This window comes from Podarcis liolepis (genome assembly GCF_965112155.1).
Source record: "Podarcis liolepis genome assembly, chromosome: 8".
Classification (NCBI taxonomy): Eukaryota; Metazoa; Chordata; class Lepidosauria; order Squamata; family Lacertidae; genus Podarcis; species Podarcis liolepis.
The window spans coordinates 80,363,484-80,435,572 of record NC_139560.1 but is presented as its reverse complement, the minus strand read 5'-3'; the positions used below and the strand labels follow the sequence as shown (position 1 = coordinate 80,435,572).

Below are 72,089 nucleotides of genomic sequence, written 5' to 3'. Positions count from 1 at the left end.
GTAGTTTGGCTCCATTGCTCCGTGTCCGCATCTCTGAAGCAGCAGAAAACAACCTTTCTCCCTCCTCTATGTGACATCCTTTTATATATTTGAACATGGCTATCATATCACCCCTTAACCTCCTCTTCTCCAGGCTAAACATGCCCAGCTCCCTTAGCCGTTCCTCATAAGGCATCGTTTCCAGGCCTTTGACCATTTTGGTTGCCCTCCTCTGGACACGTTCCAGTTTGTCAGTGTCCTTCTTGAATTGTGGTGCCCAGAACTGGACACAGTACTCCAGGTGTGGTCTGACCAGAGCAGAATACAGTGGCACTATTACTTCCCTTGATCTAGATGCTATACTCCTATTGATGAGGCCCAGAATTGCATTGGCTTTTTTAGCTGCCGCGTCACACTGTTGGCTCATGTCAAGTTTGTGGTCAACCAAGACTCCTAGATCCTTTTCACATGTACTGCTCTCAAACCAGGTGTCACCCATCTTGTATTTGTGCCTCTCATTTTTTTTGCCCAAGTGCAATATTTTACATTTCTCCCTGTTAAAATTCATCTTGTTTGATCTGTATCCTTGGCAATATTTTACAAAGGCAGGCACTGTGACCTCAAGGTGGGTTTCCATGGTGAAATAACTCAGCAACCATATTGTCTGCCCTGGCCTGCACTGCTAGAGAAGAGCTTGTCATGGGGGAGGCAGAAGAAAACAGGTATGTTGGCCATTATGTCTAAAGCTACCAATCTTGCTAGCCTCTGGTGTTTCAAAATCTATAAGGATGACACATGGAATGTGGAAGAAGTAGAAAATTGGGTTTGGGTCATGGGGTTGAGAAAAGGATTGATGCTTGTAGGCTGGAAAGCTGCAGAATGGATGGACATGGGGACAAGTTATCTGAAGGCCTTGGAGAGGAGGGTCGGTTTTGTGTGGTGCAGCAGTATTCAAAGGTAGACCTGGTTCAGTTGGAAGCATAAACATAGTTTTGGATTCTGCTGTCATCTGATAAATATTGGCTACTTAGACTAATGTAAGCTTTTATAAGGACACATGAAGAGCTCTGTGGATGGTTGATTTAGTCCTGAATTCTCCTTCCCAAAGTGGTCAGCCTCTGAGAAATCCACAAAGTTGGACATAAAGGTCATAGCCTCTTGCCCACGGTTGCCTCCCATCCAATGGAATTCATTGACATAGTAAACATTTGGCACTCTCAGGTGTTGTGCAGCTATCCACTTTTATCCAGGTCAAGAATTCCCACATGAACAGTAGAGTCAGGAAAGAGGCGGAAGAAGAGAGGCAGAGCTGCCAATGGGCGCATGTGAGAGCAGGAGGCACCTGCTGAGGCCACACAGAGAAAGGACAACACACACTTTTTCTCCATCTGGCTGTCTTGACTGGCTTCCTTGATGGTATTCCACTGCAGGACCCACCTGTCTTCACTTTCCTCATTGGCTGATAGGCCTTCAGCCTAGCTCTGCAGCCTGGACAGCAAACCAGACTGCAAATTGTTGTGTGCTCTCAACCAATAAGAATCCTTCTTGCTTTTCTAGAGCTGAGGGATGTGTCACTAATGCTCTGAAGCTGAAGAGGGGGCAGGGGTGTGGGGTAGCTTCAGAATTTGCTCCAAGTTCTGTTTTCACATCACGTTTGTCTCGGTTTCCTTCTAGAAGGGAGCCTAAGCCTATAAAGAATGGCGATTTTTTTCCTTGTTAACTGACTTGTGCTCTGCGTTCCTCTTTTCTTTAAAATGACTGTGTTTTTGCAGCAGGGTTCCGCTACTGGCCCTCCTGAGTTCTAAAAGCAGCTGGCAGGATAAGTCAGAGGGGGTGGGAAATGCTTTTTAAAAGAAAGAGAAAAGGCCCCATTGCACACACGGCTCTCTCCGTATGCTTCTTGGATCACAGCCAAGGTATTGGGGAAATAAATTCTGCAATTAAAAGGTTTAACAATAAGAGAGAGTTGATTCTTGCATTTCATTTTTTTGTTTAATGAAGGTAACAATGGGTTTTCCAATATCCTTGTGAATTTGACAGCCAATTCAACTGTATATTGGGGTTTTTTTTGTATAAACAAATTTGCAGTATGATATATTGGAAATCTGAAAGAGAGAGCCAATTTATTTCTCTGTAGATCAATCTGAAATAAAATGTTTTCCAGCTTTTCGTTCCTCACAAAATGGTTTGGCAAGTTTCCCCTTTGGAAAATGATACTGCCATCTGCAGCTGCTATGCTATAGATTGCCTGTTGGTAAACAATTGCACAAATCATTTAAATAAATGCAGATGAAAACTGAATCCGGTATTGATTTTCCTTGAATACCTTTTGCCAGAAGGAATGGTTGTAAATTGACAAGAAACTGAAAGTGTCCTTGACCGTATTGCACAGCACAATGCATATCACTGTATTCAGAATCCTTTGATGAAATTTCAGTGTGCTCATTTTACCAAAAATCCAGACTTTAATAATTCCAGTTAGTAGCAATAGCCTTGATATACATTTATTAAGAGAATTCCATAGCATGTACCACACAAAAAATGGCCACAGGGCAGTATACAAAAATAGGGTAACTGTAACTCATAATAATAAGAAACATCAAAATAATTATCATAAGGAACATAAATAACAAGATCATAAAAATGACAACCCAATTAAAAAGGTGGGCTTTTACCTGTCTTTGTGAGACACATCAATGGGAAGGTCATTTCAAAGACAAAGAGCCAGCATTATCCCAAAAGCTCCTTATGCAGTTTATTTAATGCAAGGACCAACACCTTCCTCTGATCTTAATGCATGGATAGGTTGAAAGAGGAGGAGTTCTATCAGATATTTGGGAAGGGACCCGAATGTCATAGTGTAAGCTTAACTGGCGGTCCCCTCACTGTGAGAAGCAAAGTTACAGAGAACCAGGCAGAGGGCCTTCTCTGTAGTGGTGCTTGCCCTGTGGAACACCCTCCCATCAAATGTCAAAGAAATAAACAACTATATGACATTTAGAAGACATCTGAAGGCAGCCCTGTTTAGGGACGTTTTTGATGAGTGATGTTTTATGTATTTTTAATCTTCTGTTGGAAGCCGACCAGAGTGGCTGGAGAAACCTAGCAAGATGGGCGGGGTAGAAAATAATAATAATAATAATAACTGAGCTAAGCAATAGTATGCAGATTTGTTTTAAACGGATTAATTTCCTTTCTACTTAAATCCTTAAGAACGACTGAGCAGAGGGGCAAAGGCCCTTTGAACCCCGAGACATGTGAGAAGCTAACAAGGCTGCCCTGTGAACATATCCAAGAGCAGACTAAATAAGGAGTAGCATTTGCAGAAATGCTTTTGGAATGGCAAAATCAATGGGGTTATTTGCTGACATATTCCAGTCCTCCCCCTAAGCTGTGTAAAGTACAAGAGATAGTCATCAAAGTATTGATCAACCAATTAGTCATCACAAGTAATTACAGCCTTGGACTCTTGAAGAAAATTTAGTTCACTTAATTACTCTTCAGACCCAAGCCCCGCTGTTTATTTTGGGCCCAGGAATGCTTCGCTTGTGTAATTAATCCGGAGGGGGAGCAAAAACTCCAGCAGGCAGAAGCAACCGTAGCTGTACATTTCATATTTGTTACAAATGAGCTCAGGTCGCATCATGCCAGTCAGCAGGCAGGCAAATAGATGACACTTTGCTCCTGTTGCTCTCAAGGAGGATGTCAGATGTCATGTCCAAGCTATTTGTTTCTCTACTGCTTTTGCAGGTTTCCAGGCAGAAGGCTTCCCCCACCCTCTTCCTCCGACTGTGTTAAGAAATATGTTTGCTGCTTTGTTTTGCATTGCTGTGACATTGGGATGCTTAAGATCAAAACCTTCCTATCTGAGGAGGCAGCTCTGGCCAATTGCTGTCCATCAGATAATACTTATTAACCTCAAGCCTCTCTCCTTGTCAACTGTTTTTACAGACTAGCTCTGCTTGCTGCCCTGGGGTTCTGCAGAAACTCTGCCAGGCTCCACAAAGGTGAGCGATGCTTTGGTGTGTGCATGCAACAATTTGCCTTCTAAAAACAGTTTCATTCTCCCAGAGAACTTCTTCTTTCCTTTGACGTTTTCATTTAAAAAAAAGAGAGGAGAAAAGGTAGAAGTTGGAGATAATTTGGCTTTAGAATCTCCATACCTAAAAGAAACAATCTGCTTATTTATGCTGCTACCAAATAGCTGTAGATGATCGAGTGAACAGTCCCAGTCTCAGCTTCTCTTCTGGGATGGCTTTTCCCCAGTAGTGATATATGGAAGTGAGAGCTGGACCATAAAGAAGGCTGATCGCCGAAGAATTGATGCTTTTGAATTATAGTGCTGGAGGAGACTCTTGAGCATCCCATGGACTGCAAGAAGATTAAACCTCTCCATTCTTAAGGAAATCAGCCCTGAGTGCTCACTGGAAGGACAGATCGTGAAGCTGAGGCTCCAATACTTTGGCCACCTCATGAGAAGAGAAGACTCCCTGGAAAAGACACTGATGTTGGGAAAGATTGAGGGCACAAGGAGAAGGGGACGACAGAGGACGAGATGGCTGGACAGTGTTCTCGAAGCTACCAGCATGAGTTTGACCAAACTGCGGGAGGCAGTGGAAGACAGGAGTGCCTGGCGTGCTATGGTCCATGGGGTCGCAAGGAGGTGGACACGACTAAATGACTAAACAACAACAATTTCCCATGGCCTCTGTTTCTGCCAGCTGAATAGGTAGGGATAGCTGGACCACTAGTTTTGGTCTGTATCAGGCCAGCTCCATAGATCTTAGATTTTTATGTCAATTAGGAGGGAATATTCTGGAGCAGGCACTGGGAAATGATGGGAAATGGAGCAGAGAAAAGGATTGCTGTAATATTCTCACACAGTGCAAAAAAACGAATATAACTGGGGTGCCAGGGTTAAGAAATATTGTGTGTGAAATTCACACTGACATTTCTCTGAAAATGAAATGTAAAGGAAATTCAGATTTTGGGCCTCAGGAGAAACATCTTAAAGATGTCAAAGGAAGCTAAGAGTGTTTTCATAGAATCATACAATCATAGAATTGGAAGGGACCCAGGAGTAATCCAGTCCAAAATGGCAAAAATGTATAAATCTAAATCAAATAAGTGTTGGAAATGTAAAGAGAAAGAAGGTTCTTTTTATCATATGTGGTGGTCTTGGAGTAAGGTTAAAGCTTACTGGGAAATGATATATAATGAATTGAAAAGGATGTTTGAAATAACGTTTGTACAACAAAAACAAGAAGGTTTTCTTTTGGGAATTATCGGGACAGAACTACCCAAACTGTATAGAAACTTATTCATGTATGCTACTACAGCCGCAAGAATGCCAATTGCCCCAAAATGGAAAGACGCAGAAGTCCCAGCAAAGGAAGATACAAAAACTTAAAGAATATGCAGAAATGGCGAAACTTACTGGAAGAATAAGAAATTAAGATAACAAATTTTTTTTGTATAAAAAATGGAAATGGTTTATTGAATATGTACAGACAAATTGTGAACAGATAAGAACATTGGCAAGATTATTGTAATAAGCTGCAGTTTGATAAGAGTATATATTTAAAGTAGATGAATACATGAGCAAATTAGCTATTTTGGATATGCTTGTTGTTTAGTCGTGTCCAACTCTTCATGACCCCAGGGACCAGAGCACGCCAGGCACTCCTGTCTTCCACTGCCTCCCACAGTTTGGTCAAACTCATGCTGGTAGCTTCGAGAACACTGTCCAACCATCTCATCCTTCTCCTTGTGCCCTCAATCTTTCCCAACATCAGGGTCTTTTCCAGGGAGTCTTCTCTTCTCATGAGGTGGCCAAAGTATTGGATATGCAGAAGATATTAAAAATAAAATTAAGGAACTGCAGAAGGGGGGGAGGAAGTCAAGTTTTGAAAGGTTAAAATGATTGTAAAATTAGTGAAGTTTAAAATTGTAAAAATAGTAAAAATACTGAATACATCTAAAATTAGTGAGATGTGTATATATGGTAGAGGGACGCAGGTGGCGCTGTGGGTTAAACCACAGAGCCTAGGACTTGCTGATCAGAAGGTTGGCGGTTCAAATCCCTGCAACGGGGTGAGCTCCTGTTGCTTGGTCCCTGCTCCTGCCGACCTAGCAGTTCGAAAGCACCTCCATGTGCAAGTAGATAAATAGGTACCGCTTCGGCGGGAAGGTAAACGGAGTTTCCATGTGCTGCTCTGGTTCGCCAGAAGCGGCTTAGTCATGCTGGCCACATGACCTGGAAGCTGTACGCCGGCTCCCTCGGCCTATAAAGCGAGATGAGCGCCACAACCCCAGAGTCGGTCACGACTGGACCTAATGGTCAGGGGTCCCTTTACCTTTATATATACAGTGGTGCCTCGCAAGACGAAAAGAATCCATTATGTGATTCTCTTCGTCTAGTGTTTTTTTTTGTCTTGCGAAGCAAGCCCATTGACGGATTAGAGGATTAGCGCTATTAGCGCTATTAGCGGCTTTTAGCGGGCTTTAAGCGGCTTATCAGCTTACCGGGTCAGCTGATAAGCAGCGTAGCGGCTTAGAAAAGAGGGGGGAGGGAAAAAAAAACTGCAGGAACTCGCAATACATTTTCGCCTTGCGAAGCAAGCCCATAGGAGATTCGTTTTGCGAAGCACCTCCAAAACGGAAAACTCTTTTGTCTAGCGAGTTTTCCGTCTTGTGAGGCATTCGTCTTGCGGGGCACCACTGTATATACGGTAATCCAGTCCAACCCCCTGCAATATGTCACTTCAGGGCCTTCTGATGTCTACTGCCAGTACGCAGTCTGCCACCCACCCATTTTGCAGGTGGAAGGGAATGGACTTTGCTGGCCACAGGAGATCAGCTCATCCAGGATAGCTGAGAAAAAGAAGATTTCTATCAAATCCAACCCTTACTGCCTGGCAGAATGGGGTGGCTTTGATTTCAAATCAGGGACTAATTATTTTTCCAAGAAACGAGGGGGCTAATGATATGCATTTTGTTCTATGGGTAGAAGCTATTTGGGAAGATAGTTACAATCAAGAATGTTGGAAACTATAACGTTTTCTGCCAGGTGATTGCTAACTGAATCGAACGTTCCCCATGCACACAAAAAAAGCAACTGTTTACAGCTAAAAGCCCATTTCAGATTGAAGAGAATAAACAGGGCTAAGTGAGTTTAGAAAGATGGACAAAATCTCTCTTACAAAATAAACACAGATATTGCTACATCATAACAGGCACTTAATGACCAGGTCTTTTTGGAGGATCAATGGAGTAGATCAATACCATAACCCTGATCCTCATGGAAACAAATGGAGCTTCTGATAGTTCAACGCTTTGTGGAAAGTGCACGCTCATCTTTCTCTGCCTTGATATATCATCTGTAAAACAAGATCAATACTTTCCCCTTTACTTGTAAGACTACCGTGCTATGGGGTACAATGAAGTTATATCCCCTGCAGTGAGACAGGTGTCAGCTGGCTACTGTGCGAAGGCCTCTAAACATTGCTATGAATTACATATCAGTATAAGCAAAGCCCCCATGTGGAAGACAGTAATGCGCCACAGTGGTGTTCAGCTCTTTTTAAGGCACATTTGTCTAAATGTAAAAAATGAGGCATTGGCAGACGCAAATGCCTCCTTTTTTAAACAACACTTTCAAAGTGTTCTCTTACTCCATCCTGTGCTCTTTTGAGACTGGTTGTTGTCATTTCTATTTTCTACCTGGGATTCTGAGGATGAGGGATTTTGAGTTGCACCCTCTCTCTTCACTGAATTAAATGATTCCCTGCCTGAGGTGCTGTTCTAATTTGCAGTGATAAAACGAGTTTGGGCTGTGCTGCTACAGATTATGGGTAGGACTCCCTTAATTTAATGCTTCTCTCTCTCTCTCTCTCTCTCTCTCTCTCTCTCTCTGGCAATATCCCTCCCCCTTGTGAAATGAAGACACCAGACATATTGTTTAAGGTTAATGGGCGAAAAAAGGCCACAACTTTATTGATTACAGGAATTGCAAGGTATTGGCCTTAGGCATTGGCTCCTATTGACTACCCAGTATGGAGACTGGGAAGGGTTAACCACCAGCCGGGGGCTGGGACGGGGAAGAGAGGGCAGTCCCCAGGCACGCCAGCCTTAAATGCACCAGGCCACACCTCCCCAGTCCGCCAATTGGCTGGCCGGGTCGGTGACGTGCCCGAGGATTCCCCTGCTCTCGCGGGGGCTGAGAGCCAGCCCCTCGTGCGTGGCGAGGGGGTGGGCCCGCAACCCCACCTCCTCTACAGCTTGGAAGTGGCTTTCTCTCTCCTTCTTCTTCTTCTTCTTCTTCTTCTTCTTCTTCTTCTTCTTCTTCTTCTTCTTCTTCTTCTTCTTTTGCTATCACTCATAGCCAAGTAAGATTGTCTTCCATGAACACAGTCTTAACAGTGAGTCCATAAGTGACTGTGGAGGCCAATTCTGGATCCACATGTCCTTTCACAGGTTTCCGGGTGGGAGTTGATCATGGTGAGAGTTTGCCAAGCGTGTCTCCCTCTTAGCATGATTCTCCCTTTCGTCCTGATTTTGAGCGTGAACCGAACGGAAGCACTGTTTACCTTCCTGCCACAGCAGTACCTATTTATCTACTTGCACAGGCATGCTTTTGAACTGCTAGGTTGGCAGGAACTGGGACAGAGCAACGGGAGCTCACCCTGTCACAGGGATTCTCTTCCCTTGCTGAGTTCAATGAGTCCCTAAATTGCTTGGATGGCATCTTGTACGCCTTCTTCCAGCGACTCCTGCAGCCAAGCTGGTGCCAGACGTATTGCTCTGCTTTCCTTTGGACCACATCGGTGAGGCTGAGTGAGTGGTGGGTCTTTTCAATTGGGCAACCCAGGATGTCCATAAACACTGCCCAGGCTTGTGTCATGGGGAGATCGCTTTGGTGCTGCTTAAGAAGCAGTTTGACTTTTGCCTCAGAGGGCTGTTGTTGTTGGGATGCGTCCAAGGAAACAGGGGCAATTGGCAAGCCCCCAGCTGGTTCCCCCTCACCGGACGACAGCCGGGCGATCTCCAGTCCTTGGATCAGCATGTAACTGCAGCTGTAGCTTCAGAAACCTTCAGAAGCTGAGCACGCAAACCAGCAGAGAAAACTCTTTGCAACAGAAGGGCAGATAGAGGCTGTGTAAAGCGTATCTACAGGCATTTTATTCAGCATCAGGACAAAGGGGAAAACATGTCTTCTCCCTTTCGTGTGCAAGCAAACAGCATAAGCAAAAGCTATATACACAACGGAAGTTCCCAGCAAGCTGTGCTGGAATGTAAACAGACATGTGACATACAACAACTCCACACATCTGTTAAGGTGGAACGGAATATTGTAACAGCTATATGTGAGGATTATTTTTTTTTGTTCTAGTGGAAACAGAAGGTGATGCTCACAAAGTTGGCATTGTTGCCTTCGTTATTCTTAGTTAAACCTACTGGAAAACGAACTTTCTTCCTATCTATTTTTATTCTAAGGTTTTCTAATCTTTAAAACATCATGTACAGGGCTTTTTTTCAGCCGGACCAGAGTTGTAACTAGGAGATCTTGGGCCCTTGGCAGAACTGTCCAGATTGCCTCCCCTAGCCATGGACAAATTAGCTTTTCTTTCTGCCTCTTCTCCACCCCCCTTCAAGTCACCCTCTATTTAAAACATTTTCTTATGAGGCAATAATCAATATTTTTATTTATAAATGTATTTATGGACATATTTTAAGATGATTTTGTACACACACACCCTTGCCTGCACCCCTGACAGCCCCCCAACCCCCTAGCTATGGCCCTGGCCAGAACTTACTAGAATTCAGTTCTTGCACCTCCTAGGTCGGTGCTATTGTCATTCTAAGAGAACAAGGAGGGTGTTCGTGGTGAGTTCCGGCACATCTTTTTCTAGAAAAATATTACTGATTATATAACAGTAATTATTAAAACCTCTATTTGCTGAAGAAAGAAAGTATGTAGTGCTTCATTTTTTTTCTGATAAAGTTGGGGATTAGCAGCAGAATTTGATAATGTTCTAGATAATAATTCCCATCTCAAGTTTTTCGTTCATTGAACAGATTAACTGACATTTGAAATACTTTTTTTTTTCTGCTTTGGGGAAATTGAGAACCTTAGATTCCTCTTGCAAATAGAATGGTTTCATTTAACTCCATGAGAAACTTTCTCACCCCAGAGCTAACTGTATTTTCACTTTATTAACATATAATTTATGTTCTGCCTTCAAGTGGCTAGAAAATACTCAAATACATTTTGCATAATCCTGATTATTACAGGCTTTGACTATCTCCACTGCAAACTAGTATGGTAAAAGGTATTTTTTTTATTACTTAGTGTCTGATTATTGACAGTAGAATTAACTTGTGCACAATAGGTAATAGGCAATCAAGAATCCGGCTATTAAATTTCCTTAAATGTTGGAATTCATGTACAAAATAATCCCCCTCCCTTTTTAATCAAAGGGAAATATGTGAATTAATTACTGTTGGCACAGCTAATTATCTTGGTCTGATTCAATTTATCTATCAAAACTTTCCTCTTGAAACTGAATTGATATCATAGTCAATTTGGAGGAACTTTCATTGGATGTCCTTTGCTATTTGTTCCTGTTCATCACAAAAGATCGGGTTTCCCATGAGAGGAAACAGTGGAGCAAATGGAGGTGTGAAAGGAACAGGCAGGGTTTGTCTGTGAGTTAGGGACCTGAGTTTTAGAATTAGGGATCTGAGTGGGCAGCAGGGGGTCACTGGCTATTTGAGCAGACTCAGATAGGGCTTCTCTGTTGGAGGGAACAGATTGCAAAGCGGATCTCAGTTAGAGTTAGGAATAGTTTTTGGCTTGGCAACATCTACGTGTCTGATGGAAAGTCTAGACCTGCAAGAGGGGTGGAAGTATTTTATGGGTAGGTTAAAACAACAGCCATCCTATAAATAGTTTCTCTGTCCAGTGGCAGATTTAAAGTGTTGAGTTAAAATGGTTACTTGTAAATCATCACTGTTAGGAATGTCTATTTGAAACAAAGTGTCATGCCTTGGAAAAGTAACCACTAAGCTACAGCCGCTTTTGTTGTTGTTGTTGTTTTTATTAAAGATTTTCTTGTTTTACAGAAGTATGTGTAATGTCTCTCGTATTTTTTCCATGTAACATTTTTACAAATCAGTTTCATTTGTTGAGACATTAGGGGGAAATAAGGGGTGGAGGGGGGGAAGATGGGTGGGGTTGGGGTTGGGTGGCGATGTTTCTATTTTGCTTAATGTATGTAGGGCTTGGTGTCAGCGTTGCTCGTGCAGGTTCTCTGTTGTTCATTTGTGTTTCTTTGGTGGTGAGAGAGGTTGGAGTTGGCATAGGGTATGGTTGCTTGTTTGTGATTGGCTGACGTGATCTTTGTTTTCGTGTGTGAGTGGGGTGGGTGGGTGTTTTGGATCAGGTTAGCCATATTGATTTGTATGCTGTTGGTGGATTATTGTCATTGTCTTGTTGGGCTGTGTATGTGATAAAGGGGAGCCATACTGGGGTAAAAGTGTCGTCTTCTGTTTGTCCCCATGTCAGTTTCAGCTTATTGGTTAATTTTTCTAGTAGCGCTGTTTCCTATACTATTTGGTACCACTGGTCCATGCTTACTCCTGACAGGTCTCTCCAGTGTCTGGTTATGGTGTTTCTGGCTGCTGAAAGTAGGTGAGTTATGAGTTCTTTGTGGTGTAAATGGGCATTGTTGTCTTGGAAGATGTTTAGTAGGGCCAATTCCGGGGTGATGTCTAATAATTGCTTAGTTATTTTACATATTTCTCGTATGGCTGCTGTCCAGAATAGTTGGATTTTGGGGCACTCCCACCACATGTGGAGGTATGTGCCTATGGAGGTGCACCCTCTCCAGCATTTTGGTGAGGTTCCTGGGCGTATTAGCGCTAGTTTTCTTGGTGTTAGGTACCACCTGTAGGTGAGTTTCAGAGTGAGTTCTTTTCTTTTTGTTGATATGGATTTAAAGGGGGGTTTAAATGGGTTTAGACCACATTGATTGTAGGCTAATTAAGTTGTTATTTTGCTTTTAAAGTGAATCATCAGTTCGAAAGCATGCCAGTGCAAGTAGATAAATAGGTACTGCTGTGGCGGGAAGGTAAACAGTGCTTCCATGTGCTCTGGTTTCCGTCACGGTATCCCGTTGCACCAGAAGTGGTTTAGTCATGCTGGCCACATGACCCAGAAAGCTGTCTGTTGACAAATGCCGGCTCCCTCGGCCTGAAAGCAAGATGAGCGCCGCAACCCCATAGCCACCTTTGACAGGGCTTGACCGTCCAGGGGTCCTTAACCTTTACCTTTTTACCTCTGTACTTGGAGTTACTATTGGTAATAAACAACAAATATTTGGCATGCATGCCGAAGTGACACATTAAGGCTGTATACAGTGGGGCAGGGGGAATCACACTTGAAAAAGCCTCCTTGGCTCTGATGGAGGGGAGGGGGTCTTCTGCTTGGTGTCTCAGAATAACACCAGGCTTCACTTCCGATCCAAGGCAGAGGGTCACCTTCACTTAATTTGCAAAGCCTTCTATGTCTTCTCTGTTGATTCCAAAGTTGTCTTAGTATCTCTGAGGCAGGAACCCTAATCTTGAATGAAGTATGAGTCCACGACAAATGTGCAGCTTTAGCACGTATCACTTTTTGCTTTAAAACAATTATCTGGACCATATTGATAACTTTGTAATAGTTATTGTGTTAAGAATATATATATATATATCCTTAACAGATGCTCTTAAAATATACCGCTCTTTGTTAAAGAGGAGCACAATGCAGAAGAAGCCAACTAAAAGTGTTTTCATAATGCCAAAATGAACTAACGCCTGCTTGATACAATACTGAACAAGATCAGTTCGATATACCATTATCTACTTTGTGCTAGCGAGGTGCAAGAGATAGACTTTCATGTGTAAAAACCCAAATTGCAAGTCCTAGTTCTATTGAACATTTGGCATACACAATATCTCCTGATCTTCCTCCTTTGATCTTTGGATTATATTACCCACAATATGATTGAATAAGAAAAGACGCAGAGTTTTCATTCTGGAGGGGAAAGGGCTTTTCTAAATAATACGGCTTAGCTCATTTTATTAAAATCTTTTGCATGAATCAAGGGTCACGGGAATTTTCTCCTTTTGAACGAATTCTAAAATGAACACTAAAGCTTATAGAATTAATATCTAAAACATATGGGATTTTGATTAATTAGGAGAAGGTAAAGCAAAAATATTCTAGGAAAGATTAAACAATTTTGTATGGTTTGGGGGCTCAATCCCACTCCATTTTACCTACCTACTTACTTACTTATCAGTCCCATTGGACAAATTTACTACATCCAGTGGGGTTTACTTCCTAGTAAATATGCTTAGGATTGCAGATAGATCGATGCTGCTTTTTCCTGAAGCAATTAGTGCTATGTTTTACTATTAGAAGCTGTTATGGCAGCCAGTATAATAGTTTTAAGAAAATGAACCCCTTAACCTGCTCCTACCTCAGTTAGAATAACTCACTAAAGTCAAGGGATTGGATTAGATTAAGCTGTGCGAATAGAAGTTTCATGCTGTCTGGATACAGAGGAATGGTGGGAAGAACCAGCTGGGGAACACCCAGAGCCTGGGGCTTGGTGGACGGACAACAATGAATGCTCACAGGGAGAAGACTAGTGGGAGGTGTTAGAAGCTAAAGAGGTAACAGGGCTTAGTGAGCAGGAAGAGGCTGTGGTAGAGAGCAGTCCAGAATCAGAGCTAGAAGCTTCAGCAGGAGAGTATGACAAGGGAGGCCAAGGGGCAGAGATGAGTCAGGCTGGTGAAGAGTCACAGGTGTCTCCTCCTCCTGCTGTGTCAGGTTCCCCTGTCTCCCGCTATCTCAGAACCAGTAGAGGCATGAAGCAGGAGGAGCAATGACAAGCACACAGGCGCAGTCTCAGATTGCTTGGGGGAAACTCTGAAGAGGAGGGGACGTAGCTGTGGGGAGGTGGGGAACTGCTACCTAAGGGGCAAGACCTACTGAAGAGTTGCTGTGCTCATGTTCAGATCCTGTTTTTCTAATAAAGGGTTCACTCCTGTGTGATTTACTTCTGACTGGCTCGCTACTGACACCACCATATTTCCTGCCCAACACAGCCCCTTGCTCCACCCCAGAATGACATGGGACAGGGTGCAATTAGCTGTGGTTGGTGAAATGGGTGTAAGTCAGATGCAGGATACCACGAGCAGAACTCTCACCCACCTGGGTGGAAGATGGAGGTCACTGCACTGGTGGAAGACAACTCAGCTGGCAGAGCTGAGCAGATGGATGCCTCTACCTATGAAATCTCCCACAGCCAGTCAGCCAGTGACACATCCATAAATGTTCAGCTGTATCATCCATTTTGTTCTGTTTCCATATTAATACACTTTTAAAAATTCACTTGCATTTAACGAAGTACTTACCCTCCCCCTCAAAAATGTGCAGCTTAAAAACATGTCTTGAAAGGGTTTTTTTCACCAGCTTCATCAGAACATTTTGGAAACAAGAGAGCTGATGATGATTTGAATTTATATACCGCCCTATACCCGGGGGTCTCAGGGCAGTTCACAGAATAAAATCAAGATATAAAACCACTAAATACCTAATAAACATAAAAACAACAACCCAATAGCCCCAATAGTTCTGTTCAACTTCTGATGCACATAGCTTGGGAAGTGTAGATCATGTCAGTTTGTATGGGAATTCTCAAAGACTGAATTTCAAATAACAAACCAACCCTCTAAATATATTTCTTTCCTTATGTAACTCCGTTATATGAAACACTCTAAAAATGCATGGCATTTCCCCTCTCTAATTTTGAATTAAAGACGACATGTTTACTATCCTGACCAACCTTCAGGGAAATCTCAGCCTGGTCTTCTGAAAGTACCGCAACTGTTTCGATGGCCTTTGTTAGCAAGAGTCTAGCACAGGGTTAGGCAACCTAAGGCCCGGGGGCCAATATCCTTCTCAATCCGGCCCACCGACGGTCCGGGAATCAGCGTGTTTTTACATGAGTAGAATGTGTTATTTAAAATGCATTTTTGGGTTATTTGTGGGGCATAGGAATTTGTTCATTCCTTCCCCCCCCAAAAAAATATAGTCCAGCCCACCACATGGTCTGAGGGATGGTGGACTGGCCCACGGCTGAAAAAGGTTGCTGACCCCTGGTCTAGCAATTGTTTGAATGCATCTGAATTTTCATCCCAGCTTCATAATCTAGGGATGAGCAATCTGTGGCCCTACCGATGTAGTTTGACTACAACTCCCATTTTCTCTGTCCATTGGCCATGCTAGCTGGGGCTCGTGGGAGTTACACTCCAACAATATATTGGGAGGGCACACATTCCTCATCCCCTCATGTGAGGGGAGAGACTCCATCAGGCAAGGCCTCCTTCCACCCGCCTTGCTCTACCCTCTGCTTCTCAATGGGTATTGTATTGTTTTATGTACTGTGGCTTGCCGTTGTTTTATTGATTATAGTTCAGATATTATTGTAACTGTTGAGTGGATTTCTGTTGAACTTTCATATGTTGATATAATTATTTTTTACTATTCTAATGATTGTTGAATGTTACCTTTTCGATGGAGGTTGCCCATTTTAACGTTATGTTTTATTATCACATTTTTGTATTGCATTAGATTGTTATAAGATGTACATTTTTTGTTTCTTCAGCTTGTAAACCACCTTGAGTATTGTAAGATAGAAAAGCGGTATACAAATGAAAAATGGTGATGATGATCTATACTGTCAGGGGTTCAGGAGCAGAGGCACAGGAAAGGGAGGAAACAGAGAGCGAGGGGGAGGAATCCGAAGGAAATATGAGCGATGACAGCGGCCCGAGATCTCTGAGTCTTTCCAGTGAGTCGGAAGATTCACAGAAAGGGGCGCCAGTGGTCAGAGCAAGGGGGGCGCCTAGGGGGACACCCCAGGAAGAAGGGACCAGAGGGGACTCAGAGAGCAGCAGTTGGAAATCGGGACCAGCTTCCCCGCCAGAGCGCAGTAAGGGGGAGGGGTCCCAGGTATCGGGATCAGGCGGCTCGCCGCAAGCGGGAGGGCATGAGTCAGGATTGGCCACACCTCCATCGGGGAGCGAGGAAACGGTCAAGAGGAAGGTTGAAGGCTGGGCGCGCGCGCCAAGTTCAAATGCACAGGAAGGCGGCACAGTAAGCAGCCCGGATAGGGAGCCAGGTCCTAAAGCCCGCCGCAAGGAGGGAGAAGAGTCCGGGGGGTCAGCGTCAGAAGAGTCCAGAAAGGAAGAGACCACGGGGGGCAGAGGGACCCAGAGGAGGAAGGAAAGACGGAAGAGGTGGAGTAAGGCTAGAGTATTAAGTTGGTGTACAGGAGGCGGAGACTCAGACGGAGCTTCGCCGGTCTAGCTTCTAAGACGTAGAGCTGCGCGCTGCGGCTTGGAAATGGAAACTGTAACTCAATAAAGACTTTTGTACATTACTGCCGGCTAGCGTGGTCCTCTGTGAGCTGGGACCTGGAAGCAGCTCTGACATATACATTAATTAGATTTGCTTCTAGGAGTAAAGGAAGTGTTCTTATACTGAGTCAAACCATTGGTTGATCTACCTTAGTTTTGCATTTTCCTGTCATATCTGGAGATGCCAAGGGCTTAAAGAATCATACAATCATAGAGTTGGAAGGGACCATGTATTGCAACCCTGTGCAATACAGGAATCTATTGCCCAGTGCTATTTTTCTAGAAAAAGGTGCCATAACTCACTATGAATATCTCCCTTGTTATCTGGCAATGGCATCCACTTGGGAGGTGCCAGAATGGAGTTCCTGTGAGTTACCCCTGAAAAAAGCTCTGCTTTTGCCCAATGTGGGACTTAACTTAGGACTTTTTGTATGAGAAAAATGTGCTTGAGTTACATTTTTTTAAAAAAATATATATTTTTATTAAACAATTTCAACCAAACAAATTATTCAAATAATCAATTACATTTCCCCCCTTTTTATTCCCCCCATCCCTCCCTCTCCCCCCCCCCAAGACTTCCCTCAGCTCCCCTCTCTGATTTATTTGCACATATTGCTCTCTGCATGTAAAAGAACTGTACATATCATTCGGTCAATGTCCTATATTCTATTAATAATTTTGTGGATGTTTATTCAAAACCTGCCACAGAGTCCAAATCATTTTGTTGTTTTTTTAAAATAGTCTGTAAAAACTTCCCAATTTTCTCTGAAGTCCCGATTGTCCTTAACCCGTAGGTTATTTGTCAGCTTTGCCAACTCTGCTTGAGTTATTTTTTTAAGTGGGGTGGTCATATTGGGTCTTCTGAAGGACTGTGTGGTTTTGCAATGACACCCCCGCCACCGCCAATCCTTAAAGGCATCTTTTATATCAACCAGTTTTTAGCTTGGATAATTTTCTTATATTTTCCAGTTTATATATGTTGCTACAGCAGGCTGGGCTGACTTATTTAATTTTATGTATGAATTCATTGTTTCTTTTCGTCTTAAAACATGAATAAACTACTGATGTTGAATTGACCCTCGTAGAATAATTTCCCCCCAATGTACTCAACCAGAAGTCGAAATATGTGCATATCCCTTTTCGTTTTGAGACGCTGAAATGTATCTCCCTTCTCAGCTGTGGAGAACAAAAAGCCTCCCTCAATTCCATTGGGTAGAATGTCCTGCCAATACAAATAAATAATGATGAAAAAGTCAATAGAACAGCATATTATTGCTACTATATAATATAGTGGAGAACATAAATGTTAAATTAAGATGCCCTTGGCTCCTTGGTTTTCTACATGAGTTGTGGGTTATTACTCTGAAGAAATGAACCATCTAGCAGCATCTGTCACAGGAGGAAAAATTAGTCAAAGGAATAAGAGAACAGGAATGTGGGAGCCGATATGATGTAGGGCACTCTGTTGGTCTTCAGCTGGTGATTTGTGGTCCAACCTAAATTGGACCATGCTAACACTACTAGCACAATTTTTAAAAAAAGGTTTCTAAGTTTTCTACTTTTTAAAGAGTGTGAATGTCTGCACTTGCAGAGAGCTGGTGAAGAGTGAGAATGGGAGGTATAGGGATAGACGGGGAAAATGTAAAGGTGGGTGTGATATTGCAAGTTAGGGTTAAAGGTGTACCCCAGCTTTGAAAAAATTAAGCAAATCAGTCTCTTAAACTTAAGCCAAGAAATAGTATTCTCTATGAAATTGAATATCAATATACGTATCAAGGCTTTGAGATTAGACCACTGAAGAAGCTCGGAAAACTTCCTTGGGAGTGTGCTATCTGCAAGCCCCAGTAAAAGGGCCCCATCGGGGGTGAACAGCGGCCTTTCGATTACTTGGATTCCCAGGGCGAAACAGGTGCACAACGCCGGCACCCTGTCATCTACAACTTCATTAACATCCATCTACAACTTCACTAGCATCTCTCGGTATTGTGAACACCAAACTTACCTTTGGTTGGCATCTTCATGAACTTACCTAAAAAGATAAAGAAAACAAAAGACTGAGTTAAGCACTTGAAAAAATCCATTGAAATCAGACATTATAAGTTCACCTTAGGTTGTGTAGTTTGCAAGTCTCTGCGGCTTTGCCTAAGGTTTTGTATATTTCCCAGAAGACTGATAAAGAAAGCATTGGTAATTATTGTATGTATATTAGTCGCCAACAGGTTGCATGAGTCGTACTACTTCTATCAACAGCACAGATTGCATTTTTCTAGCATTGAAAAAATTAATGGCACTGAAGGTATTGCTGAATGAATGTTTGGTTCAGTTCTTAGCACTGAGGACTAACAGAAGTGCAGAGGAACCAATTCCCATGGCAGGTTGCCAGGAATGGACAAGACAAAGGAAAGTCCTTACTACCTGCTTTTATTCAATATTCACAGAGAGAAGCTTGGGGATGTGGCCTCTCAGAATAATGGTGTTGCTCCGAGTAAATCTCCACCCCTCCCACTTCCTCATGAGTCATCACTACAGGTGCTGGGATGTGCCGTCTGCCTTTGAGCTCTTTGCTCTCCTACCTTCAAGGCCCGCCATGTTCTGGGAGTGAAGGGAGGTCTGGAATGCTCTCTAAAGACACTGAGTCCATCAGCTGTCACTCCCCTGGTGCTTCTTCTTCCTCATCCTCCTCTCCCATTATTCCCCAGCTTTCCCCATCATCTGACTCTGAGCTGTGATCTCCCTCAAACCCCTGCTGTAATTCTGAACTGTCTCCTTCTTCTCTGGAAGGGACAGGCTGGGGAAGCGGTCTCCACCATTCCTCCTCTGCCTAGTCCCTGACAGTGGGGTAGGGGAGACACAAAGCTAACTTTCCATTAGTGAGGTCATCACCACTTACTGATAGGGAGAGGGGAGAAATAATGGGGAGGGAAGCGCCTGCCCCCTTACTTCCTCACCCCTCACCCTCCCATTAATTGACGGCAACTGTCCTGCTGTGAAGCTTGCGCCGTGACTCTGCCGCACTGGAGGATCCACTTATGCTGGCTAATAGTATCAGAAATTTAAAGAAGAAGAAGAAGAGGAGGAGGAGGAGGAGGAGGAGGAGTTTGGATTTGATATCCCGCTTTATCACTACCTGAAGGAGTCTCAAAGCGGCTAACATTCTCCTTTCCCATCCTCCCCCACAACAAACACTCTGTGAGGTGAGTGGGGCTGAGAGACTTCAAAGAAGTGTGACTAGCCCAAGGTCACCCAGTAGCTGCAAGTGGAGGAGCGGAGACGCGAACCCGGTTCACCAGATTACGAGTCTACTGCTCTTAACCACTACACCATACTGGCTCTCAAAAGAAGTTTGAATCAACTACCTAAAAAGAAAAAAGAAAAAACCAGAGTGAGAAAATTGCTTTAGAAATTCCAGAACACACCCCATTTTTTTTTACAAGGAAGGCAAGTAAACATACTGAGGTCTGAATAGCATCTTTCTCTCCACCCCCAGCCTCTGTTCCTTGTACTTGGTCCATTTCTGCCACAGATCTCCTAAAAAACTAAGGCTGGCTAATGAAGGGAAAGAAAGAAAGAAATGTTGGAATGGGTAAGCCTCAGCTGAAGTGCCTGAAGGCAAAGGAACAGAAGCAGGTAATTAATGTGTTGACATAGGAGCAGATGTCAAAACTGATTTTGTAGCTGCCCTGATGCCAATTCCATTGTGTATGTCAAAAAGAGGGAGGCTCATTTGTGCATATCCATTCTCCTCATTGTACTCACTCTTTTGTTCCCAGAATGTTTAGCTTGGACAGTGAGTGGGAAGACAGAAGAAATGGACATACCCTCCCACTTTGGGGGGCGGGTAGCAGGCACGCTGCCATAAATTCTGAAATTGAGAGCTTCTCTTCTTAAAATCAACACTCTGGTCAGAAAGGTCACATATTCTTTGAACCTCTGGTCACTGGTGTATGGAGGGGGGCGGGGGCGGACACCCAGGCACCATTTGGGGGAAAGGTTGCCATCCTGGCTGCCCCCTCCCGGGACGCACAACCCCAGATGTGTGCCACACTCCCGCAGGCAATGTGCCATGCCTCCACGGCTGACACACAATGCCCCCAGGACATGCACCAGCCATGCTCCCACCTGTTCTCTGCTCTGGGGGCTGCAGCATGTTGCTCCACCACTGCCTCTGGTTACTATTAAAAAGGTAAAGGTAAAGGGACCCCTGACTATTAGGTCCAGTCGTGGCTGACTCTGGGGTTGCAGCACTCATCTCGCTTTATTGGCCGAGGGAGCTGGTGTACAGCTTCCGGGTCATGTGGCCAGCATATCTAAGCCGCTTCTGGCGAACCAGAGCAGCGCACGCAAACGCCGTTTACCTTCCCGCTGGAGCGGTATCTATTTATCTACTTGCACTTTGATGTGCTTTCCAACTGCCAGGTTGCCAGGAGCAGAGACCGAGCAACGGGAGCTCACCCCGTCACGGGGATTCAAACCACCGACCTTCCGATTGGCAAGTCCTAGGCTCTGTGGTTTAACCCACAGTGCCACCCGCGTCCCTCTGGTTACTATTACCCCCTAGTAATTATTTACCAAAGTACTTCAGCATGCAAAACTAATGCATAATACAGGTAATACTCTTCAGTGAGCCAATTCGTTCTCCTCCTGAACAGTTTCATCATATTCCCTGTACAGTGGTAACTAGGGTTAAGAACTTAATTCGTTCCGGAGGTCCATTCTTAACCTGAAACTGTTCTTAACCTGAGGTACCACTTTAGCTAATGGGGCCTCCCGCTGTCGCTGGACCATAATTTTTTGGCTTCAGGTTAAGAACTTTGCTTCAGGATGAGAACAGAAATTGTGCTCCGGCGGCGCGGCAGCAGTGGGAGGCCCCATTAGCTAAAGTGGTGCTTCAGGTTAAGAACAGTTTCAGGTTAAGTATGGACCTCCGGAACGAATTAAGTGCTTAACCCGAGGTACCACTGTATTTCAAAATTCAGGAAATTGCCTGGGGTTTTTTCTGAACTAATTCAAGGTCGGCCTATTGTTTCCCACCGTGAGGCTCCAAGCCCCTTTCACCCCCGCCTGCCTTCTTCCAACCCACTAATGTCTGATCTCCAAACCTCATAAACTTGGTTGCTGTGGCTAACGATAAGCAAACACAGGTAAGGGAAAGAGACCAAGAGGATGCACATCAAAGGACCTTATCACCCCTATGGAGGGACACATCTACTATGCACAGACACATCATTGAGTTTTGGAGGTTGCGCAGAGACAAAAAAGTCTCCTCCAAACCACAGGTGTGTATTGTGGAAGAGGAAGTCCCAGCTCCCTCCAGGGATGCCCTTGTTCTAATGGGTATTTACTGATGGAGGATATTCCCTGCCTCCTTTCCAGTTGTTTTCAAAACCGTAGCCTCTTAGTTCAGCTGCCTGCGATGGCTGGCCCAGTTGAATTTAAGGGAAGTGGGCAGGGTTGGTGGCTGGGGTCTGTTTTGGTGCTGACTGGTTGTGAGGGGCCCCCGGCCATCTAGGAATTTGTCTCCAGCTCAGATTTTAATCTGAGCCAGAGCACAATTCAAGTTGTTTACACTTCTCTCTTCTTTGAGCCCCTGGACTCCATATCTTGGTCTGACGCCACGAGCTTCAGTGGCAATTCCTAGTCTTTACGGCTGTAAAAATCTGCCATGAACCATATTGGCCAGTGTTTGCTGACATAGATAAAAAATAGTCCTTTATTGTGAAACAACCAGTTAAAAAGCCGTTAAAGAAAAAAATCCAATACATTTCAAGCCCCTTAGAATTTCCTTCAGGGACTCCTAAAACTGTTTACAGTGAGGACAAATACCTTCTTCCAGCCTCCTGAATGCTCTGGCGTCTGGAGAAGGGAGAAAATGCTTATTTCCGTCTCTGTAAAGTGATCAGTGCCTTGTGTTTTCAATGACCAGCCCACTTTGAAAGAGCAATAGCCTCTCTTGTGGGCTTTGTGCTATGTGGGTGCTGGCGCCTGCCTCACAAAACTGCATAAAATATAGTCCAGAAGCGACACAATAATGTGATTACTTCATACGCAGCGGTGTCGAGTGTGAAATTCACCAAATGATTAACGGTATGAGCCTGCTGTAAAATATCATCCTGATGCTTTGCTGTTGCCCCGCTTGTCCAGTTTTTAGCGCTGCCTTTCAAACAGTCAGGAAACTAAACATGATTATAGCAAAACATGGCTTCATTAGTCCCCTCGGGGAATTAATTACCTGCTTTATCTGAGAAACTGTAATAATCCTCTCAGGTCGTGAGTTGTTAATCTATGTTAACATTGCAGTGTAGGTCAGAAGTGTGGAACAAGACAATCTATATCCTGAACAATCCTATTGGTGACATTTCTTTTCCATACAACGACCGAGACAAAGAGATATCAGAAAAGCAAGCTTTTAATAATTTTCTCCTTAGCTTTTGGGTACTGCTGACCAAAGGCAAGGACATACAGGGGTGTGCACTTCATATTAGCCTTTTCATTGCAACTGTCATAGCAGCATCTGCTATGGATTGAAGAGATCCATTCTCAATTTTTCTTAAAACTTGGTTGTGTCCTATTCAAACCTAGTGCAGGAGCAGAATCACTTTTCCTTTTCTTTTTTTGCAAAAAATGCCAGAAATGATAAAAAGCCTTTTTGTAGTGTTTGCGCTTACAGTTTCTGCTTGCGAAAAGGGGGAAGCAGCTTACCAGATGGGGTGGAGCAGCTATGCAAGGAGAGAGAGGGGTGAGATGGTGAAGTCAGTGCAAATACAATAGTGGAATCAATGTGGTGATCCTGCCAGTGGGTTTGCACCATGCTGACCAATTTGGTGATCCTGCTAGTGGGTTTGCACCATGCTGACCTCCCTGCCTCTATCTCCTGTTAAGCAACAGTTACCCAAAGCTAGGATAGCATTTCCACACTGTCCTGCCTCTGCAAAAAAAAAAGTTTATTCATTAAATTGCCTTCGGTGAAATTGTCATCAAATGAAGCTGGCTGGTAGCATCTGTCCCCCTGATTTTATTTAGAGTTGCAAAATATTTGTACCGAGGTATATTTTCAGTGCAAACATAGTCCTCAGAGCTGGGACCTGACTACTTGTACTGTGTGAAGGACACTGGTGGTGCTACAGAAAAAGAAAGAATGAATGCAGTGCTTTCAGAACCTCCAAAACATACCAGGGAAAAACACTTTCCTCGCCTTGTTTGTAAGCCAACTGGCTGCTCCTTGACTGGCTGCTTTTTCAGGAATATGAATTGGATGATGAAATGGACTGTGCTCCACGAAAGTGTTTGCCATCCAAAATTTGGTCATCTAAAGTATCTCAAGGCTGTTTGTTGTTTCACATATTATCCTTTGTGCTTGCACTGCAGCAGCTGAAGCCTATGACCAGGACTGGGCTGTAAGGAATGTCCTTAGAAGCTGCAGAAACAAAGAAAATTGTTCTTGTCAGTGGTGAACCACATTTGCAAAAGAAACTGTACTTGAAAGTGCCAGAGAATAACATTGTTTGACAATCTGTTCCTATTACTTCTTACTTGCACTAGGCATTGTGACTTTTGGATCTTTCAGTCTTTGCAAACTTGACTGCTAGACTATTTCGTGATTTTAAATTTAACACAGACCAATAATCACCCAATGAATTTTGGACTTCTCATACGGAGCTCAACTTCTCTTTAGCACAATATAAATGAAATACAATCCCCGTGCATCCAACTGATGGAGATCCTTGACTTTTTTCTTAAGGCATTGTAATTACTCCTTGATTCATTTTCCTTTGAATGGAACAGTTAATAGAAGTTATTTTTAGCGCTGCTCCTATGCAACTCAGGTTGAAATAAAATGTTTTATTCCCCCCAAGGAGCAATCTGTTTAAAATCATTTCTCAAGCCCGGCTACTATCAGTAGCACTGTCAAAACCTCATTATTACTGACTTCATGTTTTGAATTTTATTCAGCACCTTTTCAGCCACCGGTCACAGGAAGCTTCTGCAGGCCCAAATAACTGTTTGCAGTATTCATATGGGAGCGTGAATAGAAATTAGGCAGAGCTAAGGCAGGCTAAGAACGCAGTCAGTCAGACAAGGCTAGCAGTGGCTGTGTGTCAACCGAAAGAGAATATCTCCATCTACCCGTGAGTGAGCTAAAAGGGCAAACAGGAAACACCCTGTCAGGAATTGAGACTGGAATTGGGAGATGAGTTTATTTTGTTGGATAATGTCTGAATGTGATGTAAGTAAGGTCCATGTAAGTAAGGGAATGAGAAAAGGAAAGAAAGAGGGTTGGGGATGAAAGAAGGAAAGAAAGAAGGAAAGAAGGAAAGAAGGAAAGAAGGAAAGAAATAAAGAAAGAAAGAAAGAAAGAAAGAGGCACAATGGGTAAACAATGTCTGTCCAGTTGATCATAGAATCATAGAATCATAGAATCATAGAGTTGGAAGAGACCACAAGGGCCATCGAGTCCAACCCCCTGCCAAGCAGGAAACACCATCAGAGCACTCCTGACATATGGTTGTCAAGCCTCTGCTTAAAGACCTCCAAAGTAGGAGACTCCACCACATTCCTTGGCAGCAAATTCCACTGTCGAACAGCTCTTACTGTCAGGAAGTTCTTCCTAATGTTTAGGTGGAATCTTCTTTCTTGTAGTTTGGATCCATTGCTCCGTGTCCGCTTCTCTGGAGCAGCAGAAAACAACCTTTCTCCCTCCTCTATGTGACATCCTTTTATATATTTGAACATGGCTATCATATCACCCCTTAACCTCCTCTTCTCCAGGCTAAACATGCCCAGCTCCCTTAGCCGTTCCTCATAAGGCATCGTTTCCAGGCCTTTGACCATTTTGGTTGCCCTCCTCTGGACACGTTCCAGTTTGTCAGTGTCCTTCTTGAATTGTGGTGCCCAGAACTGGACACAGTACTCCAGGTGTGGTCTGACCAGAGCAGAATACAGTGGCACTATTACTTCCCTTGATCTAGATGCTATACTCCTATTGATGCAGCCCAGAATTGCATTGGCTTTTTTAGCTGCCACGTCACACTGTTGGCTCATGTCAAGTTTGTGGTCAACCAAGACTCCTAGATCCTTTTCACATGTACTGCTCTCAAGCCAGGTGTCACCCATCTTGTATTTGTGCCTCTCATTTTTTTTGCCCAAGTGCAATACTTTACATTTCTCCCTGTTAAAATTCATCTTGTTTGTTTTTGCCCAGTTCTCTAATCTGTCAAGGTCGTTTTGAAGTGTGATCCTGTCCTCTGGGGTGTTAGCCACCCCTCCCAGTTTGGTGTCATCTGCAAATTTGATCAGGATGCCCTTGAGTCCATCATCCAAGTCGTTGATAAAGATGTTGAATAAGACCGGGCCCAAGACAGAACCCTGTGGCACCCCACTAGTCACTCTTCTCCAGGATGAAGAGGAACCATTGATGAGCACCCTTTGGGTTCGGTCAGTCAGCCAGTTACAAATCCACTGAGTGGTAGCATAGTCAAGACCGCATTTTACCAGCTTCTTTACAAGAATATCATGGGGCACCTTGTCAAATGCCTTGCTGAAATCAAGGTAGGCTACATCCACTGCGTTCCCTTCATCTACCAGGCTTGTAATTCTGTCAAAAAACGAGATCAGGTTAGTCTGACATGACTTATTTTTCAGAAATCCATGCTGACTATTGGTGATCACAGCATTCCTTTCTAGGTGCTCACAGACTGCTTGCTTAATGATCTGTTCCAGAATCTTCCCTGCTATTGATGTCAGACTGACTGGGCGGTAATTATTTGGGTCCTCTCTTTTCCCCTTTTTGAAAATAGGGACAACATTTGCCCTCCTCCAGTCTGCCGGGACTTCGCCTGTTCTCCAGGAATTCTCAAAGATGACTGCCAGTGGTTCTGAGATCACATCTGCCAGTTCTTTTAATACTCTTGGATGCAGTTCATCTGGCCCTGGAGACTTGAATACATCTAATCTAGCCAAATATTCTTGTACTATCTCCTTAGTTATTCTGGGCTGTGTTTCCTTTGCTGAATCATTTGCTCCAAATTCTTCAGGTCGGGCATTGTTTTCTTTATCGGAGAAGACTGAGGCAAAGAAGGCATTGAGGAGTTCAGCCCTTTCTGTGTCCCCTGTTTGCATTTCACCATCTTCTCCTCTGAGTGACCCCACTGTTTCTTTGTTCTTCCTTTTGCTACGAACATACCCATAAAAACCTTTTTTGTTGCTTTTAACCTCTCTAGCAAGCCTGAGTTCATTCTGTGCTTTAGCTTTTCTGACTTTGTGTCTACACGTGCTGGCTATTTGTTTGAATTCCTCTTTGGTGGTTTCCCCCCTTTTCCATTTTTTGTACACATCCTTTTTTAATCTTAATTCAGTTAAAAGTGCTTTAGATAGCCACCCTGGTTTCTTTAGGCATCTTCCATGTTTTCGTCTCATTGGTATTGCCTGACGTTGTGCTTTTACTATCTCCCTCTTAACAAACTCCCAGCCATCATGAACTCCCTTTCCTTTTAGTATTGCTGTCCATGGGATCTCACCCAGCACTTCCCTAAGTTTTATGAAGTCGGCTTTCTTAAAGTCAAGAAATTGAGTCCTAGTATGCTTGGCTGCTACTTTCCGCTGTATAGTAAACTTCAGAAGAGCATGATCACTCGCGCCTAATGATCCTTCCACATCTACCCCACTAACCAGGTCATCAACATTGGTTAGGACCAGATCTAAAATGGCTGTTCCTCTTGTTGCTTCTCCCACTTTCTGGACAATGAAGTTGTCTGCAAGGCCAGTGAGGAATCTGTTTGACCTTATGCTCTTGGCTGAGTTTGACGTCCAACAAATATCCGGGTAATTGAAGTCCCCCATTACTACTATCTCCCTTCCTTTTGCATACTTGGCGATCTGTTCCAGGAAGGCAGCATCTATGTCCTCCGTTTGGCTTGGGGATCTATAGTAAACTCCCACAATGAGGTCTCTGTTATTCTTCTCTCCCTTAATTTTGACCCAAATGCTCTCACTTTGGCTTTGAGGTTCTAAATCTTGGATCTCTTCACAGGTATACACATCCCTGACATATAACGCCACTCCTCCTCCTTTCTTGTCTGGTCTGTTTCTCTGAAATAGATTGTATCCCCCCATTATTACATTCCAATCGTGGGACTTATCCCACCAGGTTTCAGTGATGCCTATTATGTCATATTTAGTTTGCTGTACCAAGAGCTCAAGCTCATCTTGTTTATTTCCCATGCTTTGCGCATTAGTGTACAGACATTGAAGTCCATTAATCATTCCCCCGTGTCTCTTATTTAAGGATTTTTTCCTCCCTCCACTAGGTCCGCGTGCTGTTTGCTCCATTTGGTCTATGACATTTGGATGATCATCTTCATTAATTGATAGACTCCTACCTTCAGGAGCACTGTCTCCCTCCCTCACATTAGTCAGTTTAAAGCCCTCCTGATGAGGTTTCTGAGATTTTTGGCAAAAACATTTCTCCCAACCGTTGTGAGGTGCAGCCCATCACTTGCCAGAAGTCCATCTTCAAGAAACTGCAGTCCGTGATCTAAGAATCCAAACCGTTCCTGTTTACACCATTTGCGAAGCCAGCTGTTCACTTCCACTATTTTCCCCTCTCTCCCTGGGCCACGTCGTTCAACTGGGAGGACAGACGAGATGACAATTTGTGCATTTAGTTGCTTCAATTTCCTGCCGAGAGCCTCGTAGTCTCTTTTGATCTTCTGGAGGCTATTGTTTGCAGTGTCATTGGTTCCCACATGAACCAAGAGGAAGGGGTATTCGTCAGTGGGTTTTATGATTTTTTGCAGTCGTTCAGTTACATCTTGGATCTTAGCCCCGGGGAGACAGCACACTTCCCGAGACATCTTGTCAGGCCCACAGATCACTGCTTCTGTTCCCCTCAGTAGGGAATCCCCTATCACCACTACACGCCTCCTCTTGGGTTTGGTCGGGGTTCTTCTGTGAGCTGTCTGTTCCAAGGTCGCCTGCACATTCCCTGAGGACTGACTTTGCTGCTCGTCTTCATATACCTGATCGACTGTAATGAGGGAGAGATCCTCAAATGGAGTCTGCTCTTCGTCTTCCATGCTAGGGGAGAGGACCTCAAAGCGATTGTGTATTTCTAAACAATCAGAGTGAACCCTGGGCCTCCTACTTCTTTGAGTCACGTTTCTCCATATATCTGGCTCCTGTGTTGCTGAACTATCCTCCTTCTCAGGGGAGTCCCCTGTCTCCTCTCTGGTGGAGACGGTGTGCTCTGTTGCTTCCAAGAAGAGCTCCAGCTCTCTAATTCTTTGAAGCGTAGCTACACGTTCCTCCAGTTGCTGGACTTTGTCTTTTAAAAGGGCAATCAACATGCAATTGCTGCAGGTAAAGCTGCCTGCAACCTTTGGCAAGATGGCAAACATTGCGCAGGAATCGCAGGCGACTGCAGCTGTTCCCTCCCCTTCCATCTTGAGATCGTGTCGTTGGGGGTGGCTACAGAGGTCCTCCATCATAAAAAGCTTGAGGACAGGACAAATAACTTCCCCTCCACACACACACACACACACAAAAACACCTAGGTCTCCCCCAACAAACGTTTGAGACTAGCTCCCCTAAATCTAAAAGATGGGTATAACTGCGCGCGCCGCTAGAAAACCCTTTTTGCTCCTTCTTCAACTCTGCCCTGCAGCCTCTGATAAGCTCCTCCCACAGCTAATCCCCTGCCTCAACAGAAACCCTGCCCCCTCTGACCTTTACACAGGGAAAACAGCTAATCAGCCACAAAGAAACACACACACACACACACAAGAAAACCCTTTTTGCTCCTTCTTCAACTCTGCCCTGCAGACTCTGATAAGCTCCTCCCACAGCTAATCCCCTGCCTCAACAGAAACCCTGCCCCCTCTGACCTTTACACAGGGAAAACAGCTAATCAGCCACAAAGAAACACACACACACACAAGAAAACCCTTTTTGCTCCTTCTTCAACTCTGCCCTTCTTCAACTCTGCCCTGCAGAATGTAAAGCATTACAGTGGTACCTCAGGTTACATACACTTCAGGTTACATACGCTTCAGGTTACAGACTCCGCTAACCCAGAAATAGTGCTTCAGGTTAAGAACTTTCCTTCAGGATGAGAACAGAAATCGTGTTCTGGCGGTGTGGCAGCAGCAGGAGGCTCCATTAGCTAAAGTGGTGCTTCAGGTTAAGAACAGTTTCAGGTTAAGTACGGACCTCCGGAACGAATTAAGTACTTAACCTGAGGTACCACTGTATAGCAGAGAGACAGAGATAGAGATAAACGATTAACTATCAAACTACATATTCTGCATGGTAGGTTCCTAGAGAAGCTGGGACAGGCAGCAGTTTTAATTTTATTTATTTATTTAGAGCAGGAGTGAGGAAACATTGGCTCCCTAGGTGTTGTTGAACTTCAATACCCATCACTGGAGACAGTCAGTTTATGCATCCAGAGCAGTGACCAGAGGAGGAGTGACTTCTGGGGGGAGCTTGGAGAGATAAAACACCATGGTGCACCTGTAGCAGCAGAACTGGATACCTTCATCTCCCTCTGCAACAAAACATGTCCCTCCCATGTCGGTCTCTACAGCTACAGCAGGTGCTGTAACTGTCAAGGACTGGGCAGAGGAGGAATGGTGAAGACCGCCTCCCCATCCTGACCTTTCCAGGGAGGAGGAAGAGGAAGACACTATATATTTACAACAGGGCGTTGAGGGAGGTAGCAGCTCAGAGGTAGATGAGGGGAAAAGCTGGGAAGTCATGGGAGAACCGGTACAACACCCAGCTGACATGGTGTCTTTAGTAAACGATCCATCTCCCAGAACCTGGCAAGCCTTAAAAGTAGGAGAGCAAAGAGCTCAAAGACAGAGGGCATGTAGCAGCACCCACAGAGGAGATGATGAGAATGACGAATGAGGAAGTGGGAGAGATGGGGGTGGAGATTCACTCGGGACAACACCATTATCCTAGAGGCTGTGTTCTATAGCATCTCTCTGTAAACATTGAAATAAGAAGAAGAAGAAGAAGAAGAAGAAGAAGAAGAAGAAGAAGAAGAAGAAGAAGTTTTTATTTATACCCCGCCCTCCCCAGTCAAGGCCAGGCTCAGGGTGGCTAACAAGCAATAATAAAAACAAGTTGAATGAATACAACTTAAAAACAAAATTAAAATACAATGTTAAAATATTGAAACATTAAAATATTAAAATGTAGCCTCATCGCAGGAGGAGAAAGGAAAAGAAAAAAGAAAGAGGGGGAGAGAATAAAATTGTCTCCAAGCCAAAGGCCAGGTGGAACAACTCTATCTTACAGGCCCCGCGGAAAGAAAGAAGATCCTGCAGGGCCCTGGTCTCATGAGGCAGAGCGTTCCACCAGGCCGGAGCCAGTGTTGAAAAGGCCCTGGCTCTGGTTGAAGCTAATCTAACTTCCTTAGGGCTCGGGACCACTAGGGTGTTGCTATTTATGGACCTTGAGGCTCTCCGTGGGGCATACCGGGAGAGGTGGTCCCGTAGGTACGAGGGTCCTAAAAAAGGACGGTAAGAAACTTTCCCTTGTCTTTATACTTACCTGGGCAACCAGCTGGGAGCCACTGACAGCATCCTGACAGTAACTCTCCAATGGTTTGACTTTACCCCCGAAGGCACTTTCTTCCATCATCTCCCAAGACAATGGATGCCAGCTCTCTCAACTCAACAACTCCCATCAACCCTAGGAAGCTCACTTTATAGCCTTATGAGAAGTTCTCAGACCGGCTTATAAAAGATTCCCAGATGAAAAACGGCAAGTCTGGTTTCAAGTAGAGGAACTCAGGTGACATTTCCTGCCCTCATTCTTGGGTCTGCCCTGATTTTGACCTTCACCCTCAAACCGTAGAGGCAGCAAAGCCTACTGAGAATCTTGGAGGACAAAGGAGTGGGAACTGAGCAGCTTGAATTCACTCAGCTCATAATGGAGGCAAGTCTTTCCTTGCTGGCAATTGGCCGTTGCCTGGCAACAATTCTCACTGAGGACCTCGAAGGCAAAGGAGTGGGGCTGAACTACCAGAACTTGTTCAGCCCATGATGACCTTACACAGACATTTTCTATTGTCTTTTTCTCGGTGTGCTGTGCAAACCAGCAGTTCTGATTGCTGAGAATGGGAAGTACAGCATAAAAGAGGCTAAGAGAAAGCTAAACCACAATAAGGCTACAATCCTAAACTCACTTACCTGGGAGTAAAGCTCTTGAACTTGGAGGGACTTGCTTCTGAGCAGACTTCTATCCTATGTATAGCATTACACTGTCAATGATCTTTAATATGGACAGTGCTTTTTCTGGGGGTACTCAAGGGTACTCAGTATTGGCACCTCTTTTCTCTAGAAGAAAAGCACTGCATATTTATGTGTAGGGAACATAAGAGGAAGCTAAACTATAGCTGAGAACTGGGTCCCACCTTGTTTTCCATCATAATCTGGAGAGTACACCCAAGATATACCTCCTTTTTGTTTATTTAACTGCTAGCCAAATCTAGCCAGATGGATGGGGTATAAATAAAATTATTATTATTATTATTTATTATTTACATGAACTGTAGGACAATGGACACACTGAAAGCTGAATAAAGATCGATTGGAATTGGCTAAATATATAATATAATGGAAACATTCTGTGGCGGGGGGAAACTAGGTTATCCATTGGTGTCTTTCCAGTTTTATTGTTCTTAAATTTAGCTATAAAGCATTCACATAAAATGTGGTCAATTCTAATGCTCAAATGGTAGTGATGTTTAGCACTTATTTTGTGTCTTAAAATCAGTTCATGTACATTACCTCACAAATCCTTTTAATAGCCCTGAAAGGTAAGCCAGTATATTACTTTTCTAGTGTTGCTTATAGAGGGTCTTAAGCTAAAATTTTTGGCTTGCCCAAAACCACACAGTAAGATTTGAATGCTCTCCAGCTCACACTCAAGAGTCACTATGCTCAATCAGTTCCATGTAACGTCACAGAAGCCATTAAGTGGTATTCTGAGTGGGGATATCTCTAGATCCATGGAGGAATGTGCTGAGCCTTCTCAGAGCTCTTTTGGGTTGACTGAAATCGGTTGGCTGTTTTGCCCAAAGCAGGAAGCTCACCTTGACCTTTTACATGAGGTCAAACTCACTACATTAGATCGAGGCGTAGTCATACTTCAAGCAGACCCATACAAATCAATGGGACTGACTTAAGTGCAGTTGATTTCAGGGGGTCTGCTTTAAGAAAAAGCAGCATTGGGGCACTGGTCTGAAATACGGTCCTGATCCAGATTGAGAAATGTAGTCCTGATCTGAAATATGGTCCTGATCCTGGCCCAGAGCAGTCTTCTATCAAAAATTGCCTCCTTCCTAGATGTTAGCTCCAGAAGTGCCATTTAAGGGCAAGTAGAATCAGAGAGACTCCTGCCAACCTAGCAGTTCGAAAGCACGTCAAAGTGCAAGTAGATAAATAGGTACCACTCTGGCGGGAAGGTAAACCGCGTTTCCATGCACTGCTCTGGTTAGCCAGAAGTGGCTTAGTCATGCTGGCCACATGACCCGGAAGCTGTACGCCGGCTCCCTCGGCCAATAAAGCAAGATGAGCGCCGCAACCCCAGAGTCGGCCACGACTGGACCTAATGGTCAGGGGTTCCTTTACCTTTACCTTTACCTAGAATCAGAGAGAATCAGAGAATTCTAGACCAACCCCCTCCAGTGCAGGAATCACAGCACAAGCATCTCTCACAAAACAAATTTGTTCCATCTTCCCTGTGAACAGCCCTTCAAATACAACAGAATAACAGAACCTTTCACAGAGTTGGAAGGGAACCACCAGGGTCATCTAGTTCAACCCCCTGCCATACAGGAATCTTAGGCCCAAGATGGGGCTTGAACCCATGACCTTCAGATTAAAATTCTCCTGCTCAGTCTCTACTGACTGAGCAATCACACCTGGATATGGTGTTTTGGGGTAGGAATTAGGTGTGGGCCTCAATCCGGATTGGAAACATTATTCCCTGTGGCTTTTTCTTAAAAAATAAAAGTGGCTGCTTTAAGCACACCCTTTTTTCCCCTTTCAAAGTGTGGCATATAGTCTGAGGCCCTAAGCATTCATCAAAAAGTTGCCTTATGCAAAATGTGATGGCAGTGCCTACAGATGTATTTGTAATGGCAGGAATAATGTGTTCTCTGTTGAGAATTTTATTGTCCATTTCTGAATGCATGAAACAAACCTCTCTCTCCTCGCTGTATTCTACCTCCTTTTCTTCTGCTGCTACAATTTTGGGTTGTTTTCATGGCCTCTTCATGTTTCTCAATCCTTTATTGGCATGTATTCCGTCTCTCTTTGTCACCACTCGCATGGCACAGTCAGTGCCGAATCTGTCTAGCTCATGATTTTGTATTCCTAAAGGAGACTTTCATTTAAAACTGTCCTTCAGCTTTTGTCCTCAGAGATGGACGGGGGGGGGGGGAGAGGGAGAGGGAGAGAGAGAGAAACCAAAACCCAACACATTCCTTCAGAAGCATAATTGGGGACAATGGCGCTGTGCACTCTGTAAAGAATGACATTCTTCTCTTCAAAGTTCCCTTAATCTTTACAATCCTTTATTTTCTGAATCACTATGTCATCTTAAGAAGGATGGTGCATCTGCAGATTTATATTATGAATAAAAGCCAGCCAGAGCCTTGGTTTTCTGCATGCAAACATTGAATTTCACAGCTGATGGACTTGGGTCTGGAGTTAATGATGTGCAGCATGAATACTTTATGAAGATCAGATGAAGTGTTTAAGTGAAACACTTCTCAAAAACCTTCCCTGTTTTCTTCAGGGTGCTTTTGAATCTTTCAGTTCATCAGTCACATATCTTTGGGGTTCTGGTTTGAAATTGTAATATACTAGACAGGTACCCTAGATTTAAGAGATTATACAAGTTTTGGTAATCTAGGAGGGTTTTTTTTTAATACAATGTCTGGTGTGGTCGCGGGTGGCACTGTGGGTTAAACCACAGAGCCTAGGACTTGTTGATCAGAAGGTCGGGGGTTCGAATCCCTGCGACGGGATGAGCTCCCGTTGCTCGGTCCCTGCTCCTGCCAACCTAGCAGTTTGAAAGCATGAAGTGCACGTAGATAAATAGGCACCGCTCCAGCAGGAAAGTATACTGCATTTCTGTGTGCTGCTCTGGTTCGCCAGAAGCGGCTTAATCATGCTGGCCACATGACCCGGAAGCTGTACGCTGGCTCCCTCGGCCAATAAAGCGAGATGAGCACCGCAACCCCAGAGTCGTCCACGACTGGACCTAATGGTCAGGGGTCCCTTTACCTTTACCTGGTGTGGTCAGTGGTATTTTTCTAGAAAAAAAGATGCCTGAACTCACCATGAATACCTCATTTGCTCTCTTATAATGACAATTATAATGGCACCTGAGAGGTGCTGGAACTGAGTTCCAGTGAGTTCCAACTGGGGAAAAAAGCTCTGGGTGTGGTTATCACAGTTGTGACAGTGATACAAGAGAATAAAGAGGAGCTTGTATTGTCTGCTATTATGTGCTTGACTCTTATGTGGAATGGAAATTGAACTTTAATGTGGGCTCTGTGCTTTTCATTCATTTGCTAACCATGTGAGCCAATTAATTTCCATATGACCACTAGCTTTATTGAACAGTACTGATTTTTTTTTAAAAGCACCAACCTGACAACATTTTCAGACTCAGGCCATTATACAAACAATACTCCGTTTGTTGTCAATGTTTTGAAATTTACATCGGATGCAATGTGCTAAAATGTGTAGGGAGGCAATGATATACCCTCCACCACTGTCAGGCTTCGGGGAATCGAATCCCTCCCCCGGTGGCAGTAATTAAGAAGATCAAATGAAAGGAACATTCTTACCAGATAGTTTCTTTAATAATCACAGCGACAGACAAAGGAATGCATCTCTCTCTAAAAATGGCATTGCTCCCAGTTAAGGTTTACTCCCTCTGTCCCCATTAATCTACGTAACTCCTACGCCGGGTAATCTGAGCTTGTTGCCTCTGCTCTTTCTGTTCTATCACTCTCAGAGCCCGTCTAGTCCTAGGCGAAGGGTGTGTGTGTGTCAAGAATGCTGTCCAAGGACACTGAATCTGACAGCCATCTCTCTCCTGGTGTGCCCTCTTCTAGCTGTTCTTCACCCAGTATTTCCCAGCTTTCCTCCTCTGGACTATGCCCCTCTGCAAACCACTGTTCTAAATCAATACTGTCCTCATGCCCTTGGGAATGTTCAGGAGAAGGGAGTGGGGCGGCTCCCACCATTCCTCCTCAGTCTAGCCCCTGACAAACACATTGCTGCAGAAAACCAGGACGCACGGCTACATGAATCACATGAACCGCATGAGATCGTGGTGCCCCTAAATGTGTGGTTTGGGGCATCCTGCTCTCAAGAAAACAGCACCCATAAACAGGATTCCCCGATTTAATCGGGGCAGTTGAGGGGTACGAAATGAAGGTCGCTTAACATTCACTGTTAACGTTTCTTATCCTGTCTCCCTACTTATATAGCTTTCTGTTACGTGTGTGTAGACATTAGTAATGCCTAATGGTACCAGTAGCTTTCTTTAAAAGAAATAATGATTTTTTGAGTTTCTCTCAGAGTCACATACGTAGTCTCATACGCTGCCATACAAAACTGAGGTCATTCTGAATTACATAAATTTTATTTCATCTCCTCAGCTTTCATCCTCAGTTCATCATATATTAAGACTGTGTTTTTCATTTATTTCTCATACAGATGAGGAAACAATACATAATTCCACTGTATAATTCCACTGTATAATTGCATTATAATCCCACCCCTACCATTGCACACCCAACCGGATGTTTAAATGTGTGAAATGTTTGAATGCTTATGTTTAAAGTTAGGGTTGTCATACTGGAATACTTTTGTCGGTACCAGTGTCCAGGCAGAAATTGCTAAAATGTCTGGGAAATTCTGGACAGATGTCAACCCATGTCGGATGTCTAGATTTTGCCAAATTTCCTTAAAACTAGCTCAGTGGCAACCCTATTTAAAGTATCAATTTTTCTAAAAATAATAAATGTTAATGTTGTTTACTTATATTGATCAACCAAATGCATATTTGTCAAAAAAGGGCTTTTAATTCTAAAGAAAATGATTTTTACAAACAAGGCTTAAAATGAACAATACAGATCCCTCCCGCAAAACAAACAACCCAGTTAGGGTCAGTGGTACAACTGAGGATCGATGATGGAGTCAACTTGAAAAATAGCAAAATAGTAAAATGAAGTACTTTGTTCAGCTGTATTTGCAAGCTACATTAAACTCCCAAAGAAAATAAGGACAGAAGAAGGGGTCACATCAAACCTAATGTGACACCACAAGACAGACAGATTACAATACCTCTGGAGGCATGCAAATTACTGCTTGATGATGAGCGATGAATAACAGCAGCAGTACTGTGAAGAACTACACCCATTGCATAAATGCTGCAATGTTGCAAGAAGGTTCAAATCCAAAAATGCTATTTTTGCAAACCACCAACCGTGGTGTGTTGTGATTCCCATTTCTTTAAGCTTCCAAGTTTGAGTAACGATCACTCGGTCAAATGACGAACAGGTACAGAACAGCTAATCCCATCCCTACTGATGAGTCCTTGTTTATTGTTTGGAACATAAGGAGCTGTAACTAGCACTATTGCCTAAAGTTTGCAGAGAGTGCACATTCATGCACTGGACAATCATGCAAGTTGTTTGTTTTTTAATTATGTAAAATGGTGTGTGTGTGTGTCCACATATTCACTCATATACTATTTTTTTTTAAAGGTGGGGGCAATGGAATACTATAAATAGATGCAACTGATAGATTACATGGAGCTGGCTGAAATGACTGGCAGAATCCGAGACCTGGGAGAAGAGATAGTGGAAGAGGACTGGAAAAAGTTTAAAGACTATTTACAAAAACATTATAAGCTGTATGAATGTTAAGAAAATGCACGAAAGGAAACAACATGGCATCAGCAATTTAGTTGTAAGATATATGAGAATAAGTGGAATTTAAGATAAAGATGAAACTTGAAGCAATATTATGTTTAAACCAAGCAGTTAAGTATTTGATAAAAATATTTAAAGCTTGAGGCATAATATATGAGAACTATAAAATAAGAACCGAAATAAGGTAATAAATTGCTGTTTATAACTTTATTATGGAGAACGCAGGAAAGGGAGATGTGAGGAAGTCCAAAAAGTCATGAAAAAATGATGTATGAACAGCTGTGATCTTTTTTATTCTATGTTTATTTCCTTGTTTACTTATGTTTTCTTTTGTCTGTTACTTCTTGGTGATGGTATTGTATATGTCTGGTGATTTCCTTTTGTTTAAAATTTTCAATAAATATTTTTTTAAAAAAGGAATACTATAAATATACCCATTTCAACAATATACTGCCATTCAATAAAACTATTCACCCCCACTTTCCCATCCTAAATTTCCTCTCGTTTTATGGGAAGTGATTCTTAAATAGAATTAATTAAATAAACAAACTCACTGGACCAGGAATACCAGTCCAATTCTAGATTGCCAGCACAATTGGCTGGTGCTGATGGGAATTGTAATCCAAACCATCTGCAGGACATCTGGTTGGCAAAGGCTGATATGATATATAAACCAATAGAACTGGATCCTTATGTAGTCGAAGTGGTACCATCCATGCATAAAAGGGGGTGGTGGCAGGATAACGGTTTTACAAACAAAGGGTTCTGCCCAAATGTTCGGTCTAGAGGGGGCTGAACATGACGAGTGGTCCCAGTATGCTGACTGTTATGAAGAGGATAGAAAAACTAAGCAAAGAGGGAAATGCAATGGATTATCCTCAAAAAGATAATGTCTGGAACCCTGAACCGTAAACTTTGATGCAGGTCCAACTTGTGGAATCAGTTTCACAATTCAGTGGACTAGGGACTAGTTCTCACTGAGGTGCTACATGGCTTATGTTTCTGAAGTTTGGAGAGCCAGTGTGGTGTAGTGGTTAAGAGCGATAGACTCGTAATCTGGGGAACCGGGTTCGCGTCTCCGCTCCTCCACATGCAGCTGCTGGGTGACCTTCGGCCAGTCACACTTCTTTGAAGTCTCTCAGCCCCACTCACCTCACAGAGTGTTTGTTGTGAGGGAGGAAGGGAAAGGAGAATGTTAGCCGCTTTGAGACTCCTTCGGGTAGTGATAAAGCGGGATATCAAATCCAAACCCTTCTTCTCCTGTATGAACATAGCCATTTGCTGTGATAGCCATTAGCAGAGGCACCGACTTGCGCCCCAGATTGTGGGTGCTCAGCAGCGCACGTGCAACGTGACGTTGTAAAATTACTTGTGCATCATGTGCTCATGACGCTGGGCTCCATGCTCGGCTGCTGCCCACTGCCTTGCCTCCGCTGGCTTACTGCTGTGGTGATGACTGAGCCAGGGCCTCTACCTCCACCATGTGGCCTCCATTGGGGCCCTCTGCAGATGTGGTTGCACTCCTGGATGTGCAGCCTGGCTTCCTGGGGTGTGGCTATGGCTGTGGTGGGACGTTGCCGAAGAGGCTGTGGAGGCGTTGCCGAAGAGGCCGTGGAGGTGAGGGCGGTAGAGGCCCTCGTCTGGTCCCTGTGGCAGCGGTGGGGGTGGTGCAGCCAGCCAAGTGCATATCTTTGGGATGAGACCTCCTCTACCCCCTCAAGATTTTGGGGGCCTGGCCCCCTGCTTACAAATATTGAGAAGGCTGAGACACCCACAGCCCCTTAGAGATGGTGGCATTGGTCACTAGAGACCTTTCTCCAAGCACCCCTGCTTTAGTAAATAGACAGGTAGCCACCATAGATTAGGATTTTCCTGTGGCTGGCACCCAGATATACTGTATTTTTCGCTCTATATGACTCACCCGACCATAGGACACACCTTGTTTTAGAGGGAGAGAACAAGAAAGAAAAAATATCTCCCCTCTCTGCTCTGCACCCCTTCAGTGAAGTGGCCGGAGAAACGGAGCCCCTTCCATTTCTCCTCCCGCTTGGCTGAAGGGGCGCTGCGCAGCTCTCCCTCTCTGCTGAAGCCAGGAGAGTCTTGCTCTCCCGGCTTCAGCAAAAGGAACCTGAAGGCTTCGGAGTGCAGTGCAAGTTCCCGCTGCGCTCTGAAGGCTTCAGCGAAAGCAACGTGAAGCCCCCAGAACGCGGAGGGAGCGCTCCCTCTGCGCTTCGGAAGCTTCGTGTTGCTATCGCTGAAGCCAAGGAGCCTGCATTCGCTCCATAGGATGCACAAACATTTCCCCTTAATTTTTGGAGGGGAAAAAGTGCGTCCTATAGAGCGAAAAATACGGTATTTAATTACTCATCTCTACCCTCCCCAACAAGCATTAAATCTGCTGTGCTTACATAAGATTTAACAGTCATTATCATTAACTTTCTTTCCGATCTCACACTTCAGAGGAAGCGCTTCAGCTCCTGCTATCAAACGACCCCCAACATGAAATTCCCCTTTTCCACGGCTGCTCCTAGATCAGCAGGGAAATAAGTGCACATAGCAGACAAATAATATATTGCATCTGTCTGGAAGTAAAGTGAAAGGTGGGAGGACAGAGCGTAGGTCCATGCTAAACAGAAGGGAGAAAAGTCACTTGTAAGACGGTTGTTAGTCTCCACGTGAACACAGATTGGCAAAACCTTCGAGATATACTCCTGGGACAGCTCTTTCCTCAATTCAGAGAGGCAGCTTTGATAGAATATCTTGTCTATCACTGAGGACTGAGTTCAAAAATTACATTCTGTAGAGGAATCACAGAGCCTACAGTACCTCTTAAATTCTATCAGGTCAGACTCAGTATGCACCGGCAGATTGATGCTTTATCCTGAAACAAGGTTGAGACTCATCATTCTGACATGTAACTGCTGGGCCCCTGAAAAACCCATGAATATAGATAAGAAAAAGGACGAGTGAGTGAGTGCAGCCTGGCTTCTAAAGACGACATAGTGCTTTTCTCCCTTCACTATCTGCCTTATGCAGGTATCGGCAAGGGTTGGAGGGGGAAGGGATTTCCATAGATTTCTCTCTTTGTAACTTATATTGCAAATTTGATATCATCTTCTTTCTTCTCCCATGATTTTCTTACACCTTTGTGTCCCAGAATGTCTAGGGAAGTAAATAAAGAAAATATGGTTAGGATTGTCACCCCACCCTACTCTGTATGCTTGTGTAACTCATCTGCCTTAAGAATGTCTTTTTTAAAATTAAAAGCCCCCTTCTCCCCCTGCCAAAAAAAGAAGACTAGTGAGATAACTGGCTGATCTAAGTAGACAATCTGATCCTTCTTGGTATTTTGTTATGTTGAAACTCTATATATCCCAAATATAGGTGATATTTACCTGACTGTAGTATTTTCAATTCAATTTTCAGCAGCAACTTTAATAGTTTTTCTTTAAAAAAAAAACAAAACAAAAACCCGCACAAGAGTACTTTTTGAGCATGGTGACTTACCGCAGCCTTGCAAATATGTCTGCAAAAGCACTAGCTCAAGAAAATATTCCACTTGCCATATCTCCCCAATTTAAGTCTGTGGTAGGGGACACATTCACTTCTGAACAGCCTTCTGGGGAGGGTGGGGGCTTGTGTCAAGAATGGGCTAGAGGCAAAGTGGACAGATCCATGAATGTAAATGTTATCATTGTATGGTAGGATAGTTTCTGTATACTCAGACACCCCTCTCTGTCTTCTACCCAGGCATGTTAAGAGCCATTAGCAGAGTCTGAGGACACATCTCTGCCAGCCAAAAAAACATTCAAAGAGTGCAAGAAGCAGGGCCATTGTGGATTGTTTTCATTCCCATCCAGGCAAAGTTTCCCTTGCACTCCACCTAGTGCATTGTCCAAAACATGGCAACCGGAACCCTCTTAACTGGTGGAAATGGTTCAAGGGAAGAACACAAGATGCCTTTCCATAGGTTCCTAACTAGACCAAGCACAGAGTAACAAACATGGAAGGACAACAGGAAATGCTGGTGAGGGTAGAAAGGGGAGCCAAACTAACTTGGGCTGGAAATATCTGTCCCAGGAGAGATCTCATGAAGACTGTGGGGTTCATATGGGAGAGGACTGTGGCGTTTGCCCGTTCTTTTGGAAATGTCTGTACAGGGGGAGAGAAAGGGTTAATAGGTAGAAATAGAATAGCCCAGAAGTGGAGCCTACCTGTTTTTAAAAGGCTTAGCCAGAGGTTTAGACAGTTGGGAAAAAGCAGTTGGAAGACAGTTGGAAATAGACAGTTAGTGCAGTTGGTTCTTGTGTGAGAGGAGGTAGAGGAGTTAGAGTGAGTTAGAGACAGGAGAAAATAAGACTAAGAGGGTAAAGGGTAAGAGCGTTTCAAATGCATTTAAAGTTTGTTTGTGTTTGCAATAAACTACAATCTTCGTTGTTAACTTGAGAACCTGACTGAGACAAAGTGTTTTACCGGGGAGAACCTGGTTGGTGGCAGCGGATTAGTGGTGCATGGGTCATGAGTCCATGAAATGACTGGGGGCCACAACTCTCCTGCTTCCTTGGCAAAGAGGTGTACCCTTGACAAAGGGAGAGTGATTTAGCAAAAAAGTGATCTGGAGTCATTATCCCACCATGGAAGCTGGTGGACACAAGTTCCCTGGCTTTTGGTGCGGGGTAAAAAGTTGAAGGTGAGTTCTGTGTTGTTGTTGTTTAGTCGTTCAGTCGTGTCCGACTCTTTGTGACCCTATGGACCAGAGCACACCAGGCGCTCCTGTCTTCCACCGCCTCCCACAGTTTGGTCAGACTCATGTTTGTAGCTTCGAGAGCACTGTCCAACCATCTCATCCTCTGTCGCCCCCTTCTCCTTGTGCCTTCCATCTTTCCCAACATCAGGGTCTTTTCCAGGGAGTCTTCTCTTCTCATGAGGGGGCCAAAGTATTGGAGCCTCAGCTTCACGATCTGTCCTTCCAGTGAGCACTCAGGGCTGATTTCCTTAAGAATGAATACGTTTGATCTTCTTGCAGTCCATGGGACTCTCAAGAGTCTCCTCCAGCACCATAAGGGGAGAAAGGTCAGCTTCTTCCTGAACTATTACTGTGCTTTTGTGTGTAAATCCTGGGTGGGAGTTCTTGAACTTTTGTAGTGTTAATGACTTGTGGATTACCTTACTGATAGGGAGAGACAATGCTTAGGGACACTTCTAGTGAAGAAACAGCCTGCCCACCTCCACTGAGTCTGGGTGGCTTAGCCCTTGCTGACAGAAACTGCAGTCCCACCCTACATACAAGGAGACACACAAACCTTTCTTGTCTTATTGATATCCAGAAGTGAAGGAACCACCATACATGCAGGGGGGGAGAGATGTCAGGCTATGATTGTAGTGAAAACTAGCCCACTTCATCATGGCTATGGGAGAGAATGAAGCATCAATTTCTTTATCTTTGTCACAGGAGAATCTATGTGCATAGTAGAACAGTGGGAAACCATTTACTGTACTGACAGTTAGCATCAACAGAGAATGGGGGGTGTAGAAGGAGGGACTGGTTAAGGAGGAAACCTAGAACATGCAGCAGGCAGAATAAGAGACACATTGGGCAGATTTTTAATTTTGCAGTTAGTGTTGCCTCATGTGCTCTAGAGATCAGAATGACTGCAGAATCCTCAAATGTTGCTTTAATGATGATTGCACAATCCAGAAAATGCCCAGGCACGTCTTCCATAATGGCACGGAATAACTACACCCCAGGAGCTATCAGGCTTGGCAAATCACAATTTGCATGATATTTCCTCTTTTTAAATGGCTATTTCAGTAGGCTTGCATATGGACAGTAGCTGTATGTTTGTCCATCACTGTATAACCACTTTGGGCACGTTAAAGCATCCATCCATCTGCAACTTGCTTCTTGGCTCAGACAAGTGAGGGCATATATTGGCCAAGAAACACACCTGGCCCTGTGTTATTGCCTACTTTATGTTCATTATCTGCGTTTTCATGAACAATTAGGGGAATAAATCTTCTTCAGTGGCCAATTTTATAACCTGAAGACTCCTGTTGTAGAAATGTGATGGGGAAGCTGATGCAGTTTTGGCAGTATAAAGTATATATCAGCAATCCCCAAACTGTGTGCTAAGGCATCTATGAGTCCAAATTATCTACCAATCTAGGGTCTGCCTGCTGTGCCTTTGCACAGTTCATGGAATCAAAGAATCATAGAGTCGGAGGTGGTCTTGTAGGTTGCTCAAGCCATCCCTTCTGCTGAGTGCAGAAATTCCGAAATAGAGCATCCCCAAACTAGTGGTGGTTGGTGCCCATTAGGACTGGTGGGCAGAAGGCAAGGAGACCAAGGGAGCCTCTTCCCTGCTGAGCTTCAGGGGCAAAAATGAGGCTAAAGAGGAAGAAGTTGACAGCAATGCTACCCATTGGACTGGTTGTAAGATGACAGGGAGAGGCATAGTGGGGGTGTGATCAGAAGGTGGTGGACGTATTCTGGATATTAAGCCCATTCTACTCGGTCATGTGACCTGACAGCACACAGCAAATTAGGCTGGGAAAATGGATGGCATAACTCAAAGTCTATTTCAAAGGCTTGTTTCACCTCTGCCAGGCTTAGGTGAGCTCAGCCAGCAGCAATTCCTATGCTGAATGGAGTTTGGATCCGGTGTAACTTTACACTAGCTTAACTTATGCCACCCATGCTTCCCACCAGCTTCTTGTCTAGTGCATTGTTCCTTTAGGGACACATGCAGTTTGGCCATTAAAGGTAAAGGTACCCCTGATAGTTAAGTCCAGTCGTGAATGACTCTAGGGTTGCGGCGCTCATCTCGCTCTACAGGCCAAGGGAGCCGGTGTTTGTCTGTGTGGCGTTTGCCCTCCTAGGTGTGTGACTTCATACTAGGTCATAAAGAAAGGGTCAACTAAGTGTAAAATGATTAACCAATAGGAACCCAAGGGGAGGAGTTAGAGTTGTTAAGAAGTCAGTCTGGAGTTAGAGAAGGGAGAGGGAGGAATAGTCTGTGGGTTGGGCTACTTTGATGTGAGAGAGTGAGAGAAACTGTTAAGAGGAGTCAGTTAAACAGTTGGGATAATCAGTTAGAAGTATTAGGAAGGTATAGGTCAGTAAAGAAACTAAGATTAAGAAACTGACAAGAAAAATTACCTGAACCCATAAACTTGTTAATGCTTATAAAATAAACTTGTTTATTTGGTTTAATGTTAACAACTTTCTGGACTCTGTGTGTACCCAAGAGAAACGGGTTGGTGGCAGTGGGGAAGTGATCACAGTGGTGGCACAGGGATCAATAGACCGTCAAACGTCCGGGGACCCTGTGTGATCGCCACAGTCCACTTCCACAGACAGTTTTTCCGGGTCATGTGACCAGCATGACTAAGCCGCTTCTGGCAAAGCCACAGCAGTGCACAGAAACACCGTTTACCTTCCTGCTGGAGCAGTACCTATTTATCTACTTGTACTGCGTGCTTTCGAACTGCTAGGTTGGCAGGAGCTGGGACTGAACAACAGGAGATTGCCCCATCGCGGGGCTTTGAACAGCCGAACTTCCAACTGGCAAGTCCAAGCGGCACAGTGGTTTAAACCACGTCCTAGTTTGGTCATTACTCATTTTGAAAACAGGATGGTTTCAAAGAACATTTGCTGGAGCCAAGTATGTAAACATATGGATTTTGCTCTGTTCAGAAGCCTTGAGCAAGTTTTTTTTTCCTTCTACTGGGGTTGCCTCTGTCTGTTCAAGGCATCTGCACACAGCTTGTGCGGCGAGTGGCAGCACAATTCACTCTGACACGTAAGCGTAAAAATAAAAAGCTATTTTCAAATGTAAGAGCAAAGTGTGCCTCCAGTTTTAATGCCGAGTGAGAGAGTGGGAGGGAAAGTTTGCCTGGGCAATCGGGAGCCGGGGGGGGGGGAGAACTTTAACAATTTCCAAAGGCGTTTTTGCATTGTGCTTTCAGCTTATCCATATTGGCTGCAACAATCCTCTGAACAGCTGGATTGTTTAAATTCCGCGGAAGCCACTGGGATTTCAACAGCCTAACCGTCTATAGGGTTTCAGCGATTATAGATTGTGCACGCAAAAGGCTGTATTAAATGCTCAGCCTTCCTTCCCCATTCCTAAAATTGTTACATCTAGGAGTGTGCTGCCCCCACTCCCAACCCCAACCCAAATATGCGCCAACGAGCAGGAGGAGACTGTGCTGGGCGAATGCGGCTACTTTGAATTACCTTGTTCAATTCAGGGCTTGCAAGCTGTACCACAAAGAAAATAGGATCAAGTTACAAAAAAACTGCTGCTGATGCTGCTTCCAGAATATCCGAGGAGGGGGCAAAATGATTTAGGGAGGTTTATCCTGCTAACCGGATTTACTGAGCTTAGTACACTTTTTGCTCTCTCACTCTCTCTTTTAAAAGTCTAATACAGAACAGGTTTCCTTACATAGAGATTTGGCAAACAAACTTCATTTGATCTCTGAGAGGAGCTTAAAGGGGACTTAAAAGTGGGGATGGAAGACTGCTCTTTCATAACATAAGAAGTGGTTGAATCCTTCCTTCTAATCCTTAAGTGGAGCATGGCTAAATATTTAGGTCAATTTCGTTAAATTGCCCTTTTTTCCCTTGCGGAAAATGAATCCCTCATTTTATATTTTGGCCTGGCTTGGATTGCTTAAATATAAAAGAAAGAAAAACTTAAATTACTTGATATACATACATTCAGTTCCGCAAATTACAAAATGGAACAATGGAGATGTAAAGTGTATATTCAAATGGAACGAAAACGTCCTTCAGTTGTCCTGCCATGGTTTGAATCTCTTAGGTAGCAATGTGTAGGACTCTTTCTTTCTTTCTTTCTTTCTTTCTTTCTTTCTTTCTTTCTTTCTTTCTTTCCATTTTATTTATGCTTTTCAGACTTATACATTTCACTAATTTTACAATCATGTTAACATTTCCAAACTTGACTTCCTTCCCCCTCTTTCTGAGGTTCCTTAAATTTGTTTTTAAGATCTTCTGCATATCCAAATTAACTTAATTTGCTCATTTATTCATCTACTATAAATACATAGTCTTATAAAACCGCATGTTATTTCAATAATCCTGCCAATGTTCTTATCTGTTTACAATTTATCTGTAAATATTCAATAAACCATTTCTATTCTTTAGTAAAACGTTTGTTGTCTTGATTTCATTTTTGCATGTTCCATACATTTTTGTATCCATTCTTCCTTTGCTGGGACTTCTGCTTCATTCCATTTTCCAAAATGGAAAATGGTGTAGGACCCTTTCTGAGTCATGTCATTAGTCTTTTCCAAAATCCTTTCATTTCTCTTAAAAGTTCTTGAAGGACGCTCCTCAATAGAAGCTTCCAAGTCTGCCAGCTTTGGACAACACATGTGGATCCAGCAACTAAATGCTGCAATGTGGAGTTCTCTTGTATAGTGATCCAGCCACCCAGCCAGATAGTCTTGACTTCCTTCAGGATACTATTCCCCTTTTCCACCTGGTTTTCCCGACTCACTCAACAGTCCATCAGCATTCCATGGACAATATATTCATACTTCTGAAAAAATTGAGGTTCTCCAAAGCTCCCCTTGTGTTTTGCTTACACAAGCATTGGCACTCATGCCTAAATACTGGAAATAGAAGTTTAATGGCTCTGTGGATGCCCTGACTCCCTTGGGTTTCTGAGTGTCTTCCTCACCCTTGATTCCTGGGTGTTAGGATTTAATTGATTACTGCAATGCGTTATACTTAGGGCTGCCTCTGAAGACAGTTCAGAAACTTCAGCTAGTGCAGAATTCAGCTGCCAGTTTGCTCACTGGAGCAGGGTGGTTTGAGCATATAATATAGTGATCCTGGTCCGACTGCACTGGCTACCAATTAGTTTCTGGGCCCAATTCAAAGTGCTGGTTTTGACCTATAAAGCCTTAAACGGCTCAGGACCACAATACCTCAAGGGACCGCCTCTTTCCATATGAACGTACCCGGACCCTGAGATCATCTTCTGAGGCCCTCCTTCATCTGTCCCCTCCTTGAGAGGTCCGGAGGGTGGCAACACGAGAGCCGGCCTTCTCTGCAATAGCTCTCCATCTGTGAAATGCTCTCCCCAGGGAAGTTCACCTGGCGCCTTCATTATACACCTTTAGGCACCAGGCAAAAACGTTCCTTTTTAACCAGGCCTTTGGTTGACCTGGTTGACATCTTATACCCTTTTAAAATGTGGCTTTTTTCTGGGAGGGTGTTATTGGGTTGTTGTTCTTATTTTGATTTTCTATATTGTGATCTTTTCTGTGAACTGCCCTGAGACCTCTGGGTATATTGTGGGATATAAATTCAATAAATAAATAAATAAAATAATCAGTGTTTTGAGAGTTAAGATGGAACTGACAGGCAATGGGTTCAGCAGTGTAGAGACAGAGTCCATACCAGTAACTTTCTTAATGTTCTCTATGACAGGCAATGTCATATAAGTGTAGGAGGAAGGCCTACATGTCCTGCAAGAAGTTGGAGTCTCTGTGTGTGCACATGCATGAGCAATGCTTTGCAGGGTTGAGCCATATAGCTCAGGGATAAATTGGCCTTGTGCTATGCTAAATGTGAGTTATTGTTGTTTAGTCATTTAGTCGTGTCCGACTCTTCGTGACCCCATGGACCAGAGCACGCCAGGCACTCCTGTCTTCCACTGCCTCCCGCAGTTTGGTCAAACTCATGCTGGCAGCTTCAAGAACACTGTCCAGCCATCTCGTCCTCTGTCATCCCCTTCTCCTTGTGCCCTCAATCTTTCCCAACATCAGGGTCTTTTCCAGGGAGTCTTCTCTTCTCACGAGGTGGCCAAAGTATTGGAGCCTCAGCTTCACGATCAGCTTCAGGGGTGGGTTTGTTAATTAATCACAGGCATGGGTGGCCTAATTCTCAGGACCACAGCATGCTAGAAGGAGAAATTCATCCCTTCCATCCCAAGGCACAGTCATTGAGACTGCCCACCAGCATATGCTACTTGAGGCGATTGCCTCATTCTGAGTAATGGCTTTATCCCCCATGAATTTGTCTAATCCCCTGTTTTTATTGATTTATGAATCACCAACTCATGAACAATATCATGGCAGTGTTCAATAAGATTATTAACACTTCATGGAAGACAGGAGTGCCTGGTGTGCTCTGGTCCATGGAGTCACGAAGAGTCGGATACGACTAAATGACTAAACAACAACAACAATTGTATAAAAACTTAAAATGCACAGCAGACCAAAACTGATTCAAAACAATTCTCTAAACAGTAAATTTTCAGCAGATGATGAAATATCAGAACTGTCTTATTTCAGTAGGAGCAGCATTCCAAACTAATAATAATAATAATAATAATAATAATAATAATAATAATAATAATATATTTATATGCTGTCCATCTGACTGGGCTGCCCAAGCCATTCTGGGTGGCTCACAACAACAACAACAAAATAGTAAAAACACAACACAGCATCAAAACTTCCCTAAACAAAGTTGCCTTCAGATGTCTTTTTAAAATCACATAGCTGTTTATCTGTTTGACATCTGCTGGGGTGGGTGCCACTACTGAAAAGGCCCTCTGTCTGGTTCCCTACTAGTGACTCTATACTAAAAGCTATAGTTTGGGTAGAAACTAAACTGTGAAACATTCAGGAAGGTTTCTCCAAATGATTGCAATGATCTGACTAGTCTAAAGTTCCCTTTCATTGCTAGTCTTGTTTCAGGGAGCCAAGAAGAGAATTTTTAAACAGGGAACAAGACCTCGTTTTAAGATTCCAAGCCAAATTATTAAAATATAATTGCCATCCAGTGTATTCCTTTTTTCTTTTCTTTTTTAAAGGTGGCAGCACTGGTCTTCTCTTGAAAATCAGAAAACATATTTCTCTCTTCCATTTCTTTTTGTGATAAATACTGGTAATCAAATTTTTCTACTTGAAGGGAAGAACAATTCTTATGCTGCAGCATGTCACGAGGAAATGAATGGACAGTATTTTCATCAAGCTTGGGGCCAAAGAAAAGAAGCCTTCAAACAAAAAAAGCCTAATAACGGAGGTTTTTTTGGTTGGGGATATAATCTGCTCTGAAAGGTTGGTAATGTGAGCCAAGATGAATATCTTACATTTCAGCTTCTTGAAGGCATCTTCAGGCAAAGAGAAAAGAGACTGTTTCAAAACCTAGAATGATTCCTCCCCTAAGTTTCTGTTAAATGTTTGAAGAATCCCAAAAGAAATGACTTTTTCAAAAAAAACCCTACTTTTTGAAAAAAGTACTTTTTCAAAAAAAAAAAAAAACCAAAGCAAGCCGTGCCCAACCTGTTCCCTCTGAAATGTTGTCCTATCAGTACTCTGGAGCAATTAAAGTTCATGTATTACAGCATATTTCTGATACGCATGTTTATAATGCTTCCAAATCAAATACAGTGGTACCTTGGGTTAAGTACTTAATTCGTTCTGGAGGTCCGTTCTTAACCTGAAACTGTTCTTAACCTGAAGCACCACTTTAGCTAATGGGGCCTCCTGCTGCCGCAGCACTGCCAGAACATGATTTCTGTTCTCGTCCTGAAGCAAAGTTCTTAACCCAAGGTACTATTTCTGGGTTAGCAGAGTCTATAACCTGAAGCATCTGTAACCTGAAGCATCTGTAACCTGAGGTACCACTGTATTCAAGTTTCCATCACGTTTGTTATAAATGGATGGGGGCGGAGTGTCCCATTTTGCCACCTGAGGCAAACAGGAAGGTGCCATCCTGCCCTGCCACTTTTGCGTCACCCCTCCCTTACCTGGGTTGCGTGGCAGCACACATGAAGTGGTGACAGGCTCTGGTGAGATATAGCATGATCTCATGCACTCCACGAGATCTTGCAAGATTTCAGCAAGATCTTGAGTATGTTTCCGAGCACAATTCAAAGTGTTGGTGCTGACCTTTAAAGCCCTAAATGGCCTCGGTCCAGTATATATGAAGGAGCGTCTCCACCCCCATCATTCTGCCCGGACACTGAGGTCTAGTGCTGAGGGCCTTCTGGTGGTTCCCTCACTGCGAGAAGCCAAGTTACAGGGAACCAGGCAGAGGGCCTTATCTGTAGTGGCACCCGCCCTGTGGAACGCCCTCCCACCAGATGTCAAAGAGAACAACAACTACCAAACTTTTAGAAGACATCTGAAGGCAGCCCTGTTTAGACAGGCTTTTAATGTTTAATAAACTATTGTATTTTAATATTGTGTTGGAAGCTGCCCAGAGTGGCTGGGGAAACCCAGCCAGATGGGCAGGGTATAAATAATAATTTGTTTGTTTGTTTGTTTGTTTGTTTGTTTGTTGTTATTGAGAGATTTGGGCAAGATATTGCCAGAAGCCAGCACTGCTTCTCCACTGGTGGTGGAGGCAGCAGGTTGGCTGAGCAAGGTGGGTGCCACCTCTTGGGCTTCTGCCACCCGAGGCAACTCCTTCAGCCCACCTTATGAGCAGGCCAGCCCTGAAATGTCCATACAAGCCATCCTATGGGATAGGTTGGGGTGAGAGTTAGTCACTGGGCAAAGGTCACCCAATAAACATCATAGTTGAGGAAGGATTTCTCTCTAGTGATTTAATCCAACTATTTGTCCTCTTACACTGGACTTTTCTTTGCCAACCAAGTTTGCGATGGAATAAAAACTTGCCCGCAATATCTTTGCTTAGCTTTATTTTTATTAATAATTTAGTAAAAAAGCTGCAAATTGAATTGCCTCTCAGACTATTGTCAACTGCGCCATTTCAGCAAATTCTTGTAGCTTGTTATGCCAATCCGTTATTGTCGGGACTTCTTCTTCTTTCCTCCCCTTTGCCATCAAAGTCAAAGCTCATATGGCAGTTTTCTATGTGCCTATGCTCCTGAGTGAACATGACAGGTTCAAGTACTAAGATGCACTAAGTACAGAGTCCATGGCAACTGCAGAACTCTTTTATCAGTTGTGACATCATGCCAACTAATGATCCCAGCAACAGTGCATGCTCAGGCCTCAGTGCACATCACCATTTGCTCTGGCTCCAATGTGCTTGCACTATTAATATCTGAAGCCTAGTATACCGTTGCCTGTTGTCTTTGTCCATGGAGTTTTCTTGGCAGGGATACTGGAATGGCTTGCCGGTTCCTCCTCCAGGTATAGTAAAAGCCATGGTTTTCCCAGTAGTGATGTATGGAAGTGAGAGCTGGACCATAAAGAAGGCTGATCGCCGAAGAATTGATCTTTTTGAATTATGGTGCTGGAGGAGACTCTTGAGAGTCCCATGGACTGCAAGAAGATCAAACCTATCCATTCTTCAGGAAATCAGCCCTGAGTGCTCACTGGAAGGACAGATCCTGAAGCTGAGACTCCAATACTTTTGCCACCTCATGAGACGAGAAGACTCCCTGCAAAAGACCCTGATGTTGGGAAAGATGGAGGGCACAAGGAGAAGGGGACGAGAGAGGACGAGATGGTTGGATAGTGTTCTCGAAGCTACCAGCATGAGTTTGACCAAACTGCGGGAGGCAGTGGAAGACAGGAGTACCTGGCGTGCTCTGGTCTATGGGGTCATGAAGAGTCGGACACAACTAAACGACTAAACAACAACAGTATACAGTTTATATGTATCCTGTATATTCTTGAAAAAGTCTGAGAAATACAATCTCTTCTGCAGCTATGCTTGTCATTTCTCATTGCTTCTCTTATTAAACTCATGGTAAGTAATAAAATCCTCAGTGTTTCCTAATCTTGCACCTGTAGTAGACTATCATGAGAGTTCACTTGCACCAGTCCACAAGTGTTATGGCTTTTATGCTATAATATGATAATACTCTTTAGTCTTCATGGAAGGCGGAGTCTTAATTTCCATAATAGGCAGTTGAGCTCACTCTTGAACTCTCACTATTGAATCCAAATGAGTCTGATTTGATGTCAAATGAAACCATCTCACAGTCTTAAGAAGAAGAGTTTCCAGACCTATTATTTCTATTGCAATAATAAAAAGGACCGTCTTTCATACTATAGTGGCTTTCAAAATGCTATGTTTCAGAATGAAAGGCAGACCGTTCTTCTTTGACCAATAGCTCAAAATAATAAGATCCCAAATCAAAAGAAAACCTGTAAAAAGGAAAAGGAAAACAGACTTCCTTGTGAGATATATGTGGGTAATGTGGCTGAAATCCTTAAATTAGATGAACTAAGGTCTGAAATATGAATTCTATCTGCCACAGGAACAGCCTGAAATCTTGTAAGTTTGGGCTCTGATTTTCAGACTTTGCTGCCACTTTGAAAAGCAACTCATCAGGGTGTGATGTGGGCAATTAGATTCCTAAGCAGCTCTGAATGCCTAGGGAAGAACTAAGTGAATCAGTGACTGGGGGGAGTAATCCAATATATATGTATGTGTGGGTCTCTATTACACATCCTTAGAATCAGGCAGTTTAAACAATACAAAGCAAGATATCCCATGACAATTGTGGTATGAGATAGTAAAACTCCCATAAGAATTCTGTCCAAAAATGTATTAGGGTGCAGTTTTGTGGTCCCTGGGGGGGCATCAAAGGGTACATGGGCTCTCCCTCTCTCAGTGCATAGAAAGAGGTCCATCCAAAAGAGAGAAAGAGAAAGAGAGAAATAGAGAAAGAGAGAGAGAGAGAGAGAGAGAGGGAGGGAGGGAGGGAGAGAGATGCCACCTCTCTGAGGTGGTGGTAAAGTCCTCCACCATGTTGGACTTCCGACTTGCAGAGGGAAAACAAGAGGCATTCTGGGGGGCATGTCAGGAGAGGCATGAATATACATATGTAATTTGATTGCATGCTGCCTTTCCAGAGTTCAAACCATGCTCAAGGCAGCTTACAACATAAAATACATAACTTAATAATAATATTTTTTCATACCCCACCCATCTGACTGGGTTGCCCCAGTCACTCTGGGCAGCTTCCAACAGAATATACAAAAGCACAACAGATCGCCACACATTAAAAGCTTCCCAATACAGTGGTACCTCGGGTTACAAACACCTCGGGTTACAAACACTTCGGGTTACAGACTCCACTAACCCAGTAGTAGTACTTCGGGTTAAGAACTTTACCTCAGGATGAGAACAGAAATCATGTAGCGGCGGCGGCAGCGGGAGGCCCCATTAGCTAAAGTGGTACCTCAGGTTATGAACGGTTTCAGGTTAAGAACGGACCTCCGGAAAGAATTAAGTTCGTAACCAGAGGTACCACTGTACAGGGCCACCTTCAGATGTTTATGGATGGTCATATAATTATTTATCCCATCTGATGGGAGGGTAGATTGCAGTGGTAGATCAATGTACTGTAGATCATTACAATAGTCGTCATAAACAATAAGGAAAACATTAAAAAAATACACAACCAAACTAGACAATTTCCACATAAATCACAAGAACTAAAATAAAGATACAAAAAGCAACAGCAACCCACCAACCACAGCAACAACCACCACCCCTACAGCAAAAAGCCCCAAACAGCACCCCAGCCGAAGAGTCTGTTCAGCAGCCTTAGGTTTTGTAGGTGGAGTCAGTCCTCCCAGGCCAGGTGGCAAAAGGACTGCAAGGCAGGGAGCAGGTTTTCCAGGATAAGATGGTCTCTACGCCAAATCCAGAACCACTGTTGTTTGTTTCAATGGGAGGGAAATATTGTGTGTGTGTGTGTGTGTGTGTGTGTGTGTGTGTGTTGCGGAGGGGGGAACCTGGAACTGAACATCAACAGGGAAAATGAACCCTACACTTTCTGCCCCATCCTTAGTCTGTCTGCTTCTTGTATCCCAGTAAGGCATGGCCCTTCCATCTCTTCCCAGTCCCACTTTCTATTGCTTCTTCAGTTCTTTGTCTCTACCTCATCTTCTCCATGTTTGGTGTACATGTTGTCTTACTGCCTTGTGCTATATTTTCTGTCAACTGTTGTTTCTTATTCTCCCTCCTCCCCACAGGTAGTGTGTTTCCAGTTGAAACAGCGCTTGATGAAATTTTGACCTGTCTTCCAAAGACAAAATATTCTCAGGAAACGTTTAGTATGGCATTCAGCTAGACTTTCACACCTGACTTGACTGGCTTTAACTTGCACCGTGTTACTTAAGACAAATTTGAGAGCATTAAAAAACCCTTTAAGGTAATGGGCTTTCAGACTTATGAATAAAGGAATGAAATTGGGACTAAAAGATTAGCATGAGAAAAAATCAGACTGCGTGGAGGGGCTCCTGCTGAGTTTGCAAACAGATTTTTTCCCCATATGTATACTGATTTAATAATTAACTATATGATGCCATTTATTTCTTTTGTTTGCAAAGTCACTTTGCATAGGTCAGAAGCACATTTAAAGGTTCACATCCAGTTTTCTCTTCGATTTTTCCAATTTGTTCCAATGCTCAGCAAGCCGGGGTTTTTTGCAGACTCATAAATTTTCCGTAGATTGTCTTAATGGCTGACTCATTTTATTTCTTTGCTTTATTTTCCTTGCAAAATAATCAGTTTCCCAGTTATTGACATATGAACAAATCTGCTTGCCTTGGCTGGAATATTTCATTAAGCCTTAAACATCTAACTTGCAGATGATGGATGTACTATTATTCTTAGTAAAATGTAGCCCATCTGCCTTACTTTCCAGCATCTAGCCGCTCACATTAGAAAGTTATATGAAATTGTACTGGAGTTTTGTTTTGGTTTCTTAAATGAAATAAAAATCATCGCTGGCCATTACTTTCCGCAAACCCAAAATAAAACTAAGGAACTCACTTCCCACAGGAGGCAGTGATGGCTCCCAACTTGGAAGGCTTTAAAAGAGGACCAGATACATTCATGGAAGAGAGCGCTATTGATGCTCTGCCTCCACAGTTGGTTGCAGCAATAACAATAACAATAACAATTTATTATTTATACCCCGCCCATCTGGCTGAGTTTCCCCAGCCACTCTGAGCGGCTCCCAATCAAATGATTAAAAACAGTACAGTGGTACCTCGGGTTACATACGCTTCAGGTTACATACGCTTCAGGTTACAAACTCCACTAACCCAGAAATAGTGCCTCAGGTTATGAACTTTGCTTCAGGACAAGAACAGAAATCGGGCTCCGGCGGCGCAGCAGCAGCAGGAGGCCCCATTGGCTAAAGTGGTGCTTCAGGTTAAGAACAGTTTCAGGTTAAGTACGGACCTCCGGAACGAAATAAGTACTCAACCTGAGGTACCACTGTACAGCATTAAATATTAAAAACTTCCCTAAACAGGGCTGCCTTCAGATGTCTTTTAAAGATAGAATAGCTGAAGGGAGGGTGTTCCACAGGGTGGGCGCCACTACCGAGAAGGCCCTCTGTCTGGTTCCCTGTAACCTCACTTCTCGCAATGAGGGAACCACCAGAAGGCCCTCGGCGCTGATTCTCAGTGTCCGGGCAAAATGATGGGGGTGGAGACGCTCCTTCAGGTATACAGGACCTAGGCCATTTAGGGCTTTCAAGGTCAGCACCAACACTTTGAATTGTGCTCGGAAGCATACTGGTTTCAATGCTTCTGAATACCAATTGCTAGAAACCACAGGAAGAGAGAGCTCTTATGCTCTAATCCTGATTGCTGGTTTCCCACAGGCATCTGATTGGCCACTGTGAGAACAGGATGCTGGACGAGACAGTCAGGTTATTGTGTTATTAGAACGGTTTCCTCACAGCAACTTCATTTTTCTAGTAAAGTATTTCACCCTCTCGTGCTCCCCAGGGAGGGGGCACTCCCAAGGGGTGCAGGGCACAGAGGGTGCCCTCCCAGGCATGAAATAGCCACTTGGGGGCATGGAACAGTGCCTGCACCCTGTAGCCGGGGGCGGAGTGAGCTGCCGATGGCAGACATTTGGCGCACCACGCGCCCGTGACTCCCAGGTCTCCCCCGGCTGTCAAAACGATGTCACCCCCTCAGCGAAGCCCCCACCGCACACCCCTTCCTCTGCCCCTGGCTGGCTGCCATTCTATCCCCTAAGATCAGAGCACCACACACCAAATTCGCAGCTCCCGGTTGACTAGCAACTTGCAGTTTCTGTCCTCAGTCTCAGGCAGCACATTGAAACTTCAGCCACTCCACTGACTGTAGGAGTCTTTTCATTTTAGAGCCAGGGTTCTCTCCTCAGGCGCAGTGGATAATGCTGTCCTGAAACCAGTCTTAATAATAACACTCAAAATGAAAAGAAATAAAGATGTTAATGGACCAAGTAAATTTATGTGAAACTAGTTTTGGAAAACTGCTACAATGATGTATATGGAAACTCAGCCAGGGGGATTTGAGGAAGTCACCAAAAGTGATAACAAAAGTGGAATTTTTACAGTTAGGATATATGTTTGCTTGCTTGCTTGCTTGTTTTTTGATGTTTTCTTTTTATGTTTGTGGATATGTTTGTTATAAATTTGAAAAACCATTTTTTTTGAAAATAATAATAATAATAATAATAACCTAAATTCAGTTAACAGTTTGCTTTGGTACATGGGAAGGGGTACGAAGAAGAAGAAGAAGAAGAAGAAGAAGAAGAAGAAGAAGAAGAAGAAGAAGAAGAAGAGTAGTAGTAGTAGTAGTAGTAGTAGTAGTTTGGATTTGATATCCCGCCTTTCACTCCCCTTCAGGAGTCTCAAAGCGGCTAACATTCTCCTTTCCCTTCCTCCCCCACAACAAACACTCTGTGAGGTGAGTGGGGCTGAGAGACTTCACAGAAGTGTGACTGGCCCAAGGTCACCCAGCAGCTGCATGTGGAGGAGCGGAGACGCGAACCCGGTTTCCCAGATTACATGACTACCGCTCTTAACCACTACACCACACTGGCTCTCCATCCATTGCCTTTTAATAAACATGAATAAGACCAAAAGACAGACTTCGATTGGCATATCTAGATCCTGGGAGGAGGTGGGAAGCTCTGAGGTTTTGTATATTTCTATTTTTTCTTATTTTTAGCTGCAAGTCATCTTGAGGGGAAATGGTGGGGTTTAAATAAATATGTACTAAGACATCCAAACTGGAGTCCCAGATTTTTGAAGATGGCTTGAGCTAAAACTGGATATGCAGAAAGGAAAATAACCTGCAGATACTGAACCTGGCCCTGGGTTTGACACAACAGGAAATTGCTGCTTCTTGTGGATGAATGTTTTTCTGCACTGCCCACAGCTGTTTACTCTTGTATTGTAAATAATCCCTTAGGTTTTGCAATGCTTGGTGCTGTTTGCCTTGCTTAACAGTGTTTTCAACTCTGCAGTTTCTGTCTTTCCATTATTTGGTCAATTCATCAGGCCACAAGTGAAGGTTTCTAAAGTCATGTTTCTTTTTATCTGCATCACACCCACAGGGAAAGCTTCATGGAACTTGATTAGAGAGACGCATGAGTAGTAGAGCTACTTCTGTCGCAAGGTTCTGTTTCTTCTTGGGTTTGTCCACAGTTCCTTTAGGCTTAATCTCTCCTCACTTGGAGCTTTATGTGGGGCTTTGCCTGAGATACAATTATTGCCTATGTCTTGGAGAAAAAGGAAAATGAAGGGAAAAGTCTCTGTATGGAATCCTTCTAAGCCGCAGAAGAATTTCTGAGGGAAGCCATTCAATTTGTTGTATATGTAAGAATGGCATGCTGGTCAGACTTACATTCTGAACCAGGCAACGGAGAGTTCTGCAACATCAGTAGTTGGCTTGGAAGTCATGGCACCTCCAGCTACTCTGAGGTCACAATGGCCCACAGCTACCAGCCAGTCATTGGGCAGAGGAAGCATAGGAGAGAACAGGTTAGAAACAGTAACATATTATCTCTGGATGCCAAGGCTGGGAGAGTGGGGAAAGGAAGCAACAGTTTAGCTGGGACTTGTGAGAGAGAAGAAAGCAAGCCTGGAGTTGGAAACAGTGGCATAACATGGTTTGCTAGTGCCTGGGTCCTTACGGAGAGGGGTATTGGGAGGGAGGGGAACCAAGAAAATGCATGCACATTGAACTGCCTAATGGCATCTGCATCACCCAGGAGATTGCAGCCACAGAGTTTTTTGGTTTTTTTTTAGGAGTAGTTTCATTGTCTACAGAGGTCACTTCCTGGTTCGCATGGAGAAACCATTTTCAATGGAGCCCAGCAATGGAAGCACACAGATGTATTGAGGCAGCACCAGGGGTTGAAATTTTGTGGCTGGGGCAACCATCTTTTACCTCATGCCACTGGTTGGAAAGAAGTGTGCTGGAAGGGGGAAAAGGAGGTTTAGAAGGCACTCTACAGAGATGTTAAGGAACGTGGTGTGTCATGACTCTTGGCCTTATGAAGAATTTGCAACAGAAAAGCTTAAGAAATTTGGCCACTTGTGGAAGAAGGGTCTGAGGGAAAATGTGCTGCTTCTCATACTCTCCCCTCTCCAAGCCCACCCCGCTTAGCAGTAAGAACATACTATAATTCTACTCACCAATCTCCTTTTGCTTGGTAAATGATCTCTCAACTGTTCCTCTTTGCTTATAGGATTCACAGCTCTGGGTTTCCAGTTTGCTGAAGATCTGCTGCTGTCAGTAAAAATTATTGTTAAGTGACATCATGTATGATATCAAAGAAAGAAAGAAAGAAAAAGCACAGATTTGCATATTTTTCTTAACCATGACTCCCATGAACTCAGAGAAGGAACAGTATTAAAACTGGAAATGTTACTATTGCCACAATGGCATATTAATTTGCAGGCCTCTTCGTAATCAAATTAAAGTGACATGCTTTGTACAAGTGTCGAGTCCACGTTTGACCTTTCTCAGTTCTTTAGCTTTCCTTTCTCCCCTCTTTACTGGTACTTTGTCAAACTGTCTTAATGTCTTCATGGAAAAGGCTCAGTGCACAGCAACTCCCCTTGTAGCCATAGAAACATTCATTACACTATTCTCTCTGGTTTGGCTTCACACTCCTTGTTTTTCACACAAGAAGGCAGAGGTAACCAAACAAGAGCTCTCTGTGTGAGATGCACACGGATTGCGTATCATGTTTTCTCTCATTCTTGCTTATTAATTTATTGGAAAATGTAATGTGAAAGGGTTCAAACACATGAAGGCAGCCGCATTGAAACAGAACATAAAAAGATAGCAGTGAGGGCGACACACCTTCAGGTGACATTCATTGGCAGGCCTTGAAACAAGTTTGGCACATTTCTTCTCCCCAAAGATGTTTTATAAAACAAGACAGCAGTGTTCAGTCAGGAATGCAAAGTTCCTATACATATATATATATATATATATATATATATATATATATATATATATATGCATAGGGAAATGTATTCTTCAAGACAGGCTGAGGTGAAAGCTATTGCTGAGCTGAAGCAACCCTTGGTGTTGCAGCCAAGTTCAAGAGCTCTGAAAGTAGGAGCAGATTGCTCACTCGAGGGATGGGAGTAAACTCTGGAGTTAACGTGAACCAACCTAATTTGGACTTTCTGAACCAATGCAGGATGTAAACCACAAAATTCACCCTTGACCGAATTTTGTTATTATTAATTTTTAATGGGTTTTTCAAAACTTTTTTTAAAAATTCACTACACAGACAATGTATCATTCACTTATATTTTTTTCTTTTTGACTCCCCACCCCTTCTGCACTGGTGTTTTTATTCTTATCCTTAGTTGCTGCATTATACTTGTTACTAACCCCCCTAAGTCCATCTTAACATCATTTCATCCCACCCACGCTGCTCATTTCTCAAATTCTGTGCACGATTTCATATCGCTAAAATAGGCCTCTTTTAAAAGTCCAAAAAGGCCTCTTTTAAAAGTCATTATGTCTTTGGCTGAATTTTGCAATGCAATGTACAAAAAATGTGTATATTAGGGAAAAGAACGCATACAGATACAAGTGCTGATATTCATGAAAACAATGAACAAAATGCATTATATGAGAGGAAATGTGTCTTTTAGGAGACATGCACATGGAAATTCCCTATGAATTTTCATGCAGATTTATTTATCTTTTAACAAAAGGAAACACAATCTGGAATGTGAATAATCACTCTCTCCCAATCCTGTTTGCCATCAGAATGATGGGAAATTATTGAGTCACAGCAAAGAGAACCTATTGGACCTCTCTAGCTGAAACATCAGAAAGTCAGACCCAGCAGCAAGGAAAGAACATTGAGAGAGAGAGAGTGCATCTTTTAAACTTGCAGATTAACAGTAGAGGAAATGTAAATAACACTGATGATAATATTGGGAAAATATTGAGGCTCAGTGAGAAGGATTTCTGGATGCTGCGTCCTGTTCACACCAAGCCATACAGGACAAGATTGCAGGTAGGAGGGGGAAACGTTGAATTGTAGCTATACTATTTTCCAACTTGTAATTACAACAAGTGATGGTGATGATGACTGCAAAGTATAGTGTTAACAAGTAATAGTGATATTAAGTGATGACAGGAAAAAATGAAATATGAGGAAGGTCACTCACACCAGACCAAACAGGGAGCAGAGTTGAGTCGGGAAGGGCTCAGGAACATGGGAAGCTACAAAAAGTCTACCTTTAAAGAGAAAGTGTACACACACTGTCAGGTTTAGCACTTCTCTCACACAAGACACAACATTCTGGCAGTTTAACTAGCTGAGGTTTATTAGCAATAACAGGCTTCCAGCAATCCGAGCTTCCCACAACTCATTCCTCACTGTAAGAGTCAGTTGACTCAACTGGCTTCCTGCCCTTCCCAAGGCCAGATATACCCCAGGCCCACCCCTGCTTCCTGCTGGTCGTCCTTTGTTCTTATCGTTTGCTCCGCCTCCTACTTCTTGGAGACTTGGGTGCAGCCAATTCCTCCTTCTCGGGAGTTGAATCCAACTCCCTCCCACCACTTGCCTCCTGCTCCTTCAGCTCTGTGCTGCTGCGAAAACTTACAGGCAGCAATCCAGAGCGAGAAGGGAATATCTCACTTTCATTGCATGAAAAAATCAAGTTTCTATTTTCCTCTGCCTCGTCCTTCCCCTCCGCAGATTCCTCTCTGCTGGTCATGTGTGCTGGTCCTGGGGGGCGGTTACCTCACGGTGTGGTCTGAGTCCGGTCCTAGGTTGAGGGTATGGAGGCTGTCCGTCAAGGGCGAAGTGGGGTCCAAGGCAAGGAGCCGGGCATGTTCAGGAACTCTGGAAGAGCAGGACAGGGTGCTGGGAGGAACAGGTTACCAACGATGTTGCTCCCGCAACCTGGGACTGGGCTGACTGGCCTTTATCTCCTCTGAGGCATAGGGCGGTCCCGGCCCACAGGTGACTCGCCTCTCCTGGCCTTAAGGCGAGCACTCCTCCTGTGAGAACTTCGTTCCCTCTGCCTCTCTGCCCTGAGCCCCTGCAGCTCCGGAGAGGCTGGAGGGTTACTGGATCCAGAGGCAACCTCAGCTTCCTCTGACAGGGCTGGGAGAGGAGCACCTGCAGGCAATGGGTCCTCGATCACCTCCGGAGCCAGAGTGGATTCAGCTGGTGTCTGCTCCTGAAGATCCGGCACAGGTAAGGGCCCTTCAGTTTCAAGCCTCTGCCCCAACTCAGCTGGCCCTGGAGGCAGGGACTCCTGTGCAGGCTGGGATTCCTCAGGTTCAGCCTCTGAATCGGATTCCCAGGCCATCACACCATGTCTCTGACACACACATACACACATACTTATGCCTTCTCCATTGCCATTCCCTTTCCTGCACACCTTAAAGCTCCTCAGCAACCCTCCCTCCAAGCTGTGGGGCATTTCTTTGCCATTAGTTTCCCCCCCTGCTGTTGGACATCTGTTGGCTCTGTGCAGCCACTCACCCACTGCCACCCCTATTGCCCCGAGGCCTGAATGTTCGCTGGACTGGTTCATAAGATGTGTTGCCTTGGAAGCTTGAGTCATTTCTTGTCTTCTGCATTTTAAACCTAAATACTTTCAAGCCTTCAATAAATGGAATTACCGTCTGCTGTAAAGCTGCGGATGAGGCACCGCGGCTCCCCAAATGACTTAAATCTTTATGTAACTCGATTAGATATGCCAATGAAATTGTTAAGGGATTTAGCACTGAGGCTTTGGCATAGTCGGTATGGTGTATGGAGAGGGAAAAAACACCCTAGAAAATCTATTTCATAAGATATTACAAACAGCATTTAAAATTAGCATGCTGCAAGGTGTATTGAGTTGTATTCTCAATGGAGGAGAATGCAAGTCTTTTTCAAGAGAAGCCACAGTAAGTTGTTCCTTAAAAATAAAAAATAAAACAGGGACAATTATTGTTCTCAAGGTAAAACACTACTGTTGTTGTTTAGTCGTTTAGTCGTGTCCAACTCTTCGTGACCCCATGGACCAGAGCACGCCAGGCACTTCTGTCTTCCATTGCCTCCTGCAGTTTGGTCACACTCATGTTCGTAGCTTCGAGAACACTGTCCAACCATCTCGTCCTCTGTCGTCCCCTTCTCTTTCCCAACATCAGGGTCTTTTCCAGGAGGTCTTCTCATGAGGCAGCCAAAGTATTGGAGCCTCAGCTTCAGGATCTGTCCTTCTAGTGAGCACTCAGGGGTGATTTCCTTAAGAATGGAGAGGTTTAGTTTCCTTGCTGTCCATGGGACTTTCAAGAGTCTCCTCCAGCACCATAATTCAAAAGCATCAATTGTTCGGCAATCAGCCTTCTTTATGGTCCAGCTCTTACTTCCATACATCACTACTGGGAAAACCATAGCTTTAACACTACTATTTCCCCCCATTCTCTCTTTTATTTGGGGATGCCTTTTAAACACAGCAGTCATGTGTTAAAAATTGCTCAGGATTTAGCCTTTGGATTTCTTCGAGTTAAATGTGGGTGTGAATACATTTATACAGCATGTGACTATGGAGGCCAATTTTGGATCCACATGTCCTTCCACAGTGGGGACATTGGTTTCCAGGTGGGAATTGGTCACGGTGTGGATTTTCCAAGCATGCCTTCCTCTTAGCACATTTCTCCCTTGCATTCTGAGTTTGAGTGTCTTCAAAGCCCACAACATCTTTGGTAAAGGCTGTTCTCCAACTGGAGTGCTCGCAGGCCAGTGTTTCCCAGTTGTCAATGTTTATATTACTTTTTTTAAGGTTTGCCTTTAGACAAGTCTTTAAACCTCTTTTGTTGACCACCAGCATTATGCTTTCCATTTTTAAGTTCGGAATAGAATAGCTGCTTTGGAAGACGATCATCAGGCATCCGCACAACATGACCAGTCCAACAAAGTTGATGTTGAAGAATCATTGCTTCAACGCTGGTGATCTTTGCTTCTTCCAGTGATCAATACCTGCCTGGAAACCAATGTCCCCACTGTGGAAGGACTTGTGGATCCAGAATTGGCCTCCACAGTCACTTAAGGACTCATTGATAAAACCGTGTTTATGGAAGACAATCTTACTTGGCTACAAGTGATCGCCAAAGAAGAAAAAGATAGTATTATTGACATTGATATGAGTATTTATTGAATGATGTTAATGTATTTGTAGTATATTTTGAAACAAACATGTATTTCATCATTAATCCTGACATATTTATAATATTGGTATTGTGAATTTGGTATTTTGAATTGGTTGATTGACATTGATGCATAGTTAATTAGTTGTATAGAGAAGGGAATTTTACACAACAGAATATACTCATGAAAAGTATTTTATTCTACCTTTTTGCCAGGGGTGTGTGTGTCCTAAAATTAATATACAAATATTTTTTTTAAGATTTGGACTGAAGAGTGAGCTATCAAGAAAATGGTTGCAGGATGGTTCTTTCTTTTCCTCCAGAAGAGATTTCTCAAGGGCATTTACTTACGTTGAGAGTGAATATTGAAAATATGCTTTGTGAGGCTGCACCTTTATTAAGTGCCTATCAATGCAAGACAGTTTAAACTAAGTCAGCAGCTAATGAAACTTGTCACAGAACAAGAGGGATTTGAAGAAGGGCTAATCCTAAGGGTTTCATTTCTGCTGGCATCCCAGCTAGCCTTAGGTCTTTGGCTTTGTTTTCTAGGTCATCAGCTTTTATCAGAAATTGAGTAACTTTAATTACGACTGACATTTATCGTCCAAGGAAGCTGGGAAAACTGGAGGCCAGGCCTAATACATGGACTTTCCTCTTTGTTTTCTGTTCATGTGGGTCAAAGAATGCCATGAAATATAGTATGGGATGTCACGTGTACCTTGTTTTTCCATTTCACCATTCACAGTAACAGTATTCTTATGTGGACTCTTGACAGGGGACAATGACTGTTAACTGATTGGTTGTCTTGTAGTTTAGCTCATTCTCCAGTTTCCTCCCACCTTTTCCATGTTGTCCTCACAACAACCTGAGGTAATTGAGGAGACAGAAATATAGTGATTTTCCCACAGCCACCCAGAGTTTCATGACTGAGTGGTCCACCTCACCCCTCGTCCTCACGCAAATCAAATACACAGTCCCATGTACCACAGTGTCTGTTTGTCTACTTTGCAATTTCTGAGCACAAAATATATGTGAACAGCATGATTATATACAAGTAGAATATGCAAGAGGCTTTTACCAGAAAAACACACACAGGCTAGATAGAAGAGTTCAGGAAATACTGAGTTGCTAACATTTTTATTCCTTTGTAACTTTATTTCCTACAAGTTCCTGTCTGTTTGCAATTTTATTTAGCGTGCCCAGTTTGTAGTTGAATGAACATGGCCCTAGAGAGAAATGACTACTGGTTATCTTGTATACTTCCCAAATCTTGAGTTTACCTTTGGAGTAAGATTCTTTGGTTATGCAGAACCCAATCTTTCCTATAGAAGGTGATCATTAATCCTTGCTAGTAACAGAGGATTAGTGTGTGATCTTTACATTAAGTATTAGGAGGTCAGAATATTTACTCATCCCTTCTAGAACATGTTTACAATAAGGGCTAGAAACAGGATCAAGGCAATCCATTGAGAGATGTATTTTATAACAAGTTATGCTAACTTCACACCATTGGGGAGTGGAAATCATATTGGTACACACCACAACGCTACTGTATGTGTGTTCAATTTTCATTCCATGTAAAGTAGCTTGAAAGTCAATGCATGGATAGCTCAGAATAATTTCTTTAAGAATTATGACAACTGCACATTCTTCCATGGGGAAATAATAATAGTGTCCTCATCTGGCAGTATGTATAGGAAATTTGAATACACAAATATAATGAAAAATAAATTAACATGGGGTTGGTATCAGTGCTTTCACAGAGTATAAAATATTCAGGGAAATGCTATCCTTGAATTGTCTATAACCATTTACATCAGGTGTCCCCAAACTAAGGCCCGCAGGCCAGATAAGGCCTGAGGGACTCATTTATCCAGCCTGCAGTGACCCCCACTGCCTGCTGCCACCACCCACTCTTACCAGCGTGGTGCAGCATGGCTGCCCACTTCTGGGTCGGAGGAGCACCGGAAATAGCTTGCGTGCATGCGCAAATTTTATTTCTGGTGCACATCCGTGTCGGAGGCCTGTGCACATGCGCAGAAGCTATTTCCGGTGCTCCTCCGGCCTGGAAGTGCACTGGAAATAGCGTGTGTGTGGGCGTATAGGCGCGCACTCCCCTGCCCTCCAATCCGCCACACAACAAGCACTGGAGACACTGACCTGAGGCGCACTAAGTTTGCTGATCCCTGATTTACATGTTAGCTTATGTTTTAGTAAGTATTTTCCAAAAGCTGTTTTGATTGCTCAGTTTCAAAAAAAATCAGACTACCCTCTTCCAAATCACACTAATCAGATCCATCATCAATTTTAATGATGTGATTAGGAACTTTTTCTCATTCATCTCACTATCTGACACGAGCATCGATCAGTGCAGCATGGTTTCAGCTCCAGAGATGTGACAAGAGCACTTCCCTTCTTGACATTTTGCATGCATTGCAATTACAGGAGACTGCCCTCGTTAGATGATCGGATGCAAGGCTTCCTGTCATCCAGGCGATGGTGAGCATCTTCTCTTCTAAATGGGTGAAGGAGTATTCATAATGCAAAATGTATATCTCAGTTATATCATATCCGGACTACTGCAATGCACTCTTTGTAGGACTGCCAGTGGAGAGTGTCTGGGAATTTATTTATGATTTTTCTAAGCAGTTTCCCCGCCATGGTCTCACTCACTACAACTGGACCATGACCCAAGACTCTTTCTCTTCAGCCCAGACTTCCAGGAACTGAGATGGTGTTGGACCTGCCAATGTCGAGAGCTGGTGGAGGAGTATACACCTAGCAGCCAGAGGACTTCACCACTAGGAGCCGACTAGCCAGTAGAGAGGCACCAAAGAAGGACTAGTTGTGCCCTGGGATCCAGAAGATGAACAGGACAAGTGATATAAAACTTCCCATCTCTACTGGGCCTTTGTTGTGATAGCAACTGGTGGCTGTGTTCCCATAGGCAAGTTCACTCACCTCTGCTCCCAAGTTTGGAGAAATGGTGATAGACAGTGAATCACAAGCTCTGTAATCTGAATGTGGGAAAGCTTAATTACATGAAATGAAAGTGACAGAATAGATAAATGCTGCATTCAGACAAACAGGGGTGCCAACTTGAATAAAATATTGGTGGACCCAGACAATCCCACCCTACCTAACTGATCATGAGACACAGTGTATACATGCCATTTGAATGGCAATGCCTGTCAACTTGAGGGTGGGGACAATCTCCTCAAAAATTTTAGTCCAAATGTTTAAAATCACACAGCATAGAAACCTTGACCTAAAGAGTAAAAAGGACCCCTGATTATTTCACAAAGTCTAGAGAGAGAGAGCTCAGTAATGTGCCACAGACCCATGCTATAAGTAAAGTGAGAAACCCCCCATGGCCTATTAATTATCCCTTTGAGACAAGCATTTTGAAGCATTCTTCTTACTGTTGGAAGTACAACAGCATGGGTTACTCAGTGCATGACCTAAGGGTTTAATTCTGTTGTTGGCTTGGATGACAGCCGACGTTGATCAGCTGGAAGTTCTAGTCAGTTAGCTGTCAATGAAGAAGATGGCTGACCTTTGACAGTTGGAGGAATTGGAGGGAAAAGTACTTCCGAAGGAGCTTTACCTCCATATGTGTGGCTGAATATGTCTCCCTGCCCTCAACTAGGCCTGAAAAGAAGGTTTCCCTCAATATATATACGGTTTATGTTCCATTCATCTACCTAAAACATTATCCATTTTATTTACTCTCTGGACTCCATCTGCTTTATTTCAGTCACTCTGCTAACACTTACCCATCCCCCCCCCCATTCTGTTTCCCTGGGAACCATGGGGAATACTGGACGAGCAACATCGGTTGTGACTGGGAACCATGGGAACGATGGTTCCTGGTGCTCCTTAAGTCTGAAACTCTGTTTTTTTGGAATTGTTTCTAGAAGGCTGAACCTATTCCCTCCCAATCCCTGCCCACTGGAATTATCACCCCTACTGTGGCAGTATGAGCTCATAATTGCCTTCCCATTAAATATATATGTGGTTGTGAACCAAGTTATTACTTAGACCAAGTTAGCCGACTGGACAATTTAGCTGAGAAATCTAGCACTGGATGCTACCACATCAAAATTCACCATGTTGGTAATTCAAACAAAATTATCACAAATTATAGTCTCTTTCTTTCTTTCTTTCTTTCTCTCTCTCTCTCTCTCTCTCTCTCTCTCTCTCTCTCTCTCTCCCTCTCCCTCTCCCTCTCCCTCTCCCTCTCCCTTTCCCCACCCACTCTGCTGTCTAAGAGGGAGATTTCACTGTGTTATTGTTTGACAATAGAGTCAGGAGGCATTTCCTTAACTCAAACTCTGGTCAAAATAGTCACTATTTGCCTTACAACCAGTTGTTTTGTTCATTTTCATTTTGTCATTCAATAAAACTGCACCGATATATGCAAATGAACAGTGTTTCCTCCCCTCAAGTCATCCTACTGCGACACCTTTTTTAAAAAACACACACTCTCAAGTAGTTTTATTACACAGCAGTAGGGTATGAATTATTCTTCAGATGTACATTCATCAGCATCAAATGTAAATTACTTTTGGGCTTTACATTCATCTGGGTTTAAGTCTGGTTAGCTGAAATGGTTTCGTGTGTTGCCTTCTAGACTCTCCGCCCCGCCCCCCCCCCCACATGTTCTCACTGCCATTTTAAGTTGCTTTAGGTACTTGACCTATGGTCGTCTTCTGGGACTTGGCACGATGAGAAAGTAGTGATCTACTGGTAATTCTTTATGTGCCAAGCAATTCCTTAGTATAGCAGGACCAAAGTCCTTTAAAATATAGCAGCTACCATGAAAGTACAAAGCATAAAGCCTGGTCCTTTTTTTGTTTTCTGAAACAATATTTCCATGTGTTAACTCTCTTCCATATTCTCAAAATTTTTACACCTGGCATTGACTTTAGTGATGAGTATTCTTGGTCCCTTGGCATTAGATAAGTAGTATTGTGTCACTGTTGCTGTCTGTCAGTGTGGAAAATATTGAGTTACATGGACCACTATATCCTGCTAGTTACTAATCTCACAGTTGTGCTTTGTTTGCAGCAGTGGTAAATTTCCCATTATACAAATAGGGATTTCAATGGCATGGAGCTCAATGTTGCTGGCTGTGTGTTCAAAGGAAGACTGAGAAGAAAGAGTAATAATATTCTTTCAAGTTCTGGAAACATTCCTACTTTGTAATATGGTATTTGATGTTCAATGCCATAATCAAGAATCAGGCAGCTATGCTAGGACTACAGTTGGGCTGACTGAATAGTGAATCAGAGAAAGGCGATTATTTAGGGTAGGTCTACACTTGTCATTTATAACGTTAAAAATGCGTTATTAAAATGTGAACTAGAGGGCACTGCTGAGCAGCAAGCCACCAGCAGTGGAAATCGGCTATTAAGTGTTATAGAATGTTTTATTTAATAACATTTAGAAGATCGCTGTCGATCCAACCTTATATAAAGACAGAGTGTGGGCTGTTTCAGTCTCTTATTGTGGCGTTCCCACCTGCATTCTGAAGTGGTACAGTCTGAGGTGTGGTCTACACATGAAGGTGGGTAGAATCTCAAAGTGATAAAATGGAATTTACTACTTCAGAGTGCAGGGGTGAGGGGATGCTTTTAAATGCTCCTCCATGTTTTTTAAAAAGAGGCCTGCATACCATATGTTAACATGGCGACAATATCCTTTCTCTTGTGTTGTTCCCTGAAGACTACTGTTATTCTGTCTTCATTCTACCACCTGTTTCCCATCATTCTGCTGTACACATATACCAAGTCCCTCAAAGATTTTTCTATGTTATTTTCATAAACTCTTCACGGGGAATGAAAAACCCTGTGGACATACACAGGCACACATTGTTCAGTCTGATTCCAACTAATACTGAGCATTAAGCACAAGTTCCAGGGCTAAGCTTGCCAGAACATGGCTGAATTAAATCCCTGATTAGTCCCTTCCGCACAACAGGCTACATACACAATGTGATATTCTGGGTGTTCTGTTTCCAAGTTTCTGTATAGCTTAGCACAAATTTGCGCTTCTGTTGTTTTGTTTCCCATTTGGTATGTCTCAAAACTTGATGAGCCAAAATGAATCATTCCAACTGGAAAACATAAACAGCAAAATAGGAGATGAAGAAGAAACATAGTGTGGAGATCATGGAGATGACTCTCAGAATGCAAAATGCCTGTAAGCACATGAAAATTTAAGGAAATTAACAGGAAAAAAATGTAATGAGGGAGGACAGCTTGTCTATGGATATGCCTTAAAATCGGTTAGCCAATCTGCAGGAATCTTCAGCTAGAAGCCACAATGGGAATCTCCCACCAGATGTCAAAGAGAAAAACAACTACCAGACTTTTAGAATACATCTGAAGGCAGCCCTGTTTAGGGAAGCTTTTAATGTTTGACAGACTATTGTATTTTAATATTTTGTTGGAAGTTGCCCAGAGTGGGGAAACCCAGCCAGATGGGTGGGGTATAAATAATAAATTGTTGTTGTTTTTAAATTATACTTGTGTACAAAGATGCAAGCAACAGCCTGGTAGCTTGGTAGGAGGTGTCCATAACATTGCTGCAAAGTGAACCTGCTCAAAAATAGTATGTATGCGGAACTGTTTATTTTATAGGGTTGTCTAAAAGATAAAACGATAATAAATATGAATCAGAATCCAACAGATTTTTACTCTGGAACACATGACATTCTAAAAGATAAAAGGTAAAAGGTAAAGGACCCCTGGTCAGTTAAGTCCAGTCAAAGGCAACTATGGGGTTGCGATGCTCATCTCGCTTTCAGGCTGAGGGAGCCAGTGTTTGTCCACAGACAGCTTTCCGAGTCACGTGGCCAGCATAATTAAACCTCTTTTGTTGCACTGGAACACTGTGACAGAAACCAGAGCACATGGATATGCCGTTTACCTTCCCATTGCAGCGGTACCTATCTATCTTACTTGCACTGGCGTGCTTCCAAACTGCTAGGTTGGCAGGAGTTGGGACAGAGCAATGGGAGCTCACCCCATCACAGAGATTTGAACCGCTGACCTTCTGATCAGCAAGCCCGAGAGGCTCAGTGGTTTAGACCACAGCACCACCTGCATCCTTACATGGCATTCTAATGTAATATAGACAGGTATGAATGAACTTTATTACGGTCACAGACCAGGATAAAAAAACAACAACCCCATATAAATAAAATAGCAGTTAGGATTTTTTTTTTTAACCGATAATTGTTAGAGCAAATAAGGACAAAGAAACAAGCATAGGATAAAACATCTGAATAAAATACAAGATTAAACACAGATAATGGATGGATAAAAACTGATAATTAAAACAGATAAAAACTAAAAACAAATAAAAACCATGCAGTTAAAACAACTGTAAGAGCATAAGAACTAAAAGACTTGCAGTTAAAACAACTATAAGAGGCTGCAGAGTAGAAGCCTCTGAAATAGAGGACACTCACAACATTAGAAACTGATGTGCAAATATGGTTAAAACAGACAATTAAAACAATGTACAACAATAAATTTAGAAGCAATGTACAACAATAAACTATCCCAGGGAGTTGACTCAGAGTCACCCATGGAACTGAGTTTGGGGATTTTCATGCTGGACTATTTTGAGTTGGGTGATGGTCTGCGCCTACAGATATGTACACAGAATCTGGGTACCATCCAGGTCATCTTCTGATCTTTGCCTAACAGCAAAAGTAGACAGGTATGTGTTTATCAATACATACAGTATTGTTTAGCTGATTGCTGAACTAGGTTTCTCATTCCGGTTTCCCATGACAAATTATTCCTCTGAGAAAATTGCAGGGGGGGCATTTTTGGTGCTGTTTTGGTGGGAGGGTGGCTAAAAAAATTCTCTGAAATTTTCAGGAGGTGGTTGCTGCTTACCTTAATGCAACTCCGCAGAAAGTGCAGATGGAAGAAAATTGTGGAGAGAGTTTCATGTTGCTTTGTGCTGGCCACAACTTCCTGGAATGCCTTTGGAAGCAACATGATATTGCACAATGTGTCAAGAAGTTATCCCAAGAGGTGTGGCTGGTGAGACACTGCAGAGAGTGGCAGTAGGACAGAGTAGGACTGAACTTCCTTTTTTTAATAAAAAAAGTGATAAAACGGAAAGTATTCCTATCAGCAACACACCTGACAATAGCAAGAAAGTGGGAGGATTTAGGAGACAACTTGCTATCTGAATGGTATGCTTATTTTCTGCTGCTCCAGACAGTAGGAGCTAAATCAATGGATTCAAATTACAAGAAAGG

The 72,089-nt window shown here is 43.4% G+C and overlaps 3 long non-coding RNA genes across 3 annotated transcripts; 1 reads left to right on the top strand and 2 right to left on the bottom strand.

Annotated features, from left to right (window-relative positions):
• Positions 1–22,837: 22,837 nt before the first annotated feature.
• On the bottom strand, positions 22,838–31,953 carry LOC310714408. The gene is made up of 2 exons (XR_014529715.1): positions 31,003–31,953; positions 22,838–23,863 (listed from the first exon to the last, which is right to left on the bottom strand). It is a non-coding gene; the product is annotated as an uncharacterized lncRNA (long non-coding RNA).
• A 4,589-nt stretch (positions 31,954–36,542) lies between these two features.
• LOC310714490 lies at positions 36,543–38,981 on the bottom strand. The gene is made up of 2 exons (XR_014529834.1): positions 37,838–38,981; positions 36,543–37,263 (listed from the first exon to the last, which is right to left on the bottom strand). It is a non-coding gene; the product is annotated as an uncharacterized lncRNA (long non-coding RNA).
• A 2,654-nt stretch (positions 38,982–41,635) lies between these two features.
• On the top strand, positions 41,636–59,126 carry LOC310714434. Its single transcript, XR_014529761.1, has 4 exons — positions 41,636–42,104; positions 54,365–54,543; positions 57,738–58,164; positions 58,875–59,126. It is a non-coding gene; the product is annotated as an uncharacterized lncRNA (long non-coding RNA).
• The last annotated feature ends 12,963 nt before the right edge of the window (positions 59,127–72,089 follow it).